General features: G+C 49.2%; 2 protein-coding genes across 2 annotated transcripts; one reads left to right on the forward strand and one right to left on the reverse strand.

Annotated features, from left to right (window-relative positions):
* Positions 1-10,690: 10,690 nt before the first annotated feature.
* Positions 10,691-12,874, forward strand: LOC122370888. Its single transcript, XM_043346834.1, has one exon. It carries the CDS (start codon positions 10,691-10,693, stop codon positions 12,872-12,874), a length of 2,184 nt encoding a protein of 727 aa, XP_043202769.1.
* Positions 12,875-15,593: 2,719 nt separating this feature from the next.
* On the reverse strand, positions 15,594-60,199 carry LOC122370889. The gene is made up of 5 exons (XM_043346835.1): positions 58,975-60,199; positions 58,044-58,794; positions 57,221-57,710; positions 17,154-17,357; positions 15,594-15,599 (listed from the first exon to the last, which is right to left on the reverse strand). The coding sequence occupies exons 1-5, from the start codon at positions 60,197-60,199 to the stop codon at positions 15,594-15,596; spliced, it is 2,676 nt and encodes an 891-aa protein (XP_043202770.1).
* Between the last annotated feature and the right edge of the window lie 11,890 nt (positions 60,200-72,089).

Genomic DNA, 72,089 nt, shown 5'->3' on the forward strand with positions numbered 1-72,089 from the left:
CCGCCTCTAAAAGTAAGGAGAACTAGCTTACGACGGGTGATGTGCTTACCAGGCCAGGGCTGTGAAGTCGATGGAGTTACTCCGACTCCGACTATGGCTTTCAAAAGTCAATTTCAACTCTGACTCCGGGCAAAACTGTCGACTTATACGATCGACTCGGACTCTGACTCCGCAGCCATGGCAAGTCCACGCAGTCGATGGTTTTCGGTGACTCAGACTACGAGTCTTGGTCCGGATTCAAAATCGATTCCGATTCCGACTCTGACTGCAGGGTCAGAACTGTTGACTCCGAACGTTTCCGACTCTGATTACGAAATCCTGGAATTTAACCGCAAATAAGAGGCATAAAATTGTGGGTCCCAGCAATGATGGGCAATGGGCATGTTAGGAGGAGGAATCGTTTACGAAATTCCCATCATTTCTCTGGTAAATTCTTATGATTGTCCAAAGTTTGCTTGAAAAAAATCAACATCTAATTATGTTTCTGTGTGAATGTTCCTGGTGAAGCACATGAATCGGTAGATGGTTGCTGAAATACACGCGCCGATAGGACTGAACCTCAGCAATTGGAGTAAAAACAAAGACTTACACCATAAGCACCTTCATGTCATTAGCCCTCGCCCGTATTGGTGTTTTGCTAGCCGCTAACGTAGGTCGGGTCCCAAAATTATATTTTTGCTTGGGTGTCAGAGGGGAAAATTGCTGACTAAAAAGGGGATGAGAGTGAACAATTGTTGGTCAGATAAGGCCCAAAAAGAGTGGCTAAGGTCCAAAAACATTAATTTATCTACTAATTTTGGCAGATAGAGGATTCAAAACAACCATCTATGCAACCTGCTCTTTCTTGGTGGAATTAGGAGTGGAAAATTGGTCTTGAAAATTGGAGGTGATAGTGGAAAATCATTTTTATTTGGATGTCGTTTCCCACCCAAATCAACAAATTTTGGGGCACTGGTCAGGTCAGGTCAGGCCAACCAGTCCTGCCGGGTATTCATAATTAATAGGTGTCAACCGCCATTGACAGCTTCGTTGCATGTTACGAAGGCACCAAAACTTCTTCCTAAATGTTCAAATGGTTACTAAATTCGAAATCAGCTAAAAAAAAATAGCCTGGAAGCATGTAAAACTAAAAAAAGGTGAACCGAGGTCGGCAAAGGTCATTGAACTGACCTGACCTTCAAGTGATCTTGACACCGACCATAATGCATGGGACCAACATCATAATATCACATGTTTAGACGCTTGAAACCACGAAAAGACTGCAAACGCGCGGCTAATGCAAGCAAACATACGCCCAATCGCGCTTCCGGCCAAACATGGTCTCGAGAAATAGGTCACAGGTCAAAGGTCATTGGGGTCAGGGTCGTGAAATTTAATGGGTAGGTGTAAAATTGATAAACTCGAGGGTACTGAAAGTTTCGTCGCGATCGGCCGCTTTTTACATGAGCTTTTTGCGAAAAACCGAGAGGGGTCCTTTCGACCCCCACCCTCACCCCCTATATGGGCGAGGGTTGAAAAATTGTCAAGATGTATTCATTGGCGACCGTATTCTGCAATATAACAAGTCAGAAATACAGTGGTTGAGCCATCCACGTAACGTTACGGAGCCGCCGCCGCGCCCACCCTGTAGCCGGACCTCCCCAGGCGGGCCAACCCGATACGTTCAAAGCTGAGCCAAATGCCGGGGGGGCAGGTTGGGGCAGGGTTTCTTGAATGGATCATGTCCAGAAAAGTGTGGCGAATCTTCTCATGGTAGATTTGGCGTGGAGTTTTTTGGCCATTTTCTTATATCTCTACGTTTTTAAGATGGACAGTGTTTTCAGGGGATGTTTGAAAAGGTCATTTTCAAATGAGCATAACTCATCGGTTAGTCCAAGGATACCTATAGAATTCGGGTATACTATCAAATATAGGCTCAGTAGTCATATGCCACTCCAATTATTTCCAAACCTTTCCGACAATTACGCCAAAATGTGTTGTAAACATGACGCGGGTTTTCGACGATTTCAGCACAGCCGGGACCGGCATTGCGTATGTCCACTTTAGCTAGCTTTTTGGACACCGAAAGGAAGACATTGAACCAAAGTATTGTGATATTGACATACTTTGGACAATTTCCTATCGACTGATCGTTATAAAAAGTCAAAATTCCAAAATTCGTTTTTTGATTAAATTCGCGCTAATCTGGCGTTTGGCCACACTGTGCGTCGGTGCGCGGGTTAAATGCGTCTTGCGGTGCAGTATCACCCCTGGCACGGACGGGTAGTGTCATCTGGGGAGCGAGGTTAGTACTAGCATTCGCCACCTCAGCGACGAGGTGTCACTGCGGGCGGTGGCTCGTGCCTATACGGGCGCTGGGAAAGGCTGGCATGGGGCACGGACACGTCTTAACGTAACATAAGTAAGTCACAGTAATTGAAATAGGCCGATGGCAATATTATCACACGAATGCAGCACGAACACGTATACGGCCGATTAGACGGCCGGCAGCCGCCGCCAGTATTCTTCAAGATAAGGTTGGGGCTGCTGTCGCGTGGCTGTCAGCTGGTGTGCCAGGCAGTCGTGCTGACATGCCGGTGGGCGGTAGCGGTATTCCAGGATTCCATTATTTACCGAAATGCTTTGCTGTTAAAGGGGTTTAAATAATAGACGATTCCCGGCTTGTCTCGTGAAGTTGTTATCATAATCAGGAGACTTTTTTTACTAATCTTGTCGAGACCGTAGCATTTGAATGAAACAAATTCGGACGATCGTTCCCTAGTAGCACACAACATTGACGTCTAAGGTGTATTTAGTAGAATGCCCTTCATGGTCACATCTCGGTCGCCCTTATAATCCTCGCGAAAACATACCTTTACCGAAGAATAATCGGAAATCGGTACAGAAAGAGCGAGGAGCCTGTTTCCGAATATTCTCACGGAAATATTCCTTAACCGAAGAATAGTCGGAAAACGGTACAGAAAGGGCGAGGAACCTGGTTCGGAATATTCTCACGGAAACATACCTTTACCGAAGAGTAGTCGGAAAACGGTACAGAAAGGGCGAGGAACCTGTTTCCGAATATTCTTGAGTGAAAAAATATCATTAGGTTTAGTTCTATTTTGGTGACACTCACTGACTTGCACAGCGGGGCAGAGTTTTTTTTTCTTATGCGGCGCCATTGAATACGCGGCAGACCAAGACGCGGCTCCCGCTGCATCCATCTCCCTCGCTACCCACGCCGCGCGTGCCCTCGGGCACTTACCGAAGGGAAGGCAATCAGCTGTTAGTTTCCATTCCGGATGGCCGTTCACGGGCACCGCACACTGCTGCGTGCGGTGTGTGCGGTGAGTCCAGCAGGCGTGGGGGTAGGGGATGGGTAGGCAGTTCTGACGTCACGGCTGCGTGCGGTGGACGGCTTCCTGTGGCCGGTCCCGACCGGCCACAGCGGTCGCTGTGTGCGGTGACGGAAGGCTGACGTAGGGACGCAGTGGGCGGAGCTTGGAGACTGTGTGCGGTCCGACCGCACACAGGGCCCGTGAACAGCCCTCAGAGGTTCTCCTTCATCCATGTAAACATGGTATCGTCAGTGAAGCGGGACCGCCGCCGACCTGCCTCCAGGCGCCGCCGGAGGGGTGGGTGTGACGTCACAGCAGGGACAGCAGTTGTATGTACACAGCACAACGGACTTTGGCCAGTTAGCGTCCCCTTTACAGCAGGACGGACATTGAAGGGAACGCTAACTGGTCGGGGACGGCGCTGAAGACCGGTCAGCCATCTGTACAGCGCTGCCAAGGCCTTGGTTTCTTGATATTTTTTTGTATCATATTTCAAAAGTTGAACTACATATATGAAATGCCGGGTGTGCTTCTGGATGGGAGCATATCGACACCTATTTTTTAAACCCCACATCTGCTCTCCCGTGAATTTCCGGGAGGCACGAAAGATCTTTTAAAAGTGTCCAATCGTCCGACCCTGAACAAATATGTGTGTTCATAGGCCTGTTCTGGTATTGCTTTATCTGCCAAGACAGACAAATATACAGATAAATATACACGTTTGGTGCATATTTGGTGCAGATTAGATGCAGATTTGGTCAAATTAGGTTCCGTGTGTCTCTTAGTAGCTATCATCTAGGGCTGCACTGATTGCTTATGCCCCTGCTTTGTCATATTATCAGAGAGTATCGTCGATTAAAGCACTGAAATAAATTCATAAAATAAAGATATTTGCTGTAAAAGAGATTAGGTGCAGATTTGGTCACATTAGGTGCACTCGCCGGATAGCCCGTCGAGAAAACGGCTAACGTCACACAAATGCGGCACAAGTGCCAATACGGATACGGTCGATTAAACGCCTTTACACGCTTTACACGTCAATTACACGCTTTTTGTTCTTAAAATAAAAAGTCGCAGTGCATGCATCCAGCATTCAAAGGTAAAATATTTTTACCCCGACCGCCTCAGGCGATTACGTGCTGTCACCCACCTGGCCGCAGCTGCCTCTCCGTTCTTAAATGTGTCTTGCGGTGCAGTATCACCCCTGGTACGGACGGGTAGTGTCATCTGGGGAGCGAGGTTAGTACTAGCATTCACCACCTCAGCGACGAGGTGTCACTGCGGGCGGTGGCTCGTGCCTATACGGGCGCTGGGAAAGGCTGGCATGGGGCACGGACACGTCTTAAAGGAAAAGGGCCACCTTCGTGAAATATGAAGATATCGTTGTTTTTCATTTTGACATTATTATTTTTCATTTTCTTTTTAAAACTGGTGCCAGAAGTGCACAATTCGCTAAAAAGTATTTAAAACTATTTAACATATTGGTACTATGTTGATACTCTCTACGGCACCTACTGTATGATGGCATAGCGATGACGTCACACTCAAGCCAATCAGCGTTCAGAAGACAGACTCGTCGGATTGTGTCAGATAAGCTGATTGGTTAAAGCTGAGCTGGTTGGAGCTGATTGGTAAAAAACCAAAGCCTCGCCGCGGGTGGCTGTATTGTCGGATAAGAACGCATTCCTGGGATAAGGACGCATTCCTGGCGTATTTTCTTTTAAAATTGCCGATAACTACGAATGGAGGCCGAAATCGGCCGTAAGGAGGTAGACAGGAAGGTTTTCGGACACGGGCTACAAGATGGCTATCTCAGTTTCAATCCCCATGTTAAAGGTGGCCCTTTTCCTTTAACCCGCGCCCTGCTGGGGGGGGGGGGGGTGTTTGAACACCCCCCCTTGTGGTTTTTCGCGAATATCTCAAAAACGGCGGCGCTGGTACACCTTATCATACATCAATTCTACACATGTTGTGAAAATTTCAGACCAAGGTCATTCAAGGTCAGGTCACCAGGTCACTTGAAGTGACCTCACCTCATAAAAAGTTTCTATGTCTGTCATAGCTACACCGAGTGACCGATCGCTTTGAAACTTTCAGCGATTGCTAAGAGCAATAGCATGTACAAAATGTATATCTCAGAATTTTGATATCGATGACCTAAGGTCAGGTCAATTTTGCGACCTCCCCATTATAAGTCAATGGGAGAAAATTGAAATGCGCCTCTTTTGGACAAAAGACATTATTAACACTCCCAAACACCGAATTACAAGTGTTTTAGACACACTGAACATGAAAATGGTGTCCGTGACCCTTGTTTATGCCCTGAGGTCATCTTAGGTCACGAATGGTATCTAACAGTTTTTCGCAAATAACTTTTGATAGAGGCATGCTAGAGCGATGAAAACGCCTTAGATGTGTTCAGCTCGACGATACGGATCGACTGATATGCAACATGACCCTTTCCGGTCAGGTCATGACCTTGACCTGAGGTCAAATTTTCAAGTTGACCTTTCAAGGTCAACTTACAGTTCATTCGATGCGTCTTGACGAGAGGAACACAATGCCGGTAAAAGTAAGCTCGTACAATGCTTGGGTCAAAAGTTATTGCAGAAAAACTGTTTCCGAAAAAATCGGCTATTTTTGCAGTTTTTGCCCCCTGCAGGCAAAACCGTTGACGTTAGGTCAAAGCTGAGAGAATTACTCAGAAAGGGCTTTAATAGGGCTATCGAATGCGCTTTTCCGCGGCGCTGTAGCTCTATTGGTTCTCTAGTTATGCGTCGGCTTCTTGGAAATTTTCGACATTCAACCTGGAAATCGGCGAAATTTTGCCTTCAATGACCTCTGGTGACCTGACCTTTGACCTGACCAAAAAATTGACCGAAGTGATTTCGTCATTATTTTTTACGTTCTTTCGAACGCCGCCTTCCGTGTATCGCTACGTGGCCCAGGAGCCGAGTTACAAGGGGGGTGTTCAAACACCCCCCCCCCCCCAGCAGGGCGTGGAAATCCAGGACCCCCAGCCGGGCGCGGGTTAACGTAACATAAGTAAGTCACAGTAATTGAAATAGGCCGGTGGCAATATTATCACACGAATGCAGCACGAACACGGATACGGCCGATTAGACGGCCGGCAGCCGCCGCCAATATTATTCAAGATAAGGCTGGGGCTGCTGTCGCGTGGCTGTCAGCTGTTGTGCCAGGCGGTCGTGCTGACATGCCGGTGGGCGGTAACGGTATTCCAGGATTCCATTATTTACCTAAATGCTTTGCTTTTAAAGGGGTTTAAATAATAGACGATTCCCGGCTTGTCTCGTGAGGTTGTTATCATAATCAGGAGACGTTTTAACTAATCTTGTCGAGACCGTAGCATTTGAATGAAACAAATTCGGACGATCGTTCCCTAGTAGCACACAACATTGACGTCTAAGGTGTATTTAGTGGAGTGCCCTTCATGGTCACATCTCGGTTGCCCTTATAATCCTCGCGAAAACATACCTTTACTGAAGAATAATCGGAAAACGGTACAGAAAGAACGAGGAGCCTGTTTCCGAATATTCTCACGGAAACATTCCTTAGCCGAAGAATAGTCGGAAAACGGTACAGAAAGGGCGAGGAACCTGTTTCCGAATATTCTCACGGAAACATACCTTTACCCAAGAGTAGTCGGAAAACGGTACAGAAAGGGCGAGGAACCTGTTTCCGAATATTCTTGGGTGTAAAATATTATTAGGTTTAGTTCTATTTTGGTGACACTCACTGACTTGCACAGCGGGGCAGAGTGTTTTTTTTCTTATGCGGCGCCAGTGAATGCGCGGCAGACCAAGACGCGGCTCCCGCCGCCTCCATCCCCTTCGCTACCCACGCCGCGCGTGCCCTCGGGCACTTACCGAAGGGAAGGCAATCAGCTGTTAGTTTCCATTCCGGATGGCCGTTCACGGGCACCGCACACTGCTGCGTGCGGTGTGTGCGGTGAGTCCAGCAGGCGTGGGGGTAGGGGATGGGTAGGCGGTTCTGACGTCACGGCTGCGTGCGGTGGACGGCTTCCTGTGGCCGGTCCCGACCGGCCACAGCGGTCGCTGTGTGCGGTGACGGAAGGGACGCAGTGGGCGGAGCTTGGAGGCTGTGTGCGGTCCGACCGCACACAGGGCCCGTGAACAGCCCTCAGAAGTTCTCCTTCATCCATGTAAACATGTTATCGTCAGTGAAGCGGGACCGCCGCCGACCTGCCTCCAGGCGCCCCCGGAGGGGTGGGTGTGACGTCACAGCAGGGACAGCAGTTGTATGTACACAGCACAACGGACTTTGGCCAGTTAGCGTCCCCTTTACAGCAGTCAGCAGGACGGACATTGAAGAGAACGCTAACTGGTCGGGGACGGCGCTGAAGACCGGTCAGCCATCTCTACAGCGCTGCCAAGGCCTTGGTTTCTTGATAATTTTTTGTATCATATTTCAAAAGTTGAACTACATATAGGAAATGCCGGGTGTGCTTCTGGATGGGAGCATATCGACACCTATTTTTTAAACCCCACATCTGCTCTCCCGTGAATTTCCGGGAGGCACGAAAGATCTCCTTTTAAAAGTGTCCAATCGTCCGATCCTGATCAAATGTGTGTGTTCGTAGGCCTGAGGCCAGTTTTACCAACAGAAAAATAGCAGCCCGGCGCAATTTTTCTGTCAAAAACCAGCCGACGAGTTTCACCAACCAGGCGAAAAAATATCCGCCGGCGTGAAAAAAATATCAGCCAGAAAAATAGCCAACGAGTTTCACCAACGGCAAATGCGGCATTAATGGAGTGTTTATCTGCGCCATTATATGTAGAAAAACAGCCCCAAAAAATAGACAGGCGACCCCGTCTATTTTCTTTTTTATGTCGCGTTGGAATAATTGGCCTCATTTGTTACTAACTATCGTGATTTGCGCTTCTCAGTCATATAATAATTTAGTATCATTCATGGCCAATTTGTAAAGCATCTGGGCCTCAAGATTAGAAGAGGAATACTGATGATATTGCATAAAGAAAGAGCTTTTGTCACCAGGCACATGGGTGGAGAATGTTTGAAAAAGTTACCCCGGCCGGCGACCGATAGTCGCGGGAAGACGATATACTCACGTTGTTCTCAACGGTCATCATCAAACCCCTATTCTGACGCATGGAATAGGATGCTGTGTTTGCTCAAGGATGAGCGTTGTATCCGACACCGTATTATTCAGAACATTTTTGGAATGATCGAAAAGGCAATTTCCTTTTAAATTATTATTTCTTTTTGCTTAAACTTGCAATTTCACACCGAACCCAAACCAAACCATATGCCATTTTGAGTACCTACCTAAATGTTGCGTTTTCAGCTTTTTATTGTGTCTCAAAATAGCTACAAAAAGACAACTCACCATAGTAGAAGCTTTACAGAGAAATTGACAGATCGAACCAAGCAAAGCACTAAAATAGGTCACTGACATCCACGGGCGTAGCCTTTTTCAATGTTGGGCGGCTCTTATAATACAAACAGGGAGTCGATCCAGGAATATCGACCGGTCCCGGTCTCGTAGCTCAGTTGCTAGAGCGTTGGATTCCGCGTGGCGAGAGCACGCGGCCCGGTTACAACAGTCCGAGTTCGAAGCATGATGGCCGCTCGGTGTTTATGAGCACCCTGACGGGTACGCTCATAAACGGGTGTGGTTGCGGTTGGTGGCAGGTCAGTTGTTAAGGCAATGAGGTCAAGCAGTAGTTTTGAAAAAGTGCGCCGAAGGCGCGCCAAAATTTCGAAACTGAACAGGATTTGAGAGCAATCTTGGCATTGGCGACCACACGCGGGTCTTAGGGTTGGAGATTATGGCAAGTTAAGTAACTGGTAAATACCTACCTGATTTGCAATATTACGCCCATGGAAGTCAACATTCGAAGAGCGTGAGTTTTCTTTTCTCGTATGGAGACAGCTTTTAGGATTTACAAGAGTAGAAAAGTTACCCCGGCCGCGCCGGGGTAGGCTGAAAGTTACCCCGGCCACGGCCGGGGTGGCCGGGGCAGGTTCTCCACCCATGACCAGGCATGACCAAAAGAAACCAACAAGACGGGTGTTTGGTGTTGTGGTGTTAGTTTTTTTCTTTTAATATTATCTTTTTGCTACAAGCACCCAACAGCAAGATGATAGCGCATTAACTAGTGGTCAGCTTACAAGTTCATTGCTCGCACGGAAGTGGAAAATAATGATGGAAGGTCATTTTCGAAAATTGAAGGTGCTTGAAGAAATTGAAATGCTGGAAGGAGAGGCAGAGAGGTTAGGCTCATTGGACTCAAGATTTTAAATAAATATGTCACTGTTTTCACATATTCAGCTACATTTGACATGGCAAGGCGCCAGCTACTGATACCACTACTACTTTTGGGTGGAACTTACTTGAGATGTGCGGAATAGGGAAGGTGCATTGACATTGCTAAGACCGAAATGGCAAGATTTTCAAGATAAATGACAATAAATTTTTGAAAAAAAAAATTGAATAGCATGAAAGAAATGTATAAAGGCTTGTTTTTGAAGCAAAACGTGCAAAGCTTGCATGGTTGCGAACCCGAACAAACTTGCTGTCATAAGATTGTGCCACTGAACTCAGCAAGTCATGCTGCCAATATTGAAGGAAAAGAAAATTATAGTAATGTTGTAGAATGTAAATGAATCCATAACTGTTGTGTGTGCACTGTGCTGATATTGAATGCATGTGTATCTTGCATGCTTGAGTCATGCAGGGATCATGTTAAAACTGGCTGTAAGTATTGTGAGTTAGTTTTGGAACATTGTGGAGGCACCAGGCAAATTGCGGCCAAAATGTTACTTGTTCACCTCAGCGCTGAAATTTCTGCACACAGAGTTTTCAGATCATGCGCCGAAATGTTCATGCAGCCCGTCCGTTACACTGGTCATGTTGACAGTGACAAGGATTTTTTCCCAGTCTCATGTTGAAATACAATAATAATTCACTTAGCTTGATTTAGCTTATGTTTTTCATGCCAGTTCCTAGAATAAAGCAACAAATATTTTCTGTCATGTGAGAAATATAATGACAATATGCACAATTGCAGGCTGTGGCATGTTGTGAGGTTTTTCCTTGTTTATTGCTGAGGTTTTTCCAGTCTCTGCTGCAAAAACGGTGGTGAATCCACCGTCGTCCGACGGTTTCGATGACGCTAATCATCGGCGAGTGTTGCTGTGATGGCCGACTGAGCGCACAGCGGCAGCCGCCGTCGCCAATAACGACAGTGAGGACACCTCCGAGTCGGACGGAGACCAGGAGACCACCCGACCAGGTCAAGTCCTACCGCCCCATCAGTCTGCTGAGCTCGACGTCGAAGCTGCTGGAACGCCTCATCAACCGCCGCCTGATGTATCTGCTGGAACAACGCCAACTCCTGAACCCCAACCAGGCCGGTTTCCGGAAACACAGGTCGACGGAGGACCAGATTCTGAGGCTGGTACAGGCGACGGCGGATGGCCTTGAAGAAAGGAAGCGGACCCTGCTGGTGACGGTGGACTTTTCCACAGCCTATGACAAGGCATGGCGCACGGGCCTCCTCTGGAAGATGTCCCGCCTCGGGCTCCCCCGTTGCTACGTAGCATGGTTCCGGGCTTTCCTCCGGGACCGTCAAGCATGCGTGAGAATAAACAACACAAGGAGCAAGTTCCGGGTCCTCCGCGACGGCACCCCCCAGGGCGCGGTGACATCCCCGGCGCTATTCAACCTATTCATCAACGACATCACCGACGACTTCCCACCGGGCGTGTCGGCGTCGCTGTACGCCGACGACCTAGCCATCTGGTGCAGCGACCGTGACGTCTCTGCCGCCGAGACCAAGGTGCAGCGTGCCCTGGACAGCCTGGAGGAGTGGGCCCGACGCTGGAAAATGGTGGTCAGCCTGGAGAAGACTACCTCCACTATCTTCACGCTCGACCCAGCTGAGGCACGGCGAGAAGCGGCGCTCCATTTCCAGGGCCAACCAGTGAAGTTCTCCCCCACCACGACGTTCCTGGGCATCACCCTCGATAGGAGCCTCACCTTCACGGGACATGTGAAGACGATCAAGGCCAAGATGCTCCAAAGGAACAACGTCCTTCGGGCCATCAGCGGCACGACGTGGGGCTGCTCACCGTCTGATCTGCGCAGCACATACCTCGCCTTCTCTCGCGCCTGCGCCGACTACGCCGCCGGTGCTTGGATGCCCGGCCTCAGCGAGTCTGGCCTGAGGGAGCTGGAAACGGTGCAAAGACAGGCGTGCAGGACAATCACCGGCTGTGTCAGATCCACACCAGTGGACGCCCCGGCCAGAGAGGCGGATCTCCTGCCTTTCTCGGCGCGGCGGAGGCAGTTGGCGGCAGTGGCGATGGAGCGCCACTCCCGGGACCTACCAGGCGACCCTGTGCAGCGGATCCTCCTCCCTGAGAACCGCCCCCGGCAACGTCTGCGCTATGACAGAGGATGGGCACGGACGGGCCAAGAGATATCCAAAGACGCCGGCCTAGACGACTTCCCACGCGAACCGTTCCTGGTGGTTGCCAGCACCCCTCCCTGGGAGTCACCGCCACCTCCAACGGTCTTCTTCCACACTGGACTTGTGAGGCCGCTACCGCAAAACGCCCCCGCCGAACAGCGACGGACTGCCGCCGAGGAGACGCTAGCCGGACTGCCGAACCCGGACGTCCAGGCTTTCACGGACGGCTCGGCCACAGCCGGCACAGAACGAGGCGGAGCAGGGGCAGTCGTCTATAGGAGCGGCAGGGAAGTGAAGAGGATCCGAGCGCCAGCGGGGCGCTTCACGTCGAGCTACACAGCGGAGCTTATCGCTCTACGAGAGACACTCAAATACATCGAGTCCATCCTCACCGATCAAGACCCTGCACTCAATATCCAGCTGTGCACCGACTCCCTATCATCCCTTATGCGTCTGAGGGAAGGCCCGGCCAACCAGACTGAACGGGTCGCTGACCAAGTCTGGCTATCCCTCCGGCGACTAGGACGACGCCACCGCGTGGACCTTCAGTGGGTTCCCGGTCACGCGGGAGTCGCCGGCAACGAGATCGCCGATGCCGTGGCCAGGGAGGCCGCTGAGCTGCTGCAGGACGGGACACCCATCACCTTCGCGGCGGCCAAGAGCCTGCTGAAGCGCCACGTAAGCAGAGAGTGGGTGGAGAGCACGCGCCACTCCCGACCGGCGCCCGCGACCCGCCCGCACCTAAGCCACGACTACCACGATGTCGTCGGCCCGGGCAGGGTCAGGCTGGCAGACAGGCTCGGCCTGTCTAGGAGAGAGGGCACCGCTCTGGCGCGCCTCCGGACCGGCCACTCTCCTGCCCTGCAAGCTTACCGTCACTTCATCGGGGCGGAGGAGGACGATGGGTGCCCGACCTGCGACGGCGGAGTCAGGGAGGACGCGGAACACTTACTGACGTCGTGCCCCGCGACGGCCCGCGTCCGTCACGACGTTTTCGGGAGAGAGGACCCGACGCTGCGGGAGGTCTTCGCTGACCCATGCCGGGTCATCGAGTTCCTGCGGCGCCTGGGCCGACTATAGAGCGCCCACGGCGCTGGACACACTCTGGCGGGGTGCTGGGTTCCCCGGCCCTACCCGGCGTCTGAGTCCGCCGGAACCCGCCCGGGGGCCTGCTGCCCTCCCTGCGCGGACGTCGCAAGTGTCGCCCCCGAGGGGGGCTGGGGCCCTCCCGGGCCCCCATGTGGGCCCACCGGGCCCGACGGCCGGAACGACAACAACAACAAGTCGGACGGAGACGCCGCCGCTGACGATTTCACCGTGCTGGACGAGGTGGAGCGCTCGAGCCGACAGGCCGTGCACCGCGTGCGCTGCCCGACTGGCTGGCGCACCCGCAGCCGATTGGCGACCGGCGGCCGGCGCCGGCCAATCTGCCGGCGCTCTGCCCCGAGATGCGCGCCCGGATGGCCGCCGAGGGCATCGAACAGGTGTTCCTGGTGCATGTGACCGTGCTGCCCGAGCTGCTGGCGGCCGCAGAGTCGCCGCTGCCACCGGCCGACCTCTGCATCTCGGCGCCGGCCAGCCGCGGTACGACGCTGGCGTTTGTGCTGCCGCTAGTGCAGGCGCGGTGCCGGCCGCCGGGTGCGCGCGCTAGCTGTGCTACCCACACAGGCGCTGCCCGCTCAGGTGCCCGCCGTGTTCCGCCAGTACGACGCCGACACGCCGCTCTGCGTCCGGCTGCTTGGTGGAGACACAGTGGCACGAGGGGGCGCCAACTGGTGGCGGTGGGGCCGCGCGGCCCGGTCTCCCTGGCTGATCGTGGTGAGCACTCCCGGCTGGCTGATGGATCACATAACCAGCGCCGAGGGCTTCTCGCTAGCGCACCTGCGCTACCTGGTGATCGACGAAGCCGACCGGGTGATCGAGATGGCCGAGACGGGCTGGCTGAAAGCGGTGGAGCGGGTGGCGGCGGCCACGGCCCGCCGCCCTGCATCGCCGGCCGGCTGACGGCCGCCGCCGTCTGCGCGCCTCACCTGCCGCTGCAGAAGCTGCCGTTCTTGGCCACCCTGTCACAGAACCCGGAGGCCGGAGAAGCTGGAGCGAATGTCGCTGTTCCAGCCGCGACTGCTGGCGGCCGCCGCCGTCGCACTGCCCCGTCAGTTCGTCGGCAGGTTCACCACGCCGGCCGAGCTGAGCGAGTCGTTCAACGTGGTGGTGCCGCAGCCGCTGAAGCCGCTGCTGATGCACCATTTGCTCCGACAGCCCGACTGGCGACGCTCGCTCGTGTTGGTCAACTGGAACGAGGCGGCGCACCAGCTGGAGCTACCGCTGTCGGTGCTGGGCGCGCGCGTGACTGAGTTCTGTGGGGTAGTGCCGGCGGGCCTGCGGCGGCGCGCGTTAGCTGAGATGGCCGCGCTGGTGTGCTCGAGGCTATGGCGCGCGGTATTGACGTGGACGCCGTGGACGCGGTCGTGTCGTACGACATCCCGGCGCTGTTGAAGACGTACACTGCGTGTGTCGGACGGCGTGCATCAGCTGGGCCGGCCAGGCGGTCAAGCTAATGTTGGAGCGGCAGCGCAGCCATTTCCAGCGGCTGATGGTGCAGGCGGGCGGCCGGGTGCGGGAGACGCCGGCGCTGCTGGACGAGCTACGAGCTGCGCCAGTACGAGGCGACCTACGTCAGTGGATTTCCACACTAGCTTCTAGGTGGATCGCTGTTGTTTTTTATGCTCATTGCTCATGATTTATTTACATTTTAGAAATATTGCAATGAATAGGTTTATGGCTTGTCATCAGCCTAGAAAAGCTAAAGTAAGTAAAGCGTTTTAATGCATAATGTATATTTGTTCATGAGCACGGATTTAACATGTCCTAACTCCCAAACATTTCGATATTAGACCCGAGTTACAAACCAATCGAAAAGCTTAGACGATCATTTGGGGCGTAGCCAGACGGCTCGGCTGGGTGTGAAAGCCGGCGACCAAGGTGGTCACCACTCGATCATAATGCAGAGCGGTCTCCGTCGGACGATTGTGTCCGCGCGCAACGAATGATCTCGGCACACGCGGAGGAGTTCGGCAGGACTCTCCACTGAGCGGTACTGGGCGCAGTCGAACGACGGTCGACGACGCTAGCGCAGGTACTGTTAATTTGTTACGACTTACGAGCCGGACCAGTGTAGCGGGCCCGGAGCGAATATTCTCTGCTGTGTGACGTTCCTTCTTCTCGACCGGGCCCGGCAAACGGGGCCTGCATATCGGCTAAAACCACCTAACCGGGCAGTCTGACCCCCACCTTGCCGAAGCAGAGCGAGCGACCACCCTCAGCCCTGCGATGACCGCGGTGCAGTTAATCTGGGTAGGTATTTTCCTAAGGTAAGACACTCGCCTTGGCACAATGCTTTATATAGGCCTTGGCGAGTTCGTTAGCCCTCTTACTCCCGCTAGAAGGTGCTAATGCAGTGCACGCGGAGCCGCCTCGTAGCACCGCAGTTCAATCGCTCGGCAGCGAAACTGCCCGTCGTCCGTCCAGCTTCAGGTGGCGCCTCTGGGAGCAATGTTGGCCGCTTGTTTGCCGCTCTTTTGAAAGCTAAGAAAGAGGTGCGGCTCCCGGATCTTTCGGGAGCGGGACTCATAGGCGGCGGAACGGGTAGGGCACCGTGGCACCGTGCCCCCTTTGGTTTTGACATTTTAACATTAGCCCTATGGGCGTTGCATGGAAAGAATGGGACCAAAAGTCGGCAGTGCCCCCTTAATTGAAGGTGTTTCGCTGCCACTGGAGTGGGTCCCATCTTGTCCCCACCTCATAGCTGGAGGTCCACACACAGAGGCGGATCCAGCTCAGAGTTTTTTTTTTGGGGGGGGGGGGGCAAACCATAACAATTTATCGATTCTTTCCATGCATCGTCCATAGGCGTAATGTTAAAATTACGCCGTTTGGGGGGGGGGGGCAAATGCCCATTTTGCCCCCCCCCCCTGGATCCGCCACTGTCCACACATTGCGTTCTCGGTCTACACGATGATTTTCTACAAGGTGCGACTAAAAACAGACAAAAAGGTACATAGCAAGTTGAAGGTATTGTAAAAATTAATATAACTAATAGGCTGGCAGGAAAAAAGATCCATCTTAAATTTGCCTTAAATGCAAGCTTCCTTACGTCACCTTTATGAATGACGTACCTTCGTTTACAATTTGGTAGTTTTGTATTGTATTGGCTTTTGCTGGGTACCAGAATTCTAATATAGATATGAAAGTTGATAATGCTCTACTTTGTTGTTATTACTCTTGAAAATAATGTAATAATTTACGATAATAATATTTCGAAATGTATATAGCATTTGCATTAGAAATCACGCTTCAATTTGATTGAAAACATGTTTTAAATGATTTATTAACCTCCTTGATATATCGTAATTTGATATCGTAACAGAATATCAGCTGACTACCGGCGACAAATAATGGCTCTCTCTATCGTCTGGACGTTTTGAAAGATGCTCTCCAGAGATGGCGCTAGTAAGTTTGGCTGCCATGACGTCATGCTTAAAAGTGATGGGTTTTGTGAGAGCAAATGTAATAATAGTTGAAAATTTAGAGACATGTTAGTGTGGAGAGCAAATAGATATTATAGGATTAAATTGGACTTACTCCACAAGAGAATCGTTTTCGGTCGGAGCTTTCGACATGTATTACATGTCCTCTTCAGCGAAGGTCGGTAATCGGGGCGAAAATAAAACGTTCGGGTCGAATCGAATCGCACAAGATGTCGGTGAGCTGCGCAGAGTTATTTCAGGCCGCTTGAATTATAAAATAAGCAAGCCTGAAACACGTGACGACAATAAGAGTACACTCAATGAGAAAGTCTACCAAAAAACACGAACGCATACTACACTAATAAAATCCTAAAAAATATAGAAATCAATACATACTATCTCGGTACAGAAATATAAAACATTATACATACCTATAAATACCACAAAACTTAAAAACTACAAAGATGCTAAAGCAGGTGGGGTACAAAAGTGTAAAGAGATCAATATAAAAAACACTATCACACGATATAAATGTTTAACACACTATAAAACTACTGGCAAACACGACGAATTATTGGCAGCCAGCGGTCTTGCAGCAGCGCACCTGAGTTTCTGTTCACATTCGCATCATTAGGCGACACCAAGACGGCCTCCCGCCGTCCCACAGTCCGGATGTACGCCGACTCGAGCAGCAGCCGCATCTGGTAGTGGCTGGCTCGATTTAGTACCTTGACCTCATCGAAGGCAGGTGAACAATCCCTGTGAGCACTGAAGGCCGATGCGTTGGCTCTCGAGCGAACAGCTCCAGTCCAGCTCTCCCGGTGTTCTCTGACTCTGGTTCCCAGCTCACGGTCTGTCTCGCCGATGTAGACCACAGGATCACCGTCAACTTGGCAGGAGCACTCGATCTTGTAGACCACGTTGCTCTCCTGCAGCTTCGGCAAGTGGTGCTTGGCTTTACTGCAGAGCAATGATCCGATGGTCAGCGACGGTTTGGAGACCAGCTGGATGCCGATCTTGCTGGCTTCCCGCTTGAGCTGGTAAAAACACAGTCGGCGTACATCCGGACTGTGGGACGGCGGGAGGCCGTCTTGGTGTCGCCTAATGATGCGAATGTGAACAGAAACTCAGGTGCGCTGCTGCAAGACCGCTGGCTGCCAATAATTCGTCGTGTTTGCCAGTAGTTTTATAGTGTGTTAAACATTTATATCGTGTGATAGTGTTTTTTATATTGATCTCTTTACACTTTTGTACCCCACCTGCTTTAGCATCTTTGTAGTTTTTAACTTTTGTGGTATTTATAGGTATGTATAACGTTTTATATTTCTGTACCGAGATAGTATGTATTGATTTCTATATTTTTTAGGATTTTATTAGTGTAGTATGCGTTCGTGTTTTTTTGGTAGACTTTCTCATTGAGTGTACTCTTATTGTCGTCACGTGTTTCAGGCTTGCTTATTTTATAATTCAAGCGGCCTGAAATAACTCTGCGCAGCTCACCGACATCTTGTGCGATTCGATTCGACCCGAACGTTTTATTTTCGCCCCGATTACCGACCTTCGCTGAAGAGGACATGTAATACATGTCGAAAGCTCCGACCGAAAACGATTCTCTTGTGGAGTAAGTCCAATTTAATCCTATAATATCTAGTTGAAAATTTGGTACCTTTGCTTAATTCAGAAAAAGCAATATACAATTATTCAATGAAACGTTTTCCTCATTCATCCTTCATTGTTTTAAGAAGAATATAGACAGTTTTAATATTTTTTCTTGAGCTCAATTCGCACACGCACTAAATTAAAAGCTGGAGTTTTGTGCGTTAGTAAATTGTGATTTTAGCAGGGGCGGATCCAGGAAAACTCCAAGGGGAGGGTCATGAATCGAAGTGGTGCCCCTACCTATACCCAAAATTAAAAACTCAACGGATTTCGTCCACTTCATTTTGGTGGTGCCCCCATTTTCAGTTTTTTTCTTTCTTTTTATTTTTTTATTTTTAGTCAGTATCTTAACTCTTAGCCACAACCACATTTACCAATTGTAAGCAAGTATATATGAATGTGCTATGTGTGTATATGTTGTGGACGCTGAGTAGTGAGTACTTACCAAGAACGTTATCAGGTAAGCGAATCGTTGTCAGTCCGACGAACTTGACCCTGGCGTCTAAAGGGTCTGTCCTTGACACTTCAGGCTTGTCAGGGGCACCAAAGTCCTTCCAGGGACACCACAAACCTGTCAGGGGCACCTACGGCCTTGTAGGGGCGCCACAGGTCCGCCAGGGGTACCACAGGCCTGCCAGGAAGCAGGGGCACCACAGGTCTAGCAAGTATACACGACAGGCCTGTCAGGGGCACAACGGGCCTGTTGGGCCCATGAGCACCCCTAGGGGCAGGGGCACCACAGTCCTTCCAGGGGCACCGCAGGCCTGTGAGGGGCACCAGCGGCCTAGCAGGGGCACCAGTCAACACAGGCCTGCCAGGGGCACCACAGACCTGCCAGGAGCACCACCGACCTCGCAGGGGTAACTTGGGCCTGTCAGGGGCACCACAGGCCTGTCGAGAGGCACTTCAGGCTTTTCAGGGGCACCATAGTCCTCTCCGGGCGCAGGGGTAGCAGGGGCACCAGAGGCCTGCCAAGGGCACCACAGGCCTAGCAAGGGCACCACGGGCCTGTCATGGGCACCTCAGGCCTGTCATGGCCCAGGGACACCACAGTCCTTCCAGGGGCACAACAAGCCTGTCAGGGGCACTACGGGCCTAGCAAGGGCACCACTGGTCTATCAGGGGCACCACGAGCCTGTCATAGCCAGGCATCTCAGGCTTGTCAAGGCCCAGGGGCACCACAGGTCTGTGAGGGGCACCAGCGACCTAGCAGGGGCACCAGTTAACACAGGTCTGCCAGGGGCGCCACAGACCTGCCAGGGGCACCACAGACCTGCCAGGGGCACCAGAGGTCTGCCAGGGGCACCACCGGCCTCGCAGGGGCACCTTGGGCCTGTCAGGGGCACCACAGGCCTGCCAGGGGCACCACAGGCCTAGCAAGGCACCACTGGCCTGTCATGACCGGGCATCTCAGGCTTGTCAGGGCCCAGGGGCACCACAGTCCTTCCAGGGGCATTACAAGCCTGTCAGGGGCACCAGAGGCCTAGCAAGGGCACCACAGGCCTGCCATGGACACCACAGGCCTGTCAGGGGCACCACCGGTCTTGCAGGGGCGCCTCAGGCCTGTCAGGGGCACCACGTGCCTGCCGGGGACACTTCAGGCTTGTCAGGGGCGTTACAGTCCTGTCAGGGCCCAGGGGCACCAGGCCCGTGGTGTCCCTGCTAGGCCTGTGGTGCCCCTGGCGGTCCTGTGGTGCCCCTGTCAGGACTGTGATAACCCTGATAGGCCGGTGGTGCCCCTGGCAGGTCTTTGGGCCCCCGGGCCTCAAGGGGGGGCCATGACCCATGTGACCCCCCCCCCTTGGATCCGCCACTGGATTTTAGAAAATAATTTGACAATAATCTTTTACACTTTTGCTTTACAATCATTTTTTAATGCACATAAATGCATGAATGATCCGAGAATAGGCATATCTTTGAAGTATTATGATTTTCCACAAGCAACTTTTTCCAGAAACTTGAACTACTCACAGCTGACGAACGCATCCAATAATCTGGATGTCTTAGGATTAGTTCGTCATTTTTTTTCCCATGGAAATACGATACAGTTTTAGCTAGGGGAGAACGGGGTTAATTGTAACATTTTTTGCATTTTATCATCTGGTGCAAACACGTTTGCAGTTATAAAACTCTTTCTTTTATTTTCAGAAACTATGATGTTTTGTCTTTAAAATGTTGTTAAAACATTTCGGAAATAACTTATTTTTTGGGTCAAAATTGTTGTCCGAAAAAGTCAATTCATCTGTTACAATTCACCCCAGATACGGGGTCAAAAGTAACACCACCCGGGGACAATTGTAACATACTAATTTACAGGCTACAGCAACACAATTTTTCCCAAAACTTTGATTTAACAAAATAATTGAACACTTGTTCATCTTGCCAGACTTGGTAGAGATGGTTCTTCTCATGAAAAAAGGCTTAAAACCTCGCACTTATACAGGGGTTAGATGTACCTCCTCTCCCTCGGTTTTTCGCAAATAAATCGCGTAAAAAGCTGCCAATTACGACAAAACTTACAGTTCTCTTAATTCTAGCAATGTTTCATCTCCCTTGAAAATTTGACGACTTTGACATAATGGCCACTGACCTATAACCTGTTACATTTGACCCCTGCAAAAATGTTACAATTGTCCCCGTCGCGCCTTGACATATTTTAGACGAAACTGGCGCATAAAGATGTTGCATGTACAGTGTACACTGCATTTAATGCTTTCAATTTATGGACAACAAGCCTGTCCACGCTTACACAAAGTCTGAAGTCGATATCTTTTCAATGGCGGGAATGAGCTAATCAAATATAACGGTATAAAAATTTACAAAATGCACTCAAAAACACATTACTGTGCACAGCCATCGACATACCCGGCACTTTCGCTTCAAACTCCGTTGGGAAAGGCAGTATAGAATCACGCATTTTCGGTCTTAGCATCAGCTCATTCTATTGGTAAGTTTATGAATTGTTAACACTGTTACAATTGCCCCGTGTTACATTTGACCCCGCTCTCCCCTACTTTACCTATTTATTAGGGTACTTTTGCCAATGAATTTTCAAATCAATAACAACAGTTAATCTCATTATCAACCATACTCGGGAAGAATTTTCTTCGTATAAGCGCGAACACATCCGCACTTTCATGAAAAGTAACGCCTGTAGATGTCAGGACTGCTGCTTTATGTTTCGCAAGGTGGCGCAGCGCGCAGGGTAGCGAGGCTGAGGTCTCCAGACTCTCCACCACGATTTAGCTTGGAAATGGCATGGGGAAGGTCTCATCCAAAAAAAACGGACGCCCTTTTACACAGCTGCAGGGGTGAAAAAATGTCTCAGGCTGTCACCGACGGAAGTTCCAGCTGACTCACGCCTAATTTTGACATTTGAGCAGTAGTAATTGTGACTAGCGCTACGCATTGGTATAACATCGTAAGTACCTATATCCCAGCCAGCAATTCGTCCGGGATGCGGTTGGGGACGGTCGGGATAGGCTCCGGATGTCCCGACTTGTCCCTACCGGGTTGGGTAGGCTTGGGTTGTCCCAATCGATACCGGACCTCGATGGCCGGCGGTAGGGGCGACTCGGGATTTCCGGACCGCATGCTTAATCGGTTGGGACGCGGTACGGATGGCCCAATCGAATCCCATGTTTAGACAGGCTTGTGATTTACGTTGTTATCCCAACCGATCTGAGAAGGCGCTTCGGGCACCATATCCGGTGGCCCAGAAAGCCTGGAAAAGCAATCAGATGGGCCGCGTGCAGGCAGACGCGTCCTCTGAGCGCAACGGCCAGTCTAGCTGCCGCGTTGGTCAAGTGTCGATCCCTCCTTTGAGCTGCTGCCTCAGGATATTGCTTTTGAACTGGCTCTAGCAAGCGGTCGGTTCAACTGTTGTCGTTGCATGGAAATCAGTCCGTCTTTGAGAACAGTGTGAGTATAGTGCACACTTAATCCGTGATGTAGGGAGCGGGAAAGCTATGGTAATAGAAATTGTTATGTTCATTGTGGTTGTACGGCATGTGAATTACACTCGTGCTGTCGCATGTTTGATCAGTTATCATGGACAGAAGATGTTTGGTCTCATTGTCAAGTGTCGTTAATGGTTGCATTGTAGGTTTGAAACCTGAATTACCAGGCATACCATGTGAAATGTCAGATGTGGGTTATTTCTTAGTGATTTTTAGTGTGTCCCAGACTTTGATTAATAACCTCTTGGTCATTTTCAGATGCTCTCTTCGCACAGTGGTGAACCGCCCGACCAGATGCCAGCCGTCTAGTTTCGCGGTGGCTCTCTGAAGCTCGTGACGGCAGACGGACACACTGTCCGCAGAGGAGCCGACACGAACAAGGCGCAGGCCTGCTATAATGACTGTGAACACCGGAAGTGAGTCCGCTGTGCCAGCGCCTTGCAGCGGCGCTAAGATGATGGCCGACGCCACGAATGTGCTGGCCAGGCTGTGAATTTGTGAAAATTTGACCTGTGTGCAACCAGTAAATTTGTGAATATATTTCAGTGTCCAATGTAATTCATTTTATCGTGCAGGCATTATAAAGGTTGAGTTGGAGAATAATGAAGAGGCGAGGGGGTTGCGGTGGCGCAAGCAAAGTGGTCGCATCTGCATAACAGCAATCTGCGGTTATAAGACTGCGGTTAATATGTCAGATGCCTGCGGTATTCCCAAACCGGCCGTGCGGGCCGAGTTGGGACATCCCGATCGGGATCGGAGTTCATCGCTTGTTAAAATGCCATAAGGCGGTCCGGATGCGTGCGGGATTTCCGAACCGGTTGTACGGGGAGATTTGGGGAATCCCGATCGGGATCGGAGTTCAGCGCTTGTTAAAACGTCATAAGGCGGTCCGGATACGTGCGGGATCTCCCAACCGGCCGTGCGGGGTAGGTTGGGATATCCGGACCGTTCCAGCCCGTACAAAGTGTCTCATTTCCCAATCCCGTCCCACTCCGGTCCCGATCGGGGTGGTGCGGGCTGAGTCCGAAAATCCCGATCGGGAACAGAGTGGGATTGCTGGCTGGGATCGGGCATTTGTAGTGTTTTTTTTTTCGGGAATAGAATCACCGTTAACAAATACCCCGCTAATTTAATTTACAATTAGCTGAAAAAACGTAACCTGATTGTTTGATATTACTGAACAAGATAGCACTTTTACTTGTTATCGACCTCAGGAGCAAGCTGGTATTACAAATAACATATGTTCACCGTTAAACACTTTTCCTCTTTATAATGCAAACCTGATTCGAACTTCATCGCATAAACAATAAACATGCGTCGCCTCCGAGATGCGAACTCACGACCCACGGATCCGTAATCCGAGACGCTACCAACCACGCTACATGGGCCCGAGCGGCGCGGCCCGGAGAGATGCGATGTGTCTGGTGGGGTGCAGAGAAATATTTACCCTGTACGCCTTAGAAGATCGGCTTGATTTCGTGCAAAATGGTAGCCATAAGCCAACCAAATGCTTTGACTTACCTGACATGGCATGTTTGCAGCAGACTGAGATTGAGAAAAGACAGATGCAGAGGCACCACTCGCATCATTCGTGGTGTTTGTGTTGGTGTCCGATGTCTGGCTTTTCCCATCTTCAGTGGAGCACAACCACGTGGAACAAAAATTACCAAAAACGCCAACGGCCACAATCCCGCCACACAAACAGGACAAAGAGTCTGCGATCTGCTGCGATCATTCACGTGAGCACGGGTCATTCACCATTTGAATTCGTTGATTTCTTCAGGATGATAAACTTCAAAATGTGACCTACTGGCTACTGCCCACTTGCTAGAAACAGCGTGCATTCTTTAGTTGACTTGGTCTGCTTGCTAGAAAAACGCGAGTCGTTGACAAATAAAACTTATGAGTAGGTATTTTAGCAAATAGCTCAAAAGGCACATGAAAACATTACTTTGGGATTAGCAATCTAAATATGTAACAAATAACTGCTTTTACATGGACTCTTACAGATGGAAAAATAATTCACAAATTTAATGACGTCATTTACGTTGTGATAAAATGTGGTGCAACAAATCACTAGCCACTATTTATAAGAATCGCGCCATAATTGTAGCTGACCCATCGAACCCACCGGTATACTCACGACACGGCCGGCCTTTTTCATTGGCCAGCAGGGATGTCGGAAGCTGGTGGACGCGTCTGCTATATTTTTGCGTGGTATGATTTTAACGTGACTTCACATTAGGATGTGTATTATGCTTTGGAATGAATGTGAATTGTGAGGGATTGCGGACGTGATGACTGTTTATAGCTTTTCGTTGTCAATTATCAATTTGACAAGCCGCCAGCTGTCTCATCAAATGTCATAAGCTGTCACCTGCGTGCGTCGGCGAGTCGGAGCTTTTTTTCACCCCTGCACAGCTGCATAACAAGAATGAATTATTGGCATAGCTGACCATACGAGTCCCTCCCCCTTGCCGCCCCAACTCAGAATATCGCCTATTTTCCTTAGTGGCAGTTATATTCTGACTAATTTCTCACTCTTCCCAGTAAACCTTAACATGCATGATGCAGATGTCCACTGCGTAAGTCGTGTGCTTGCGTAAGTGTGCCAACTAGTGCTGCCTACAGTGCCTATAGTGCCTACTGCTTCCACCATTGTCGTTATAATTGGTGGTTCTCAGGTCAAAAGCTACACAGTGGTCTCAGAGAACAATCGTTTCAACAAATTCACGATTCAAACCGTTGCATTCTACTTATATTCCGGTCAGTTCTGCTACTAAACGATTCCGGCAAAACACTATTCAGGTTATGTATTAGCGAACCACCACACAAAATTCGCCCAATCAATGGTCAGTTATTACTGCTGGGCTGAACCGTCATACGCTATATAGCCTATTGCAGTCAATATTTTTAAAACGATACCGACTGACGAAACACAACATATCCGCAGATTCGCACATACGTTGGCAGTTGGCACCCAGGTGGCCTGTCAGCAGCCACACAAATTGAGATGGTACACCGTAAAGCATGCCTTTCCACACAGGCACAAGCACAGGGACACAAAATTCTCAAAATCCAAACTTATTCCAATACTGGTCAAATACTAATAGGCATAAAGTTTTGAGGTTTTCTCATGTTCATTCTTCTTTCAACACACGCGGCAGACTGCGAATAACAATGTAATATTTTGCAACCGCTGCACCATTACTGTCACGTACGCTATCCCTAGATTGGTTGCTGGTAAGTAAGTGGTTGTCGTCATCAACTCGTCATGCAGCAGCTGATCATGCAGTCATCTGCCTGTGACCTTGAGAGAGACTATCGCTCAATGCAGTCAGCTGAGTGCGAGTGTTTGTGCCCTGATGGATCGGTCACCGGGGTCACGATCGACCAGCGCGACACTGGCGTCATCTATCCGCGAGTCCAACTACTGCAACTGCGAGACTCGCCACTCGTCTCGCCACCGCCAGCAGCCGTGCGAGAGAGGCTTCGCCATTATGGGATACAGAAGCGGAGCCGTCGACGAGGCGTGCGAGCGGGTCGCAAATCAACCCGTCGGATACCTGTCATCGTCTCCGACGAACGACAACCCAGGTGCGAAACGGAGATTCGTCCCGAGTCGACCCTGGTCTCACCTCTCAGACTGTCCATGCGGCAGACGGAGCGGGCTCTTCGCGCAGCGCCACCGCCACCTGGTGAGCGGCCCGCCCGCCCTGCTCAACATGGCATATCTGTGGAGCTACTCAACGTTCAGTCGATCCTGCCAAAGCTCCCAGACATCAGAGCCGAACACCAACAGGATGGAGGCGCAGACATCCTCTGCTTCACTGAGACCCACCTACGAACCGGCACACCAAACCACCTGGTCAGTCTTCCCGGCTACAAGGTCTACCGGCGGGACAGACTAGTCGGACGGAAGAAATCGGGCGGAGGTGTCGCCATCTATGTTCGAGAGGACATGCAGGTGAACCGATTGTCTCTCACCACACGTGCTGGCTCATCATCACACGTTGAGTCATTGTGGGTGAAAGTAAAAGTAAGCAAGAGACGATCGGTGACCGTTTGTCTGATCTACCGACCTCCGTCTACGTCGACATCACAAATCAACAACGACTACGATGACATTGAAGACCAGCTGCAAATCGCCATCGCAGCCGAGTCCGCGCAGAATCTCATTCTGCTGGGAGACCTCAACTCCGACTCCAACACGAATCCAGCCGCACACAAACGCCTTCAAGAGCTTGAGAAATACGGCATAAACAACCAGGTAACAGTGCCGACTTTCCACCGAAGCGACACTCACTCTGTGCTCGATGTTGTGCTGATGTCGAATGAACTGTGTGGAGAGGATGTGACATCATCATGCATTGTTCAGCCCAGTGATATCTCATCTCACCACTCGCGAGTGACTGTACGGACCTCTATCCAGCGCACTAAATCTCGGCCCGTATATCGCACTGGCCGTAACTGGCGCGCTATGAACATGTCCGATCTCATCACTGATGTGCGTAACACGGACTGGCATGTGACCGTGCGGCGTGACGACACGTGTGAACGTCAATGGGAGTGTTTCAGTGACCAGGTGAACCGCATCTTAGATATGCATGCCCCCATCCGACGTTTCCGTGTACATAACCCCTCGCCACCGCCCGTCAGTGACGACACGTTAGAGTTGATGGCCCAGCGTAGAGAAGCGAGGCGAGACGGGAACATGGAAGCGTACTGGCGACTCAACATTGCTGTCAAAAGGGCCATTAGAAGGGACAGACGCGATGACATCTCACAGCGCGTAAGAGGCTCCCCTCCATCGCAGCTGTACCGCCAATTACAGCCGGTGATTACCCCAAGGCGCGGACCACCGACGCAGCCTGTCAACCTCACACCCGACCAATTGAATGCCTACTTTACATCCATTGGCACAGAAACCAGGGACAAGGTCATGAGTGACTACACACAATCAGGGAGACAACCACTAAACACACGTCTCCCTCGAGTCAACACCGGCAAATTAAACCTTATGCCTGTGACACTCGACCAGCTGCGACGAGTGCTTTTCTCTCTTCCAAACAAATCAACAGCCACTGACGATGACATACCGATAGCTATATTGAAGCAAACTTTTAGTACTATAGGTAGAACACTTCTCAGAATTATAAATAAAAGCATAGTCTCAGAAACCGTGCCCGATTCCTGGAAAAGGGCAGTAGTATTACCCCTCCATAAACGAGACGATCCCGCTGTCGTGTCGAACTTCAGACCCATCACACTCACGCCGACCATATGTAAGCTTGTCGAGAAGCTTGTTCACGAGCAACTTGTCTCATACTTAAACGCTGAAGGCCTCATAAACTCTGACCAGCATGGATTTTTTAGCTAAACACTCAACCTGTACGGCGCTTTTAACAGTAACAGATGCGATTTTACGAGGCATGGATCAATCAGAGGTGACGATTTTAACATTGCTAGACCTGAGCCGCTGTTTCGATGTGATTGACCATGCCAACCTTTTGACAAAGCTACAGCAACATCAGGTATCACCCGGCTGGTTCAAAAGCTACCTGGGAGGTCACACGCAGCGCGTAAGGGTTGGTGATACACTGTCGGCGCCTCTGAACATTACCATCGGCACTTTCCAGGGGACGTGCCTTGGAGCGCTACTGTTCAACATCGCGTCCAACGACATTGCATGTCATGTCCCAACCGAGCTCAATGGTTTCCGTATAACATTTGTTAGATATGCTGACGACACTCAGATCGCAATCACAGGACCCCGTGCTAGGATTTTAGATATGAAAACCTCTCTAGAAAGTGTTTTAAATGTTTTACAAACATGGTTTATGCAAAATGGAATGCTTGTAAACGCGAGCAAAACTGAGATTCTTTTATGCGGGGATAGGCGCCAGCTCAGAGCAATTAGCGTGATTCCCACAATTCGTTTCATGAACCAGGAGCTTCAATGTTCATCCAGCGTTAAGAACCTCGGCGTAATCATGGATCAAACTCTGTCCTAGGAGCTGCATGTGACTCGTGTTACCAGCCGATGTATAGGTATACTCATTGCTCTTTCACATGTTAAACATATCTTACCGCCTGATGTCTTACCTCGCCTGATCGACGCGCTCGTGTTTTCACATATCCGCTATTGTGTACAAGTTTATGGCAGTGCTAACCTGACTGTGATTGCGAAAGTACAAAAAGTGTTTAATCTCGCCGCTAGAGTGCTGTCAGGCCGCCGCAAATACGATCACATATCAGATGTACTTCGCGATTTGGAATGGCTAGATGCTCAACAGTTTGTGAAATTCTCTGACATATGTTTGCTTCATAAGATTTTGACGAGCGGTGAACCATGTGCAATTCGATCTAGTCTTTCATACAATCATGAGACCATCCATCGTACAACTCGACAGTCAGATCACTTGAACCCAGGACGTGCTCATAACAACCATGGAAAGAGACTTTTTACATATCGTGCCGCTAGCCTATACAACCAATTCGTTATCAGTGAAAACATCGATGTCAATTCAATACGCATGCTTAAACGCCAGGTTCGTGCCGCGATTTACCGTGTGTGATTATCCTGTATGACGACGGTCTATGAATAGCCCTGTACTGTGGAATGACCGGATTATGTGAAATAAATAAATAAATAAATGATTGGGATGGGCGGGGCCTATTTTTATCCAGACGATAGACAGAGCCCAATTAATTTCCGTCCGAAGTCGGCTGGAATTTTTTGTTGGTGAAACTCGTGGCTGTGTGGCGTCTATTTTTTCGGCTGGATATTTTATTTCGGCGGCCGGCTGGTATTTTTTGGTAAAACTGGCCTCTGTTCTGGTATTGCTTTATCTGCCAAGACAGACAAATATACAGATAAATATACACGTTTGGTGCATATTTGGTGCAGATTAGGTGCAGATTTGGTCAAATAAGGTTCCGTGTGTCTCTTAGTAGCTATTTGCTAGGGCTGCACTAATTGCTTATGCCCCTGCTTTGTCATTACGGAGCGAGCGAAGCGAGCGTAGTCTTTCCTTAGATTAACGGAAATTTCTGAGTATGAGCGGCCGGCCGGCCGACCGGCCGGCCGGCCGACCGGCCGGCCGGCCGGCCGGCCGTGCGGACGCTTTTGCGAGGCTTATATCTCAGCAACCACTTGACCGATTTACATGCGGTAATTTTTGTAGGGTAGCTTCATTCCTTCTACCAAGTATTGGACTATTCCTGATGCATGTGGGTGACCCCTTATGCACGTGCCACGTGCAAAACGAAGAGGTGTCACTTTTGTAATTGTTGCAATATCTCGGTAACTACTTGGCCGATTGCGCTGAAAGTTGGCATGTAGGTAGGCACCCACTAGGCACTGCATATCCATGTGCCAGAGTTGGGGTGCTGCTGCACGTGCGCACGTGCAGGGGTCGTTTCCAGATCTCGAGAACGGCTGGACCGATGGCGGTCAAATTTGGTACACGGTTAGGGACCAGTTAGTAGGGTGCCGTGCACAAGTCAGTTGGGACCCATTTTGCACGTGCGCACGTGCAGGGTGCCGCTCCCAGATCTCGAGAACGGCTAGGCCGATTGTGCTCAAATTTGGCACATCGCTAGAAACCGGTCAGTAGGGTGCCGTGCACAAGTCAGTTGGAGGTACCCCCTCGAAATTTCGCACGTGCAAGACCCACCCCCTCGCTCGCTCCGTTAGTCGCCCCAAAAGGCGCTATACTGGTATTATCAGAGAGTATCGTCGATTAAAGCACTGAAATAAATTCATAAAATAAAGATATTTGCTGTAAAAGAGATTAGGTGCAGATTTGGTCACATTAGGTGCACTCGCCGGATAGCCCGTCGTGAAAACGGCTAGCGTCACACAAATGCGGCACGAGTGCCAATACTGATACGGTCGATTACACGCCTTTACACGCTTTACACGTCAATTACACGCTTTTCGTTCTTAAAATAAAAAGTCGCAGTGCATGCATCCAGCATTCAAGGGTAAAATATTTTTACCCCGACCGCCTCAGGCGATTACGTGCTGTCACCCACCTGGCCGCAGCTGCCTCTCCGTTCTTAAATGTGTCTTGCGGTGCAGTATCACCCCTGGTACGGACGGGTAGTGTCATCTGGGGAGCGAGGTTAGTACTAGCATTCGCCACCTCAGCGACGAGGTGTCACTGCGGGCGGTGGCTCGTGCCTATACGGGCGCTGGGAAAGGCTGGCATGGGGCACGGACACGTCTTAACGTAACATAAGTAAGTCACAGTAAGTGAAATAGGCCGGTGGCAATATTATCACACGAATGCAGCACGAACACGGATACGGCCGATTAGACGGCCGGCAGCCGCCGCCAATATTCTTCAAGATAAGGTTGGGGCTGCTGTCGCGTGGCTGTCAGCTGTTGTGCCAGGCGGTCGTGCTGACATGCCGGTGGGCGGTAGCGGTACTCCAGGATTCCATTATTTACCTAAACTAGAGGTACAGGTTTACGCGATAACTGTATGTTTTGATATGTATGATTAACGGATGCATTAGTTTGGGTGTAGAAACTTGCATTTTAATTGGTATTATTTGTGTAGAACTGGGTAACTGCTTTTAATTGAACTGTTAAGTATGATGGTGATGCATGCGAGTTGTTCGAGCCCTATGTAAGTTAGGATGTTACTCAATTCAACCCTACCCTACCCTACCCTACCCTACCCTACCCTACCCTACTCTACCCTACCCTACTCCTACTCCTACCCCTACCCTACCCTACCCACCCTACATACCCTACTCCTACACTAACCTACCCTACCCTACCCTACCCTACTCTACCCTACTCCTACACTAACCTACCCTACCCTACCCCTACACTACCCTACCTTACTCTACCCTACCCCTACCCCTACCCCCTACCCTACCCTACCCTACCGTACCCTACCCTACCCTACCTTACCCTACCCCTACACTACCCTAACCTACCCTACCCTACCCCTACCCTACCCTACCCTACCCTACCCCTAACCTACCCTACCCTACCTTACCCTACCCCTACCCTACCCTACCCCTACACTACCCTACCCTACCCTACTCTACCCTACCCTACAATCCCCTACCCTACCCTACACTACCCTACCCTACCCTACCCTACCCTACCCTACCCTATAATCCCCTACCATACCCTACCCTACCCTACCCTACCCTACCCCTACACTACCCTACCCTACCCTACTCTACCCTACCCTACCCTACAATCCCCTACCCTACCCTACCCTACCCTACCCTACCCTACCCTACCCTACCCCTAAACTACCCTAACCTACAATACCCTACCCTACCCTATCACCGACAGTCCAAGTTTCAGCTAAATCGGCCCAGAAACGGCTGAGATATTGCAAAAACAAATTTATCGTATTTACTGGCGAATCCCCTTGGCGAGGGTTGCCTGGTGTCGGCCTTCGTTGTCAAAGGTCAATGACCTGCCGGCTCTGATTATTTCCAGTCAGTTTTTAAGCGAACAACTGCATAGAGATCTTATAGTTGGTATATATAGAGATGACATGCACTTAAAATCGTGGCGATTCAGTGGGTCTTTTTAAGCAACTTATTTTCAGCCAGTAGCGTGCCAATATGGCTGAGGCATTGTTAGTCTGAAGAAATTATTACGTAGCGAGCGAAGCAAGCGTAGTCTTTCGTAGATTAACGGAAATTTCTGAGTATGAGCGGCCGGCCGGCCGTGGTTACGCTTTTGCGAGGCTTATATCTCAGCAACCACTTGACCGATTTACATTCGATGATTTTTCTAGGGTAGCTTCATTCCTTCTACCAAGTATTGGACTATTCTCGATGCATGTGGGTGACCCCTTATGCACGTGCCACGTGCAAAACGAAGAGGTGTCAGTTTTGCAATTGTTGCAATATCTTGGTAACTACTTGGCCGATTGCGCTGAAAGTTGGTATGTAGGTAGGCACCCACTAGGCAATGCATATCCATGTGCCACAGTTGGGGTGCTGCTGCACGTGCGCACGTGCAGGGGTCGATTCCAGATCTCGAGAACGGCTGAACCGATTGTGCTGAAATTTGGTACATGGTTAGGGACCAGTTAGTAGGGTGCCGTGCAAAAGTCAGTTGTGACCCATTTTGCACGTGTGCACGTGCAGGGTGCCGCTTCCAGATCTCGAGAACGGCTAGGCCAATTGCGCTCAAATTTGGCACATCGCTAGGGACCGGTTAGTAGGGTGCAGTGCACAAGTTAGTTGGAGGTGTCCCTTGCAAATTCGCTTGTCCAAGGCCCACCCTCTCGCTCGCTCCGTTGGTCGCCCCAAAAGGCGTTTTACTGGTTAAAAATATTGCTGTTCTTTCCTGGCTGATTTCATTCCTGAGGTAAGCAATGAAATTTGTAGCATGATTTCATTTTGTGTTTTTATTGAATTCCTTAAAAGCTCGCCTAAAAACATTCTCTCTCATTCAGGCTCTCATCAACCCGGCAGGCGGTGGACCTCCCGGCCACCTTCCGCGCGGTGGGAGGGGGGCATTTTTTGCCCCCTCCCGTATTTCCGAAACTACTGGACGGATCCGTAACATTCAATCGATGTTCGATAGCCCTGTCAAATGTTGCATGTTCCCATTCAATGATACATTAACCCTCGCCGGACCTATTGGTTTTCTACATACGCGCCGGCCGGGGGGTTGGTACGATTTCCCTCGCCGTTTCGCCCCTGATGAAGCTAGAGCGTCGCGGAAAAACAAGCGTGTGCGCCGTTACAAGACGCAGGGACTGCTACTCGATTTTAAGGTCTCATGAGGTCAGTTAAGTGACCAAGGGCCAGGGTTCAGTTTTTCATAACTTCGCAAAAGAAAAAAACGGTCGGAGAGCCGCGATTTTGGCATCATCGTGTTCGCCTCGCTCAGGCGCGTCGAATGGTATACTTTTTGTTCGGGTGAGGTCAACTTGAGGTGTTGACCTCGGGTCAAGGGCAGGTCAGCTCCCCCAGATCACGAAGCTGGTTGAAAGAGGTCATGTTACATATTACTCGAATCGGCAGGTCTTCCTGAGTTTATTGGTGGCTTTCCCGACTCGCTAACTCAATTTGATGGGGAGTTATTGATGAAAAACTCTAATGACCCAAGTATATAACTGCAATGAAAACCGTAAGCCTCATGCTAATAATTATATTCAAAATAGGGCCAAGAAAATAAGACATGTTGGCCAAACTGACAAACTGACTTTTGCCAAACCGTCTTACGGTTTTCATTGCAGTTATATATGTAATCATGTGCCTCAAAACCGCGCTTTCTTTAACCCTCGCCGGCCGAGGGGGGCGGGTGCCGCCCCCCCCCCATAGGGTTTTTTCGCGATAGCTTCGAACACGCTGGCGATAGAGAGCTGAAACTTGGCATACCTGACCTTTGATCCAAGCCGCATCCTTTGACACCAACCGCATTTTTGGGTCAGGTCAGGTCACTGACCTATGACGTCATAAGTGAACCTCTGCACGGTCTTCAGATGTCGCAACTTCGCAACGCCCTCACTGCCAGAGGAGATGTCACAGGGAAATGAAACTTGCAGGATCTAGTATCCATTATGAGTCCCACAACTTGTATATCGCGGATTTTTCCTAAAGGTCATATGAGGTCAGGTCATTTTCGTGACCTCACCATTATAAGTCAATGGGGAAAAATGAAAACTGCTATTCTGGCGCCGGGAACGATCTCGAACTATCTCAAGCACACAGAATCGTGATTTTATGCACTCCTTGCAAGGTTAGATGCGTCACTTTTGCAATGTTGACCTTGCGTGACGTCATTTATGACGTCATCAAGGTCATATTAGTTTTTCGTCAATAACTCTTGATCAGATTGAGCTAGCGAGTCGGGAAAGCCACCAATGGACTCAGGAAGACCTGCCGAATCGAATGATATGCGACATGACCCCTTTCGACCAACTTCGTGACCTGGGGGTGCTGACCTGACCTTGACCTGAGGTCAACACCCCAAGTTGACCTGACCCGGACAATAAGTATATCATTCGACGCGCCTGAGCGAGACGAACACGATGCTGCCAAAATCGGCGCTCTGCGGCCGTTTTTTGCGAAGTTATTCACCAAAAACTGAACCGTACCTTGGGGCACTTGACCTGACCTCAGAGGTCACCGGTTGACCTAGGACCTTAAAATCGGGTACCAATCTCTGCGTCTCGTAACGGCGCACACGCTCGTTTTTTCCGCGACGCGCTAGCTCCACCAGGGGCGAAACGGCGAGGGGGGGGTCGTACCCGCCCCCCCCCCCCCCCTCGGCCGGCGCGTATGTAGAAAACCAATAGGTCCGGCGAGGGTTAATCCATGACCCAAGTGACCATAAATGACGCTACGCAATGTCAACAATGCAAAAGTGAAGCATCGGACCTTGCAAGGCGTGCAAGAAATCACGATTCCATGTGCTGGAAACAGTTTGAGATAGTTCTCGGCGCTAACATAGCAGTTTTCATTTTTCCCCATTGACTTATACCTAATGGTGAGGTCACGTGGCCGACCTGACCTCATGTGATTTTTAGGGAAAATCCGAGATATATGTACAAGTTGTGAGACCTCTGGATGATACTACATCCTGTAAGTTTCATCTCCCTGTGAAAGTTCCTCTGGCACTGACGGCGTTGCGAAGTTGCGACATCTGAGGACTGTGCAGAGGTTCACTTATGACGTCACAGGTCAGTGACCTGACCTGACCTGAAAATGCGGTTGGTGTCACAAGATGCGGCTTGGATCAAAGGTCAGGTATGCCAAGTTTCAGCTCTCTATCGCCTGCGTGTTCGGAGCTATCGTGAAAAACCCTATAGGGAGGCGGCACCCGCCCCCCCCCCCGTCGGACGGCGAGGGTTAATGATACATGCAGTACCTGATACGAGCATAAGGTTAAAACATGCCTAATTTAATTTCAATAATAACGCTCGAAAGCGCCACAGCTAGACAAAAAAAGAAAAACTGTACTTAAAAAATAAGCGGATGTGAACACTAATCTCCTTGACCGAATCCTTACAAAATGCAAGTCACGGGCCATGGCACCCCAGAAAACCTTGCTTAAAAAGACCCACTGAATCGCCACGAAATCAAGTGCTTTAACATAGGCGTGTCATCTCTATGTATATAAGATCTCTATGAACAACTGAGCCTAAAGCACGAGCGTTTTGCTCGGCGCCGGCCGCGGCCCCACCACGTGCACACCGCTGATCCCACACCGTCGAAAATTTAACACGACAAATGAGTGCACGCGATCGACTTGGCGTGAAAATTTCACCCCCGTAGCCCTTACCGTTCCCGAGCAGTAGCCTGTTTTTGCCGATTCTAATGCTAACCCTATGGCGCACATGAGCACGCGCCACGGGCGCACCCCCGGCCGCATCGTGCCCAAAATTTAATACGACCTGTTGAATGACGTGACCCACGAGTCGTGAAAATTTCACCCTCGTGCGTCAATCGACGGCGCCGCAATAAGCCTTTTTGGGAGTAACCGGCGGCGGACTTTTTAGGATTTATAAATAGTAGATGCTTTGCTTTTAAAGGGATTTAAATAATAGACGATTCCCGGCTTGTCTCGTGAGGTTGTTATCATGATCAGGAGACTTTTTTACTAATCTTGTCGAGACCGTAGCATTTCAATGAAACAAATTCGGACGATCGTTCCCTAGCAGCACACAACATTGACGTCTAAGGTGTATTTAGTGGCATGCCCTTCATGGTCACATCTCGGTCGCCCTTATAATCCTCGCGAAAACATACCTTTACCGAAGAATAGTCGGAAAACGGTACAGAAAGGGCGAGGAACAGAGGTGCACAAATAGCCCAGCCTGTCTCCTACACGGTCTCCGATGGCTCCGGTTTGTCTCACCGATTATCCTTAGGTATATCCCAACATATCTATACTTTCAAGTAAAGCTGGTTATTTACAATACAGTTATTAGTATTTACAGGAAGTAAACGCTATTCCTGAAGTGTTTTTATTTCTGAAGCTATCCGCAGATATATCGTCATTTTTTTAAGAAGCCGACAGACATACGGTATGCGCTGATTTGAGCAAAGTGCGAGGCAGGACTTGGTACACCTCCACCTGAAATGCATACTGGTGGTGTATAAAAAGACTAGAGTGAGGCGGTCTGGTTGTTGACTGTGTCTGGAAACACTGGAAAGTCAAGAACTACCCTCATAAAACCACCGGGACGCTCAATTAATTCCTCTCATCCAATGAGGGTTCAGTTCCACATGGACCAGACGGGCGTCCATCTGCCGTCCCATAGCGTCCCTCTCCCGTTTAGTGGGGCAGTTACTACTTGGCGGGCTGAAGGTGAAGTGACGTAACGCTGCAGTGTACGGTGCACATCAGTGTTTCTGTTTAGGAATATGAAACTTTAAGGAGTGTGTAACAAGTTTTTTCCTGGATCAACATTACTTCATTTAGGTAAGAAAACATTATTTGAGGACGATTTTGCAATATTTGCTAATGGGACGAAGCCCATTAAATTGCTATGGAATACCTATCATATTGAGGACCACAAACGTTCAGAAAACGTTTTGACTGTAGACTTTAAGAAGCGGCTTTAAATCCTTTTATAATCCATCGCTGACTACATCTATACTGCAATCTATACACATTTCACGTGCATCGCTGATCTCTTCGCTAATACAGATCCGTATTCACGAGAGAGGCCGTATTCACGTCGATCATTTCTATTTTTCTGGTCTATTTTTTCTTGCTTAGCAAACCTCAGCTGTCTTGTAAAATTTTCACGACGCATTCATACATTACAGTTTAGAGGCAGATAAATCTGATATTCCTGTTTTCTGCGTGGCTCTGTGAGGTCGGTCCCTGCCATGGATGGTGTGAGACCAATGACCATCCATGCTGCCGATCGTTCGACGCGCTATAGTTTTATTGGGGGTTATATGACCGAAAGACATCGACGGCCGACGGAACTGCCTCGCCTGGCGGGGTCACCAATGTGGAACACGCTGCCGGTTTTTCCGAAGTAAAACTGGAGATTTGCTAGACAAAGTTAGACTAAGTGAAATTAATGTACTTAGCCATATGAAAGCAAATGTTTGACAGAAAGTAAGCGGCCATTTTGTCGCTGCTGGAGACAACTGCCGGAAAACTAACTGCATTCCCGCAACATCCAATTACTCATCGATACGTATCAAATGAAGCAGGGCAGATAACCATATTATTTTTCTTAGGATGTCGGAATATAACAACATGTTAAAATACCAAAAAGGTGCAATATCCTTGTTTATAACACAGCCTTTGTTCCGAGTCTGTGCCTTTGGATGGATCTCATGTGCTTAAAATCTTTAGAAAAATGCACTTAGTATCCATTTGAATTATTACTTATGCCAACATGAATGGTAGAAGAATTGTAATTTGTTGTCAAGTCTAGATGTGTTTTCTCCACTGTCAATGACTGATTTCTTCTTGCTGAGTAATGTTTTGCAACCTATTAATTTCTATGCCAGTGGTGGCTCAAATATTGCTGTTATAGCTATGCAATGTGTAATCTTCAATATTGTTTAAATAAAGTTAGGCAAATTCAACTGAAATCATGACTGTAATATTTGAAACATGTCATCTGGTTGACCTTCATCATACCAACATATAGCCTGGGCAAGGATTATGTCAAAAATGGCAAGGCAAGAGGAAAATAGAACAAGTCAGATTGTATTGCCACTCCTTTAGTCAGAGAATGAGGACAAGTTATAATCAAAAAGCACAGATCACCTTGAAATCTTGAAATCAATGTCAAAGCCTACCTACCTGACAACTTGTATGGTCTCCCTCTTTTTAAAGTAATGCAATGCATTAGATAGGTACATTGCTAGGTGTGAAATTTATGGAGAACTTCACAAACCCCATTACAAATCAGTTTTATAAGCATATGCTTCAAATTGCTATGCTTCCCACACTAACTGAAAGGTTTTTGAGCAAACTCATGAGCAAACTCCATGCCAGCATATCTTGTTATTGAGTAAACATGTTGACTACTTAACTGACCATTCCTTTTTCTATAATCATATTAATTACAATTCTACACAGACCTGTAGACAATTCATGACACATTTTCCACCCACAAAATTATTATATACACAACTGAACACAAAGCCTATGTTTAAAATAATCACATATCTGTTGCATTTTTGCTGTATAGGTACCTGTCTATAAAACATGAATAATTTGATGTTGTGAGCCTTGTGCCCAGATGAATGTTTGTGGTATTGGTGTTACAACAAGGAAATTGAAAATTTGTCATGCAGTTTAGGGAAGTTATAGGTACCTAGGTAATGTTCAAAATGAAGTGAGATGCCTTCAATTACTAAATCTCCAGTACATTGAAGAGCCATATATTCTTTTGAAGGAAATTATTAGGTACCTATTTACATTAGAGCTAGGTAGGTAGTTACCTGCATGTTAGCATCTTTCAATGTTGTTCTTTATCAATCAAAATGAATGGAAAATTAGAAAAAAGTAGAAGTGATCAGATAGAATAGGTAAAGCAATTTCACAATTCATTTGACTTTCAGTTTCAGTTCTCATCAAGCCAATTAGGTTGGGTACCTACCTACTTACCAGCACCTTCATAATCGCTCCCCAAAATGCCCCCTGCCACGAACTTCTTATGAAGAGTTTATAGAAGTGCAGGCTGCACAGGGGCCCGGGAACGATTTTCAAGTTGGGGGGGCGAGCCTAAAATGCCTGACATGATGCATATGAAGCAGTGGCGTAGTTAGGGGTATAAGGGGACACGTACCCCCCCCCCCCCCACCCCACCACCCATCGGGTTGAAAGGGACCCTCGGGTCCGAGAGGACCTGCGGTGCCATTTGACCGCTGAGGATTAACGATGACCATATTTCGACTCAGAATGGCCTCATAGGTCTCGTTAGTGCACCTTATGGGCCCTAAATAACCACACTAAAATCTCAACAAGGGCCCCACGCCGGCTTCTGAGGGAATCTTGCAGATTTTAAGGGCCCCTCGGTGGTCTCCAAAGGCCCGTTACTGGCCTCTGAGAGTTCTTACCGGCCTATGAGGGGCCAGTTCTAGGGGCATTTCCCGCCTGTGATGGTCACACACATTTTTCCGAGGGTCCCATAACGGCAACTGAGGGGGCCCTCATCGGCGCCTATGAGGGCCCACACCGGTGTCTCTGAGCATTTCACACCCCCAACTCTGAGTGCCTATACCAGTGCTAAAGCCCTATATCGGCGGCTCTGAGGACCCAACAATCAACACCTGCGCATCTAAAGGCCACCCACTGGAAACTTTGGAGGGCCCCACACCGGTGACTCTGAGCCCTGAGGGCCCCACCGGCGTCTGACAGTACCATGCCGGTCTCTAAGGACCCCACAAGACTTCTTCTGCCGGCCTAAGGGCCCCGTGCCGGTCACTGGTTGGTTTGTAGTTCCTGTTGGGTTTCCCCCTGTTGGTTTGTATAGGGTTCGCGTCAGCAGCTCTAAAGACCCCACACCCGTCTGTAACGGCTCCACACCAGCGTCTATGAGGTCCCAGAGCAACGCCTGTAAGGACCCTCACCGGCGCCTCTGAGAGAATCACACTAGCACCTCTGTGCGCCCGAACCGGCACCTGCATCGCGGCCCATACCAATGCCTCTAAAGGCCCCTTACCGGCGGCTCTGAGGGCCCTATACGCCGGTGATTCTGAGGGTGCTACCGATAACCAAATGCATCAGACAAGCCCTTAGTGTCGCTGAGCTTTAATCCCATAGATACCGGCCTTCCGAGGGCGCCACGTCAGTGCACTCATTGCCCCACACCCCTCCCTCACACCCGGAGCGGGTAAACTGTGTTATACCTATATTATAGCAACGATTTTACCACCGTTGTACGTTATATATTTCTCAAAGTTTTCTCAAAATGGTCTAGTATAAAATCTGGCCTGCCAAACTCATGGCCAAGGCCAGGCCTTGGCCATGAGTATATGGCCAAGGCCTATTGTCACCCCAAAGCGGGGTGACAATAGCAGATGTTGTGAAATCGATACTGTATCGGCAGAAACCATTCAGATGGCTAGGAAAATGCCGTGTGATGATGTTTAGATGGAAAACAAGAAGGAAAGAAGTCCGGAAAAGGGAAGAAAGATCCTTTCACGCTGCCTCAATGTTGAGGGGGCGCCGCCCCCTCGGCTCTCAAGTTGGGGGGGCAAGCGCCCCCGCTGCCCCCCCTGTTCCCGGGTCTATGAGGCTGCAGATTTCCGGCCCATGCAGAGTTTTCATTTCTTTGGCAATTCCTTAACTCCACTTGGAGCTCACAACCTTCTATTACCACACCATCACAAAATATTTTGTGAAAGTCCTTATACACTTTGCTTACACTGCACAAGACACACATCCACAGCACAGTAGGTACAGCAACTGAAGCAAGCTGTTCACTGTTACAATTATCTTTCAAATTCAACTGACACCTATAGCTGGTTACCACGCAACGCGCTAGCAAATGGCGTCAGCTTGTCCCACGAATGGCGGTTGCTATGGAAACCAGCTGACGAAACTTTACCAGAACCCATTTTCGAACAGGAGTTTTGTTTAAACTGATAGGCGCCCCAAGATTTTGTGCGCCGTTTTTCGAAACATGCCCACCACTTTCGCAGTTTTTCATCCTACATTTTACCTACACGGTGTCTCATGAGACACAATGTTAATCCAATGGGAACTGTCTCGTGGGTGTCTCATGGAGGAGATTTGTAGGAACTGTTTTTGAAGACACGTAAAGAAATGTAATGACCAAATGCCGTTGACAGCTGATTGTACCGAACAATTGCTACCAGTCAGCTGTTTTTATAGTCATTTTTGTACAGAAAACACAAACTGAAATCTGTCTCGCGGCTACCCTCTTCGGCTCTTTCCTGTCTCCTACATTGTAGGCAAGTAGGAAGGTTTGTGCACCTCTGGCGAGGAACCTGTTTCCGAATATTCTCACGGAAACATACCTTTACCGAAGAGTAGTCGGAGAACGGTACAGAAAGGGCGAGGAACCTGTTTCCGAATATTCTTGGGTGAAAAATATCATTAGGTTTAGTTCTATTTAGGTTAGGTTAGGTTAGGTTAGGATAGGATAGGATAGGATAGGATAGGTTAGGTTGGGTTGGGTTGGGTTGGGTTGGGTTGGGTTGGGTTGGGTTGGATTGGGTTGGGTTGGGTTGGGTTGGGTTGGGTTGGGTTGGGTTGGGTTAGGTTAGGTTAGGTTAGGTTAGGTTAGGTTAGCTTAGGTTGGGTTGGGTTGGGTTGGGTTGGGTTGGGTTGGGTTGGGTTGGGTTAGGCTGGGTTGGGTTGGGTTGGGTTTGGTTGGGTTGCGTTAGGTTAGGTTAGGCTGGGTTGGGTTGGGTTGGGTTGGGTTAGGTTAGGTTAGGTTAGGTTAGGTTAGGTTAGGTAAGTTTAGGTTAGGTTAGGTTAGGTTAGGTTGGGTTGGGTTAGGTTAGGTTAGGTTAGGTTAGGTTAGGTTAGGTTAGGTTAGGTTAGGTTAGGTTAGGTTAGGTAAGGTTAGGTTAGGTTAGGTTGGGTTAGGTTAGGTTGGGTTGGGTTGGGTTGGGTTGGGTTGGGTTGGGTTGGGTTGGGTTGGGTTGGGTTGGGTTGGGTTGGGTTGGGTTGGGTTGGGTTGGGTTGGGTTGGGTTAGGTTGGGTTGGGTTGGGTTGGGTTGGGTTGGGTTAGGTTAGGTGAGGTTAGGTTAGGTTAGGCTAGGTTAGGTTAGGTTAGGTTAGGTTAACCTAACCATAACAAGCCAAACCTAACCTAACCTAACCTAACCTAACCTAACCTAACCTAACCGAACCGAACCGAACCGAACCGAACCGAACCGAACCGAACCGAACCTAACCTAACCTAACCTAACCTAACCTAACCTAACCCAACCTAACCTACCCTAACCTAACCTAACCTAACCTAACCTAACCTAACCTAACCTTACCAAACCTAACCTAACCTAACCTAACCTAACCCAACCTAGCCTAACCTAACCTAACCTAACCTAACCTAACCTTACCTAACCTAACCTAACCTAACTTAACCTAACCCAGCCTAACCTAACCTAACCAAACCTAGCCTAACCTAACCTAACCTAACCCATCCTAACCTAACCGTCTCCCCAACAGCGATGAGGAAAAAGTTACTCGCAGGAATATATAGATTGCAGGCAAAAGTAAATCAAATATGTTCAGTTTCAGTGATTATGATACATAACCACTAACCACTTAACCTTAACCTTAACCTCTCGCCGGTACAGCCCATTTTACGTCCTTCGTCTGCACAGGGAGGGTTGGTACGACCCCCGCCCCTTTCGCGTTTGGCCCCTGATCGAGCTATAGAGCTTCGCGGAAAAACGAGCGTGCGACCCGTAACGAGACGAAGCCGATGATACCCCATTTTAAGGTCCTAGGTCATCGGTTGACCTTCCAGGTCAGGTCAATGACCCAAAAGTCGGGAAAATCCGGAACTGTTAAAAAGTCGTGAAGTGTGCCTGCTGTAGGGTTTTGTCGGTTTTTTTTTTTGGATCACGAATATCGTGTTAGTTTTTATCACAGATGATGTCTTGAAGCATTTAGACCAGGTCGGCTTAGGTCAAGTCAGGTCAACCAGTAGGGGTTGTGACGAGTATTCGTAGTACGTGTCTTACAGCTCTTACAGCCTCTTACAGCTTCGTAACGTGTTATAAAATTACCAAAACTGCTTCGTAAATGTTCAAATAGTTGCTAAATTCGAATCCAGCTCCAAAAACTAGCCTCGAAACATGTAGAACTCGAAAAAGTGAACCGAGTTCACCAAAGGTTATTGTGTCGGCTGCCTTATTCGTAATTTTCCTCTCACCACTCACAGTGGTGAGAGGAAACTCACACTGTGAGTTTCCTCTTGTTGTGTTCCACTCACAGTCTCACAGTCAATATGATTCGCCGAATTTGCCGATGGTACCTTGTTGATTTGGTGAGTTGGGTGAGAGGAAAATTGAGAATAAGGCAGCTGACATTCCAATTAGCAGATGGGCCGAATGATTTTTCAATCAAACCAATCGAAAGCATGGTTTGTTTCGGAACTGAGCTTCGTCGATCACCGTGAATGGCATTTGCCGAATTTGCCGATGATGAAAACGTGTTCGGTTTTTGGTCTCAGGCTTTGCCATAATTTGTTCGACGCCTAATATGAAATAATGAGCGTGTAGGACACTCTATCATGTACGGAAAACGCGTCAGTCAGAATTGCTAGATTACTTCCTTATTCTACAAAAATCAGTCAAAGTTGACAGGGTAACTAAGCCTTTTAATGTACGCATGTGGCTGGTCACCAATAATCGCAATAATAGCCCTCGCCCCGTTGGGGGGGGGCCATTTTGGCCCCCCCCTGTGGTTTTTCCTGAATAGCAAGAAAACGGCGGCGCGCAGCGCCGCCAAATTTTCAGTACCTTCCCGGGCATCAATTTGACACCTTCACACCAAATTTCAAGTCTTAGGTCACCTTAGGTCAGGAGTTATAGAGGTCAAACTGAGGTCATGTTCGAGCAAAAATGAGCAAAAAACATGCAATCTTGAAACGCTCACCAAATCTACAGTTATCAAGCAATTTCAAAGTTCTTTATATGGTCTAGTAGACAAAAAGCGGCGCTACAAAACTGCTATCTCGGATTTTCAAAATTTTTGGTTTTTGACCAAAAAAAAATCAAAAAATTGATTTTTTTAGAAAAACTTTGAAAAAATCCAAAATTTTTCCGAATTTCGAAAAAAACGGAATATATGTGATAGTCCCAGCGCTCTTCTATATACATACCAAATTTCAGATCGATATCTCGTTTTTTGGCCAAGTTATAGCGAAAAAACTGTTCAAAAATGATGACGTCAAATTTTTGAACTCAATTTTTAGCAATACTAGACCACGTACGGCAAAACAAAGACCACCATTGAACTCCCCGTGACGAGCTGCATCGATTCGATAACCATTTTATGCAAAAATATTAACTTTGAAATTTGACCTAATTTGACCTGACCTTGACCTGACCTTGACCTGACCTTGACCAAAACGTGATCTAAGCTGGCCCCAAAGGCTGCCTGACCCATATAATCGCATTTGTCATGTAAAATGGACCATAAAACATGTATCACACGACACTTTCATATTGTGACCCCCCCGTGACCTGACCTCTGTGACCTGACCTGGTATCAGTGACCTCAAATAGCAAAATATTTGTTTGAAGAACATTTCCCCATCGATGATTTTCAATGAAATGCATTTTACTCGATTTTACAACGCATTTCTTGAAGTGCCTGTAAACGGTGAAAATTGGACCTTTGACCTGACCTGTGACGTCATCGGTTTGACCTAGGTCAATAAAATTGGGTCACAAGGTAGTTCCCCGTTGGGGCTATCCAACGCCGTTTACCGCTTGTCGCTATGTTGCGTGGTTCTCGAGATCTTAGGGGGGGGCCAAAATGCCCCCCCCCCCCCCAACCGGGCGCGTTGCTCGGCAGAGCCCAACGGGGCGCGGGATAGCTTGAGCTGTGACACCCAGTTAGTTTGGTGAGTTGGTGAGAGGAAAATTGAGAATAAGGCAGCCGACACTCCCATCAGCAGATGGGCTGAGAGATTTTTCAGTCAAATTATTCAAACACAGTTTGTTTCGGAACTGAAATTTGCCGATCACCGCCAATGGGCTTTGCCGACTTCGCCGATGGTAAATGAACGTGTTTGGTTTTTGGTCACCTAATATGACACCTAATATGAAATAAAGGGTGTGTAGGGCAATCGAATCTATACCGATCTAATGTCAGGCAGTGCCGATAAAACGTAAGCTGCTACTGAGTTTTACCCTGCACTTTATACCTATGCGCACGACACCAGACACAAAAAATAGTGTGAAAACAAAGGGTTCGCTCTAGCCTTATCGTTCAGTGAATGCAATGTAGGTTACAGCACGTCTTGATACATAAATTTGCTATAATATTTTGAAAACTACACGTTATTATGTTGCACTGTCTAGCATAGAGAGAAGTTTCAGTACAACACTGTTTCGGCGTAATAACTTAGCGCTCAGTGGCATGCGGGCTTGCTGAGACACGATCACCAGTCTAATGTTCTGCTGTTAACCCGCGCCCTGATGGGGGGGGGCCATTTTGGCCCCCCCCCCTGTGGTTTTTCTTAAATAGCGAGAAAACGGCGGCGCGCAGCGCCGCCAAATTTTGGGTACCTTACCGGGCATCAATTTGACACCTTCACACAAAATTTCAAGTCACAGGTCACCTCAGGTCAGGAGTTATTGAGGTCAAACTGAGGTCATGTTCGAGTAAAAATGAGCAAAAAACATGACATCTTTAAACGCTCACAAATTCTACAGTTAACAAGCAATTTTAAAGTTCTTTATGTGGTTGTGTAGAGAAAAGACGGCGCTACAAAACTGCTATCTCGGATTTTCGAAATTTTGGGATTTTGACCCCCAAAAATAAAAAAAATTGATTTTTTTGGAAAAACTCAAAAAAATTCCAAAAAATTTTCGAATTTCGAAAAAACCGGAATATATGTGATAGTCCCTGCGCTCTTCGATATACATACCAAATTTTAGATCGATACCTCTTTTTTTGGCCAAGTTATAGCGAAAAAACTGTTAAAAATTGATGACGTCAAATTTTTGAACTCAATTTTTAGCAATTCTAGACCTCGTAGCGCAAAACGGAGACCACCATTGAACTCCCCATGACGAGCTGCATCGAATCGATACCCATTTTATGCAAAAATATCACCTTTGAAATTTGACCTAATTTGACCTGACCTTGACCTGACCTTGACCTGAACTTGACCAAAACGTGACCTAAGCTGGCCCTAAAGTCTGTCTGACCCACATAATCGCATTTGTCATGTAAAATGGACCATAAAACATGTATCACACGACACTTTCATATTGTGACCCCCCAGTGACCTGACCTCTGTGACCTGACCTGGTATCAGTGACCTCAAATAGCAAAATATGTGTTTGAAGAACATTTCCCCATCGATGATTTTCAATGAAATGCATTTTACTCGATTTTACAACGCATTTCTTGAAATGCCTGTAAACGGTGAAAATTCGACCTTTGACCTGACCTGTGACGTCATCGGTTTGACCGAGGTCAATGAAATTGGGTCACAAGGTAGTTCCCCGTTGGGGCTATCCAACACCGTTTACCGCTTGTCGCTATGTTGCGTGGTTCTCGAGATCTGAGGGGGGGCCAAAATGGCCCCCCCCCCCCCATCAGACCGCGTTGCTCGGCAGACCCCATCTGGGCGCGGGTTAAGTATCTTTATCCTAATCAGAAATGTTTTATGTCCACAGGACCTTCAGCCAAGACAAATGGCTATGAGATTTTCGATACTGCACCCTTCCGTCGTAGGCTGCTAGGGATTCATGCCTACACTTCACTCTACACTCGAGCGCACGTCGCCAGGCATCAACAATAGGGTCCAATCATAGAGCTAGTTGTGGTCTTATCCATGGGTGGAGAACCTGCCCCGGCCACCCCGGCCGTGGCCGGGGTAACTTTCAGCCTACCCCGGCGCGGCCGGGGTAACTTTTCCACTCTTGTAAATCCTAGAAGCTGTCTCCAAACCAGAAAAGAAAACTCGTTCTTCAAATGTTCACTGCCATGGCCGTAATATAGCAAATCAGGTAACTATTTACTAACATACCATAAGCTCCAACCCCAGGAGGCGGGACCCGCATGTGGTCGCCAATGCCAAGACTGCTCTCAAATCGTGTTCAGTTTCGAAAATTTGGCGCGCCTTCGGTGCACTTTTTTCCGAACCAATGCTTGACCTCACTGCCTTCGACTGGCCTGCCAGTGCCACCAACCGCAACCATACCCGTTAACGTTTATAAGTGTAGCCGTCAGGATGCTCATTAACACCGAGCGTCCATCATGCTTCGAACTCGGATTGTCGTAACCGGGACGCGTGCTCTCGCCACGCGGAGTTCAACGCTCTTATAGCGACTGACGAGACTGGGACCGGTCGATATCCCTGGATCGACCCCCCTGTTTGTCTTATAGGAGTTTGAGCTGCCCAACATTGAAGAAAGCCGCGTAACTGGATGTCAGTGACCCATTTTAGTGCTTTGGTTCGAACGTTCCATTTTCTCTGTAAAACTCAACATTATACCTACGATGTCGGATCCAATGTCGGATACGATACGCTCATCCTTTAAGAAACACAACATCCAATATTCCATTTCCATGGGTCAGAATAGGGGTTTGCTTATGATGACCGTTAACAACAATGTGAGCATATCGTCTTTCCGACTATTGGTCGCCGGCCGGGGTAACTTTCTAAAACATTATCCACCCATGGTCTTATCTGTCATCGACTGAACTATAGTTAACTGCACCTCTAGCCATTTCAATTATCTATGATATTTTGATGCCGCACCGCGCACGTAATTATCTGGAACCGTTTAGCTGATTATCCTCCTCCTCCCCCCCCCCCCTCCGGGAGACGATTGCAAGGATCAGCGCGTCGCTGACGGCGCTGTAATCACGTGATGAAGTGGCCCCATTGGAGCGCTGAGAATATAGCCAGCTCCAGGCATGAGCGTCGCCACCACTACGGACACTACGGACAGTGTCCGTACAAGTTTTAGAAGGCCCGAAAACTTGTACGGAATGTCCGTACAAGTTTCGACGACTGCAAAGCAGTCTTTGCACATGTTTTTTAACTTGAATTCAAGACCGATAAAAGGGCCCACATCATGACTCACCGCTATCCGCCCTTACCTTTGTTCTTCTGCCAAGTAGCGGCGGAACACCTTCAATTAAGGGGGAGGGGCACTGCCGACTTTTGGTCTCATTCTTTTCATGCAACGCCCATAGGGCTAATGTTGAAATGCCAAAATCAAAGGGGGCACGGTGCCCCAGTGCCCTCCCCGTTCCGCCGCCTATGTTTCTGCCCATCAAACTGAAAAAAGACAACGAAATTGACGGGAAAATAGCCAGTGCACCACCTTTGGCCTCACGCCAAGACGCATCCACTGATCGAAGAAAGATATGAGCAAGGTGGTCTGGTGAAATGGGTAGCTATTCCCGCTGTATTGTCCTTTGGACCGTCAAAGTGGCCTTGGGCTGCTGACAGTAACTCAAACGTCTCGGCGGTCCCGGCCGTCACCAGCGTCAAACATCCGGCCAAGATCCAGATCTGGAGCATATTCAGCTGCTATGCGATGTTCCAGGTGTGCATTGTCTCACAGAAGACCGCCATCAGTGACGAGTAATGAGTATTACCGGAGCAACATCCTGTCAGACAAATAGTTGGAGCAGCTCAACTGGACGGCACTGGAGGACTCAGTTCCTGAAAGCGCACTGATGTTTGATTCAAACCACGTTGCCTTCGTGCAGCCTGGAGCGCTACTTAAAAGTCCTTAGGAGAATGAGAAGTGACGCCGTGAGAAGCTCTTATCCTTCTGGACTAACGACTAACGGACTACGGCTTAGAAATAGTTTTCATCATAATTCCATCGAGATCTTATGGACTTTTGTCCAGCAAGAGGTGAATAAGGGGACACCCGGCACCAGGACAGAGCAACTGCATGTAGGCACATGCTAATTCGGCGTCGGTCCACATCAAACCCACTGTGCTTAACCCGCGCCCCACTGGGCCACCCTCCCGTTTTTCTGCAATAACTTCCAAACCGCTTGACGTATCGACGCCAAACTTTCAGTACCTTCGGCTGCATCAATTTGACACCTTGTGTCAAAATGTGAGCTTCGCACCTACCATAGGTCGGCCGGAAATGACGTCAGAGTGACGTCATGTTCGGCCGATTTCGACGCAAAACATTGAACCACGGCAATCGCTCCCAAGAGCTCAGTTTTTAAGCTAGATCGAATTTCTTTGCATGAGAGGACTCAGAACAGAATAGACTGTGCTATCAAACTGTTATCTCGAATTTTCGAAAGTTTGAAAATTTCGAAAATTTAATATAATAAAATTCAAAATTTATCTTTTTACATTTTTTCAATAAGTTTTTGCATTTTCGAGAAAAACGGAATATATGTGATAGAACGCATTATTATGACTAACTCTAGCAAGTTTAGGCTAAATATCTTCAAAAATGGCCAAGTTATACGCATTATTGCAAAAAATTCACAATTATTAATTTTTCAAATCAATTTTTCAGCAAGTATTTGACATCGTACGCCAATATAAATAGTACCATCGTGTTCCTGAGCCCAAACTGCATCCAATAGAATCCTTTTTTGTTGAAAAATTTTAACTTCAAAATTTGACCAAATTTGACCTTTTTTGACCTGAAAGTGACCTGACCTAAGCTAAATTTGACTCAAAATGACCTCGAATGACACAGACGACATCAAATTCGAAATTTTTGGCCTAAGTGGACCATAAAACACGTGTTACGTGACCGACGCATGATATAATATTTTCGTGACCTGTGATGACCTGACCTTGACCTGAAAATCAAAGTACAAGTTTGGTACCCTCAGGGTATCTACAGCATCTGTTCACGAGTGTGTGAACCACAAATGAGCCTGATATGACGTGTAAGACGGCCGCCAGAGCCCAAAACGTGAACAAGCCAAAATACTAATAATTTTTACTTTGACCTGACCTGTGACGTCATCGGTGACCTCGAGGTCAATGAAATTAGGTTTCGCTCGATAGTTTTTCCGGGGCTATCAGACGCCGTTTGAATTTTGACGATCGGCTCAGTAGTTTCGGAGTTAGGAGGGGTGCTATGAATCATAGAGATCTTATAATATAGAGATGCCCAGGTACTAAAAAACCTAACGTTTCTTGGGCGTTTTCTAAGCAAGAAATTACGCTCTTTGAATATCGTGATTTGTGTCTGTACCCTCTTCTAAAAAGAAAATGAATGATTATTATACGTATTTCTTCATTATATGAAGTGTAGAAATAAAGGATCACATTAGTCCACTTTAAACGTTTTTTTGTTGCAATAATTTCTTATGTTCTCGGACACGTTGGAAACATCCCATGGGATATATATTGGAATGGAAGTTGACGTTGGGATAGCATTGAAGTATCGCTGTATTTTCCGAAGTTAGTTATTTGATTTATAAATTCGGCTCCCGGTACTGGGGTGTATTAAGAGATATCATTGGTTGTGCGGTGAGGTCATCATGAATATTTTAATGTCGATTTTTTGTCAACTTTTTTACACCGTATTATTAGTTCTTCAGTGATGGGTTAATAAGTGTTGTGTTGAAGGATGCGTTGAACAGTCGCCGAACAGCTTCCAAAAATTTCTAAGTCTTGAGCAGGCAATGGACGGAAGTGCTCGGAAAACCTGCAGTGGCTTCCAACGGATTGTGACAGGGTATGCTCCTCTCATTTCGACCCTGCCGTGATAAGAACGTATGGTCCCAGCGTTCGATTATTGAAATGTGCAGTGCCAGGAAAAACGGCGTACTTCATTGACCATGCAAGGATGCAAGATGACCAAACATTCTTGGAAGATGACCACACTTATGCCCTACCAGACTATACAGTACTGAAAAGAAGAAATGACGTTTTAGTCGATGCATTTTTTTTAGTCGATTTTTAGTCGATTTTTTTAGTCGATGCGTTTTAGTCGACAATACAGAGCCAAATTTGCAGAGATGTTTGCCATTGTCGCTCTGTAGCTGAATGCATTGATTGTATCGAGACAAACATATGTTTTATTTTCTTCAAAACTCCGTCACAAAGATTGCTAATATTTTTACTTTATTGAAGCTGCACTTTCAAGACGGGAATCTGGCACATATTTGGTGTAGATTTGGCAAATTAGGTTCATTGTAGCCGTTTTCACGACGGAATAGCGGGTACCTAATAGACACCTGTTTGGTCCTTTGATACCTCAGGAACAGGAATTTTAGTAGTTCTTTATAGTAGGTTTTCCACCTTTCGAATGAGTGGCCCGATACTTTGCTGTTTTTCTACTAAATATTACAATAATTAATTTTATTTAAGGACTTACCACTCACGTACACCTATGAAGCGTAAGCGCGTTCATGAAATTCTCAAATCTATATAGTGCTAGTACAATGATTACCTACAGTGAGTCGCAGTGGTCGGCAGGTCCTCCGGGGTCGTGCCCCCTTTTCGGGCGCCAGGCAGGGCCATTACCCCCACCTACCAGACCGCATTGCATACACAACCAAGTTTACTGAAATGTCATACCTTTCCGTGACACTATAGTGGCAGCGGAACACCTTTAATGAAGGGAGGGTGCACTGCCGACTTTTGGTCGCATCTTTCCATGCAGCGCCAATAGGGAATTGCAAGTTGCAACGCCAATGTCAAATACCAAAATCAAAAGGGGCACGGTGCCCCGGTGCCCCTCCCCCCCGTTCCGCCACCTATGCGTGACACTTTGGGTATTTAGGGTATTATTATGTAAAAAGCGTCGGACCACGACAAAATTGTACCCTCGTGCCGATCATGTTTTTATCTGCCATAACACATTTCATATATTGCACACAATTAACCGTTGGCTTGTTAGTTGTTTCTTGAGATCGTGGTAGGTCATACAATCTCAATTCTAGAAACTACAGCGGGTCCCTATCTTCTCCACAACTGTCATTGACCTATTGAAAGTCTTAACACGCGCACCGACGGGCCCCCCCCCCTGAGGTTTTTCGCGGATAGCGGGAAAACCGCAGCGCTACGCGCCGCGAAATTTGGTACGACTATTCTCTCATCAATTTTACACATGGTGTGCAAGTTTGAACCTCCTAACTTTCAGGTCAGGTCACCAGGTCACTTTGAATGACCCAACATCAAGCCACTTTTTTGCAACTTTGTCACCGTGCCAGAGCTACAGTAGATGTCGGAGGCCTTTGAAAATCGCAAGATGTTATTAGGTCATTAGTAGCTACAATTTGCTTATCTCGGAATTTGGATATCGATGACCTAAGGTCAGGTCAATTTCTCGACCTCCCCATTATAAGTCAATGGGGGAAAAATCAACTCCCTGTTTTTACCACTAAAACGCGTCGGAATGGCCCCATATACCATACATGACTTCATATACGATCAACCTTCACTACCTTGAGGTCAGTTTTGCTGTTGGGCAGCTGTAAGGTCATGTGACGTCATCAAAGTTCACCAAAGTTTTTTTTGCCAATAACTCCGTACAGGAACAAGATACAGCCGCGCGGATGGTCTCATTGTGTTCAGCTCGTCAAGACGCATCGAATGATATACATGATGACCTCGAGGTCACGTGACCTGAGGTCAACCTTTGACCTTGACCTTTCGAGGTCAAGGTCAAGGTCTGTGTGTAGGTCAAGGTCTGTGCAAGGTTTCGAGGTCAAGGTCTGTGTGTAGGTATACTGATGTGTGCACCGAGTGTTTATGTGTCCATATGACATGAAATCATGATTTGAGAAGCTGTTACCAAAAATGCAGTCAAAAAACTTCACGAAAAGTAAATTTAGCTTGCCTAAAACGCAATTATTTTAGATGACCTAGGTTGACCTTGACCCTGACCTTGACATCTGTACATCGTCGAACAACATGTTGCATGATAGATTGGAGGTAAGAATGGCAAAAAAGGCCGAAATCAAGGTGTGAAAAGCTCACAAGGCCCATAGCCAACGCAAGATGCTGAGAATTGGCCATTTGGGCCATGACATGACCTGAAAAACAAGGTCATATCTCCGAAACCAAAAACCACAGAAACTTGAAATTTTCAGTTGACATCAAGAAAGGATGGAGGAGCAGCTATACGAAAAATCAGCCTTCAAGCTCTAAAAATGTTGAGTGCAGAGCAGAAAAACTACTTGGGGGGGGGGGTTGGCAACCACCCCCCCCCCATGTGCGGGCGAGGGTTAACCCTCGCCCGTATTGGTGTTTTTCCAGCCGCGAACGTATAAGGGGGGTCCGTTGGACCCCCCCCCCCTTGCCGTTTCGCCCCTGATCGAGCTAGAGCTTCGCGGAAAAAACGAGCGTGTTGCCCGTGACGAGAGGAAGCCGATGATACCTAATTTTAAGGTCCTAGGTCATTGGTTGACCTTGCAGGTCAGGTCAATCACGAAAACGGCTATTTACACCATATTACTTTTGAAAACATTTTCTTGCGACACTTCGGTCATCTATGCCTAGTGCCTTAATAACCAAGATGTCATCCGTAAGAGAGCAAATAGTAAATGAATATATTAAAAAAGACAATTATATAACAGCTGTCCGTTATTGTCTATAACGACTTCTTCAGCGGTTAAAAAACGCTGTAGATGTTTTTTAGACGAAACCGGTCCGGTTTTGTATATAATTGTCTCTTTTAATATATTCATTTACATACTATACTTGCTCTCTACTATAGGCAGTACAGGTACACTCGTCCAATATATCTGCATGATGTCATCAATCTATGTTTTTACTTTCTTCCCGAAGCAGTCTGTGTTTAAGAGCCTCACGAGCTACCTGCGCTCAAAAAAGTTACTTAAAAAACGCCCAAGAAACGACACGAAATTGAGTGTTTTAACATTGTATGGGCATCTCTATATTATAAGATCTCTATGCTATGAATAGCCCCCCCCCCCCCCAGTAGGGCGTGTTATACGCAGACCCCAGTGGGGCGCGGGTTAAAAACCCAGTAGCTGGGATGTTCTAGGCATTTCTAAATATGATCTTATGAAAGGTGGCTATATCATCATCAAAAGGAAAAAAAGTCATAATGCCTTGTTTCTTAATTACAACGGTAAGGGAAGTGTCCGGCTAATTTCGTATTCTTCTACAGGCTATTTCACTGATAGAGCAGCCATAATAATTCTGTCACTTTTGACATACTGAGACTCTAAATGAATGCTTAGATAAAATGAATGATAAAATCGTGACCAGTGACTTCAAGCAAATGAGACTGATCATGTGTGAAAGTCAACCAAAGGCCATTCGAGGTCACATGACAACACAAAACTTGACCTTTTCAAACAATCTATATGTCATTCGACGCGTCTAGACATGTCTAATGCGTTGGTACACTGCTTTAGGTCAAGGACCTTTTTTGTTGAAGGAATCTGCAAAAATGAAAATAAAAATAAATCCGCAGCTCAGCTCGGGATCGCTGACCTGTTGCCGTTTTTGGCAAAGTTATTCACCAAAAACAGAACCGTACCTTGGAGCACCTGACATGACCTCAGAGGTGATCGGTTGAGCTAGGAACCTAAAAATGGGCATCAGCTTCGCTTCTCATAAAGGTGCACACGCTCGCTTTTTTCCGCGACGCGCTAGCTCCACCAGGGCCGAGACGGCGAGGGGTGGGCCGTACCCGCCCCCGCCCTCCCCCGCCCCTCGGCCAGCGCGTATTTTGAAAAAAAAATAGGTCCAGCGAGGGATATATTCCAGTATGCACGTGGAGAACTTCGTACACACTCGCCACGCTCAAGCGCTCTCGCTTGACTGTGCTCTGTCCCAACCATATCCTTCCCCCGCCTCCCCCTTCCTTGGCGTCGGTTCGTCAAAACAACACCTGCACGACTCTGTCTTTTTCTCCCTCTCTCTCGCTCACTCTCTCTCTCTTTCTCTCTCTCTCCCTCTCTCTCTCTCTCTCTCTCTCTCTCTCTCTCTCTCTCTCTCTCTCTCTCTCTCTCTCTCTCTCTACCTACCTACTCCCTTCTCTCTCTCCCTTTCATCTCAAGCCGCCACGTGTTCGCCGCGCGCCGCGTCGCCTACTAGCTGATAAGATGTCTTATCAGTATCCCTTCCCCTTTTATCTCTAACGCCTGTCCCGAGCCGCCGCGCTAGCTCGGGGCGTCTGCATCGTTCCCTTACCGCTGACAAGACACCTTATCAATGAGTAGGACATAAGTATTACGCCATCAATACCTATAAAAAACAATATTTTGGTGGGTTTCAGCTTAGCAAGGAAGACTATAAGATATTGCATATCTAGTAGGTAAGCGAGGTTTGAACTAGCATGCACCACCTGAACGACGAGGTCTCACTGCGGGAGCTGGCCCGTGCCTGTACGGGCACTGGGGAAGGCCGGCATTGGTCAGAGACACGTCACACCGTTATACAAGTAATTCACCGTTTTTTTTTTTTTTTAATAGGCCCGTAACAATATTAGCTGTTTTCACGAGGGCCATCTGGTACACGTTTGGTGCATATTTGGTGCAGATTAGGTGCAGATTTGGTCAAATTAGGTTCCGTGTGTCTCTTAGTAGCTATTTGCTAGGGCTGCACTAATTGCTTATGCCCCTGCTTTGTCATATTATCAGAGAGTATCGTCGATTAAAGCGCTGAATTAAATTCATAAAATAAAGATATTTGCTGTAAAAGAGATTAGGTGCAGATTTGGTCACATTAGGTGCACTCGCCGGATAGCCCGTCGTGAAAACGGCTAACGTCACACAAATGCGGCACGAGTGCCAATACGGATACGGTCGATTACACGCCTTTACACGCTTTACACGTCAATTACACGCTTTTCGTTCTTAAAATAAAAAGTCGCAGTGCATGCATCCAGCATTCAAGGGTAAAATATTTTTACCCCGACCGCCTCAGGCGCTTACGTGCTGTCACCCACCTGGCCGCAGCTGCCTCTCCGTTCTTAAATGTGTCTTGCGGTGCAGTATCACCCCTGGTACGGACGGGTAGTGTCATCTGGGGAGCGAGGTTAGTACTAGCATTCGCCACCTCAGCGACGAGGTGTCACTGCGGGCGGTGGCTCGTGCCTATACGGGCGCTGGGAAAGGCTGGCATGGGGCACGGACACGTCCTAACGTAACATAAGTAAGTCACTGTCGCCGACAAACTGTCGCTCGGAGTTCTTTTCTGGTTGAATGTGGACTGTATTTTATTCGGTGAGTTTGTGCGACATTCGTAGCCCGCCCGCCTGCTATGTGAGCTCCTGGGTTTTTGATATTCGGCGATTTACAGTTGTAGATAGACGTGAAGATTTCCCGTAGAGGATTTATTGAAGCATACGCGAAGCAAGAAGCGGAAGCAGTTGTGAAGAAAACCGGTAGATGAAACACGCAGACACGGAGCACCATTCACATTCACTGTACAAATCTGAAGCACTGACACTGCCCCGCCGGGCGCGGCTGCGCGCAGGAGAGTCGGTCTGCGCGCGTGCTTCTGTACTCTGTCCCCGCTCAGCCGGGCGAGGCGTCGAGCGGGGCGGATCAGTCCGTGCGCACAGCGCGACGGTCGAAGTGAGACTCTGCCGGGGTCGTACGTGACCCACATTTTATACGCAATGCTTAAGACGTGTGCAAAACGAGTGCAAACTTGCACTGCAGCGGGGAGGTGGCTGAAGGCGCCAGCTTGGCGGCCTACGTGCCTTAAAACGACGTGTCTTTAATTTATATCTCGGTCTCGGTGGCGGCCGCGGCGCTGCTGCGTCTCGGCAGCGTCGGCGGCACGCGTACCGACCGCCGGCCGCGTGTGCTCGCGGCCCCGCCCTGCACAATGCCTCACAACTCATCCTGAGTCTGGACGGGGTGACGGCGGTGCGGCGGCGGGACGGCTGCAGCGAGCGGCGGCGGCGCCGCGGTGTCACGGCGGCCGGCCGGCTATCACGGCGGCACAGCGGTAGCGCGGGTTGATCCGAACACTTTCGTCGGTGACATCACTCCACCCCCGTGTTTGACCACAGGGAGAACACAAAATGACACGATCACCGACAAAGACGTTCAAACAAGCACGATTTACACGCCTAAATCGAATAAACTACAAAGCACAAACGGCCACATGCGCGAGTTATGAAGTTCAGGTTCAGGCAATGCAAAATACAGATGAAGAGTGAGTGCGTCGTAGGCACGTACGCGCACAACAGTCTTTCTTACTTCAGCTCGTTCGGGGGCGTGGGCTCGACAGTCCACAGCCAGCCAGCATCATTTCTTGTTTGCGTTCGGTCGGCTAATGAGATGGCTGAGGAGGCGACGGGGCAAGTTCCAGAAGCGCCACCTTCGTGGCAGGCCGGGTATACGTACCACCTGCTGCCGTCTTGAGCTGAACGGCGCGGACTCGGCCGTCAGGCCCCGGGAACACTTGCAGCACGCGCGCCAGCGGCCAGTGACCTCGGGGCGTGTCAGATTCTGCTAGCAGCACCACGTCGCCGACTGCTAGGTTCCGTTGATCAGCTTGCCATTTTCTCCTGTGGATCAGGGTATGGAGGTACTCCCTTTTCCATCTTCGCCAGAGATGGTCCGTCAAAGCTTGAACGTACCTCCATCTTTTTTTGGAGTGCAGATCCTGGCTGCTGAAGACTCCAGGGGGAAGACAACGGCTTCCCCTCCCCAAGAGATAATGGTTCGGTGTGAGAGCTGTCAGGTCTCTCACATCGTCTGTGACGTGTGTCAGCGGTCTGCTGTTGATCATGCTCTCTATTTCGCAGAAGACAGTTGACAGCACCTCGTCTGTTGTCACCTCGCCGCCGAGCACGACCGATAGCGCTCTCTTGACTGCGCCGATCATTCTTTCCCATATGCCGCCCATGTGGCTCGCGGCTGGTGGGTTGAAACACCATTCGATCTGCTGCTGGCTCAGCTCGTCAGAGATCTTCTGCTGGTTCCACTGTGTCAGTGCCTCTCGGAGTTCACGTTCACCGCCTTTCAGGTTTGTTCCGTTGTCGGAGAAAACCTTCTTTGGACGACCTCGGCGTGTCACGAACCGTCGGAAGGCCATCAGGAAGCTGTCAGTATCCAGGCTGTTGGACACTTCCAGATGAATGGCTCGCGTGGCCAGACACGTCACCAGCAGGCCGTACCTTTTTTCCGTCTTGCGGAACCGCCTGACTGTGAGCGGCCCGAAATAGTCGATCCCCACGAAGCTGAACGGATGGGAGGTGTTAAACCGGTCAGCGGGAAGATCGGCCATTCTTGGAGGCTGAGGTCTCGCCCTTCTCTTGCGACAGATGGCGCAGTCGATAAGGACTCGTTTTACCTGCGAACGACCCCTCGGAATCCAGAATTTCTGGCGAACTTCGTTCAGGGTGTGTTCTGCGCCGGCGTGCATGAGCTGACGGTGCGTTTCGTAGATGACCATCCTCGCCACATCAGAACCTGCTGGGAGTAGAATTGGATGGCGAGCGTCTTCGTCCAGTGGGGCATTCTCTAGTCGCCCCCCGACTCGTAAGATGCCATCAGCGTCCAGGATTGGTGACAGGTCGGCGATGCCGCTCTTCTTGTTGAGCTGCTGACCCGCCTGTAACTGGTGCAGCTCGGTCCTGTAGGCCTCCGCCTGCACCATCTGGAGGATGGTCTTCTCCGCGTCATGGAGCTCTGACACGGTCAGTGGGCCTAGGTTTCGCTGTCGCTTCTGCTCGCCTTTCAGCTTCGAGTTGCGGAGGAAGCGCAGGATCCAGGCCACCGTGCGCTTGTATTTTGTCCAAGACGAGAATTTGCTCCGTGTCGGCAGTGCTGCCTTTGGATCCCTCACCGTGACTGTGGCGAAGGCTCCAACTTTCACTTCTACGTCTTCTTCAGCCAGCTTCTGAACGTGAAGCTGCTCTGGCCACCCTTCTTCGTCGCCTCGGAGGAAGTCTGGGCCGGATAGCCAGAGAGGGTTGTCGGCGAGCTCCTTCACTGTCTCACCCCTGGAGCACAGATCGGCTGGGTTGAGTCGTCCTGGGCAGTGACGCCACTGACCTTTGTCTGACAGGTCGTGGATTTCTGCCACTCTGTTTGAGACGAATGTATGGAATCGTCTGCTCTCGTTGCTGATGTACTGCAGGACGACCCGGCTGTCGCTCCAGTAGGTGACCTTCTTGACTTGATCTGGTATCTCCTTTTGGAGCGCGTCCACCAAGCGCACTGCGAGCACTGCTGCCTGCAGCTCCAGTCTGACGATCGACAGTCTCTTCAGCGGTGCAACTCGTGTCTTGCTCATGATGAACGAGCAGTGATGCGTGCTGTCTGGTGAGGTCGTACGGAGATAAGCGACTGCTCCGAACGCTCCCTCTGATGCGTCGCAGAAGACATGAAGCTCACGCGCTATTGTGTCACTTGATGTTGGACGGAGGCAGCGTGGGACACTGATGTTTCTCAGTGCTGGCAGTTCTTGGAGCCATTCTTCCCATTCTTTCTGCTCCTCACGATCCAGCTCGTCGTCCCAGTCCAGTTGCTTGGTCCAGAGCTGCTGCATGAACATTTTGGCTCTGATGACGAAGGGCGCGGCGATCCCCAGAGGATCGAAGATCGACGCAGTCCTTTGGAGGACTCCCCGCTTTGTCATCGGGACGCTTGAGTCTCGGAATCTGAAGCTCAGACTGTCCTTTTCAGCATCCCAGACCACTCCCAAGGCACCTTGTGTGGGCAGTTCCGCTTCTGTGAGGTCTAGTTCCGGCTGGGCGCGCTTCTCTCGGGGAATGCTCTCCAGGACGTGCCGCGAGTTGCTTACCCACTTGGATAGATGGAAGCCGCCTCGGGAGAGTGTCTCTGTCACCTGCTTCGTCGTCTTCAATGCATCATCTTCATGTTCTTCTGATCGTAAGAAGTCGTCCATGTAGAAGCTGTTCTTCACAGTTTCCACGGCCTTCTTTGGCAGCCCGCAGTCTTCTCCATGGTCCGCGACTGTTCTTTGGAGGACGTAGTTGGCAGACGCTGGAGACGATTTGGCGCCGAAGATGGTCACCTGCATCTCATAGATGTCTGGTTCTCTAGTTTGATCCAGGTCGCGCCACAGGAAGCTGAGCGCAGGTCGGTCCTTCTCGATGACACGGACCTGGTGGTACATTTCTTGGATGTCTGCCACCATGCCGACTTTTTCTTCTCGGAAACGGAGCAGGACGCCGGTGAGGTTCTTCAGCAGGTCTGGTCCGGTCAGGAGCTTGTCATTCAGCGATGTTCCGTATGATCTGGCTGCCGCATCGAAGACTATCCTGAAGCGGCCTGGCTTATTGGGATTAGTCACGGCATGGTGTGGTAGGAACCAGCGTCTGGGTAGCCGGAGCTGTGCCTCCTCCCTGGACAGCTTTCTGGCGTGGCCCTTTTTTACATATGCATCGATCGTGGCCTGGTAAGCTGCTGCTTTCTCTTGATCGTTTACCAGACGCCTCTCGGTGCCGTGTAGTCTCTTTGTAGCCATCACCTTGCTGTCTGGAAACGGCGCGTCGTCGTCGGTCTTCCAGAGGAGGCCAGTCTCGTAGCGGTTGCCGGTTAACTTGGTGGTTGTTGACTCTAGAAGCTCTTGCGCTCGACGGTCTTCTTTCGACTGTGACACTGACCTTTCATACTTGGCTCCGAAGGATTCAGTTGTCCACCAGTCCTTCAGCATGTTGTCCAGTTCCTCGTCAGCAGCGGAGCCTTTCTGGATGAACATCGCTCTTCTAGTTCGTCCAGGTTTTCCAGGGTGCAGGTCGGACACAGCGCCAGTCAGGGTCCAACCAAAAGCAGTACGTACAGCTATCGGTTGGCCTGGTTGACCCACCCGGACCTCTTGCTGGATGACTGCTTCGCTGACGTTAGCTCCGAGCAACAGTTCCACCTGTCCATGGGAGCACTGAGGAATGTCTAAGTCCTTGATGTGACGCCACTTCTCCCGCTGCTTCTTGCAGACGTTCGGCATGGAGATGTCGAGAGATGGAACAGACCACGCCTCAGGCACGATGATTCTTCGAGTTTCCCCAGGGGCCACAGAGCTCAGCTCTAGCTTCACTCTAGTTGATGCTTGAGGTTTTCCAGTTCCTTCCACTGTCTGAAGACACAGCTGTTCGTCTTGTCCTGTGATTCCCAGTTGGTTCAGCACAGCTTCACTGCAGAAGGAAGATTCTGACCCTGAATCGAGAAGAGCATAGGTGTCACGGTGAGTTCCTGCCTTCTTTCCATGAATTCGAACTGGAACGATTTGTAGAAGAGTTTCGCCTGTCTTTCCGATGGAGGTAGATGCAGCCACTACATGTACCTCTTCTCCTTCTGCCGTTGGACTTCTTTCATTGGCAGGCCGACTGGCTGCGGCTCTCGTGTGGTCGGTGGGAGGAGCGGTTCGTTTGGTGCTGCCATGTATCAGCTGATTATGGCGTCTCTGGCACCCATTTACACCACAGGGCCTGGTGTTGTGACATTCTCTGGCGAGATGTCCCCTTTGCAGACACCAGAGGCAGAGTCTCTTGTCGAATATCAGTTCGACTCTTTTTTCGACGTCCAGATTCTTGAACTCACGGCACTGGTGCAGTCTGTGTTCGCCACCGCACTTCGGACATGACGCATTCCCACCTGGTTTCTGTGCCGTTGATGGAGAGGCTGGTGACGAAGTTGCGGTAGCATGCGCTGCTCGCTTGGTCGTCTGGTCTCTGGTTCTCCCCCGCCTGTCACTCGGCGTTTCAGCGGTTTGGCAGAGCGATGCAATTTGGACCTGCTTCAGCAGCCAAACGTCCAGGTCGATGAGTGATGGATGTCTTGGGTGGAGTTCGAGCACATGTTTACCCCATTCACGCCGTAGATATTCTGGAAGTTTGACCACCGTTCTTCGGAGATTCTCTGTGCTGTACAGGTCCGCCTCATATCCTTGGGCCTGCATGAGCGTGACCGCGCAGTGCAGGGCGGAATGGAAGTACTCTAACGATCGAACACTGTTCTTCTGAGGAGGTTCAGCCGAGAACACTTTCTCGAGATGTACCTTAATCACATCCGTGCTTCGGCCGAAACGATCTTGTAGAGTTTTGAGGGCTTGTTGGTAGAGGTTGCCGTCAAATAACATGCCAGCGATGGCTTCTTGCGCTTGTCCCATCACTGACGCTTGCAGATGAGCCATTCTTTTGGCGTCGCTGAGCGATGGCTGGTCGTGCACGAGCGCTCGGAACAGTCCGACCCAGCGCGGCCACTCAGACGGCTTGCCTGAGAAGGTCGGCAGCTGGAGACGGGGGATGCTCTTAGTGAACGCGGATGTCGTAGGAGCCGGACGTGGTGCAGCTGTCGGTCGCAGCTGATCTATCCATGACGTCTGGCTTGTGGACATACCGGGACTGGGCGCCATTCGTGGAGGTTCTAGTTGCGGAGGTTCTTCTCTTATTTCGGTTAGAGGTTCTAGAGGTTCTCTGGGCGTAATGGAGACTGGCTCGGAGAAACGAAGTTGTGATCTGGAGCAGTTCGGCCTTTGAGAAACGCTTTTCTCGGTGATTGGTTCTCCCAGATTTTCATCCACAAAATCGTCTCGCCTGTCTGCATTGAGCTCGTCTTCCATTTCTTCCCTCAGGTCCGCCTCCAGTCGGGCAGCTTCAGCTTCATCTCTGGCTTTCTGAAGGTCTCTCTCGTATTGCAGTTCTTGTTCTTGTTGCCTTATCCTTTGTTCTTGTTCGCGCAGCTCTTGTTCTCGTGTCCTTTCTCTCTCCAGCTGGCGCACGCGTAACTCCTTCAGTTTGGATGATATCCTGGCTTCAGCTGATGCATGAGAGGCCGCCGAGCTGCCACTAACCTGTGATCTTGCTCGGCGAGCGACGCTACGGGTCATGCGTGACACTGAGCGTCCCAAGCCGTCTTCAGGTTGCCCTCCTCCATCCTCGCTGAAGTCAGTCTGTCTCGTAGAGGTCAGCTGTAGTTCGTCTGTGGTGCTTGTCATGAAAGTCTCGATTTTCTCCTCGATTCTCTCTTTCTCCGTACGAACTTCGTTTAAGTACTGAGCCTCATTTTCTTTTTCTTCCTCACTCTGCGTGTATCCAGAGATACATTCGTGAACGACCATCAACGCTTGGAAAGCGCTGTCCATTTCTCTGCGGATATTTCCAAACTGGACGCGTGAAGCTCTATCTGTCACGAGAGCTTCAGCGCGCCGGAAAATCCTTGTGAGAGCCGCCCGATGACGACCTCTCACCTGTCTGAGGTGCCGCCACTCCCCGTTGGAGCATTGGCCTTCTCGTGGTTCCTCTTGGACTGTTGTCACTGCAGCTTGTCCTTGACCTGCAGCGGCTGGTTCAGCTGGTACTTCTTCCATGTCAGCGGTTTCTTCTTTGTCACTTTCACCCATTCGCTCTAGAGACGGGCTTGCTTCTCCACTTGCCATAGTTCAGGATCCGGCCCGGAGGACCAGCAAATGTCGCCGACAAACTGTCGCTCGGAGTTCTTTTCTGGTTGAATGTGGACTGTATTTTATTCGGTGAGTTTGTGCGACATTCGTAGCCCGCCCGCCTGCTATGTGAGCTCCTGGGTTTTTGATATTCGGCGATTTACAGTTGTAGATAGACGTGAAGATTTCCCGTAGAGGATTTATTGAAGTATACGCGAAGCAAGAAGCGGAAGCAGTTGTGAAGAAAACCGGTAGATGAAACACGCAGACACGGAGCACCATTCACATTCACTGTACAAATCTGAAGCACTGACACTGCCCCGCCGGGCGCGGCTGCGCGCAGGAGAGTCGGTCTGCGCGCGTGCTTCTGTACTCTGTCCCCGCTCAGCCGGGCGAGGCGTCGAGCGGGGCGGATCAGTCCGTGCGCACAGCGCGACGGTCGAAGTGAGACTCTGCCGGGGTCGTACGTGACCCACATTTTATACGCAATGCTTAAGACGTGTGCAAAACGAGTGCAAACTTGCACTGCAGCGGGGAGGTGGCTGAAGGCGCCAGCTTGGCGGCCTACGTGCCTTAAAACGACGTGTCTTTAATTTATATCTCGGTCTCGGTGGCGGCCGCGGCGCTGCTGCGTCTCGGCAGCGTCGGCGGCACGCGTACCGACCGCCGGCCGCGTGTGCTCGCGGCCCCGCCCTGCACAATGCCTCACAACTCATCCTGAGTCTGGACGGGGTGACGGCGGTGCGGCGGCGGGACGGCTGCAGCGAGCGGCGGCGGCGCCGCGGTGTCACGGCGGCCGGCCGGCTATCACGGCGGCACAGCGGTAGCGCGGGTTGATCCGAACACTTTCGTCGGTGACAGTCACAGTAATTGAAATAGGCCGGTGGCACTATTATCACACGAATGCAGCACGAACACGGATACGGCCGATTAGACGGCCGGCAGCCGCCGCCAATATTCTTCAAGATAAGGTTGGGGCTGCTGTCGCGTGGCTGTCAGTTGTTGTGCCAGGCGGTCGTGCTGACATGCCGGTGGGCGGTAGCGGTATTCCAGGATTCCATTATTTACCTAAATGCTTTGCTTTTAAAGGGGTTTAAATAATAGACGATTCCCGGCTTGTCTCGTGAGGTTGTTATCATAATCAGGAGACATTTTTACTAATCTTGTCGAGACCGTAGCATTTGAATGAAACAAATTCGGACGATCGTTCCCTAGTAGCACACAACATGGGACGTCTAAGGTGTATTTAGTGGAGTGCCCTTCATGGTCACATCTCGGTCGCCCTTATAATCCTCGCGAAAACATACCTTTACCGAAGAATAATCGGAAAACGGTACAGAAAGAGCGAGGAGCCTGTTTCCGAATATTCTCACGGAAACATTCCTTAGACGAAGAATAGTCGGAAAACGGTACAGAAAGGGCGAGGAACCTGTTTCCGAATATTCTCACGGAAACATACCTTTACCCAAGAGTAGTCGGAAAACGGTACAGAAAGGGCGAGGAACCTGTTTCAGAATATTCTTGGGTGAAAAATATCATTAGGTTTAGTTCTATTTTGGTGACACTCACTGACTTGCACAGCGGGGCAGTTTTTTTTTCTTATGCGGCGCCAGTGAATGCGCGGCAGACCAAGACGCGGCTCCCGCTGCCTCCATCCCCCTCGCTACCCACGCCGCGCGTGCCCTCGGACACTTACCGAAGGGAAGGCAATCAGCTGTTAGTTTCCATTCCAGATGGCCGTTCACGGGCACCGCACACTGCTGCGTGCGGTGTGTGCGGTGAGTCCAGCAGGCGTGGGGGTAGGGGATGGGTAGGCGGTTCTGACGTCACGGCTGCGTGCGGTGAACGGCTTCGACCGGCCACAGCGCACCGTGGGGACTTATGCTATCCTAGCACGACATAAGTGGCAAATACGAGTAATTTGATATCCACTTTTTTGTCATCCATTTCACGTAGAATTGCCCAGTGCATCCATACCCGACCTTAAATCCTTTCAAAAACGATTGCTTACACCTCAAAACACCTCTCAAAGTGTAGCATTGCGCCGACCAGCATCCTGCTTCCCGGATATAGCGAAAAAACACATGACAATGAAACGCCCGCTCACTCGTTTTCCTGAACAGCAGCTTAAAGTCGCGATATGTTTTCATTATCTGTGTTTAATGAGGAAGATGATGGTATACACGAAAATTTCCAAAAATCAACCAAAGGTATCATTTTCGAAGGAAATGCTAAAAATGTTAAAATGCTTTTGATTCCGGGAGTTGAATCAGCAAACTGTTACCCTACAAAGTTTGATACGCGGTGGTACGCGTGGAAACACATATCAAAATGTTCTCCAATAATTTCTGCATCGGGGGCAACTCTCATTTTTTGCCGAAATTTGCCTAAACCAGTCACTATGAGACGTCAAAGCAGACGGTGACACGCGGTTTCTTACGCCCCGCCGGGCCGCGCCGCGGCGGGTTACCCGACCGCGGCACACCGCCTGAGGGGTTTCCGGTCAGTAGGGGTTGGGAGGAGGGAGGGAGGGGGTGATACCATGTTGACCTTGTTATTTTCCATCGCCAAATATTGTTTTTGGATAAAACAACAACGCTGTTGCAACGCTGCGTCTACATTATACTGGCTCCTACAGTCAATGTTCACCTCATGAAGCTTCAGTTATAGAGCTTTGATATAGGCAAATCGAAAACTGATATAACTTCGTTAAGTGGGGGTGTAGGTTTTGGGGGTGGTGATCACGAATTTCATGGTAGTTTTGATCAATGATGATCTTTTCATGCAAGGTCGGGTCAGGCTAGGCCCGACGATTAGGTGCCCTGCCACCTATCCATAATAGGCAGGTGTCAATCACTACTAACTACTAACCCGCAGTTAATGGCTCCGTAACAGGTTACGTAAGCACCAAAACTTCTTATTAAAGGTTTTAACGGGTGTTAAATTCGAAATTATCTTCAAGCACTCATCTAGAAAAATGCTTACTCGGAAAGGTTAACTAAGGCCATCTAAGCTAAATGACCTCGACCTAACCTTCACATGACCTTAAAATACCAGGAACAAACAGCATTTCATATGTTGGAGCGTTAGCAACCACAACAAGCGCCGATGATGTGCGCTCACATGCGCCAAATCGATAGCAGCCTAACCTGGTCGGGAGAAACAGGTCATATGTCAAAACTTATGAAAGTCAAGGTCATGAACTTTTCAGTTCATGTATAAAATTGACCGACTCCAAGGTAGGTATAAAAAGTTTCGTTGCGTTCCACCACGTTTTGCTTGAGTAAGTTGCGAAAAACCGAGGGGGAGGATCTGTTCGACCCCCTCCCCTTCAAGTGCAAGGCTTCACAAGGTTAAGTCCGAAATGCCTTTTGATTATTGGGCTAAGCACGAGCAAATACCTATTTCTAAAAACAATTGTAGCTTCATTCCACTTCTTGAACGCTTCCACGCCCACGATGCATTGCTAGCCGAAGACGACTTAGCGCTAAGTCTATGGGAAGGGGTGGGGGGAGGGATGGATGCAACAAGGGAGCCAACCATGTTGTCTGGGATCAGTAACCATTAGCCCATCCATTTGACGGCGAAATAAAGCTAGTAAAAGTAGCGTAAGGTGCGATATGAATTAAGTCGTGCTAGGATGGACAAAGTCCCCACAGTGCAGCGGTCGCTGTGTGCGGTGACGGAAGGCTGACGTAGGGACGCAGTGGGCGGAGCTTGGATTGGAGGCTGTGTGCGGTCCGACCGCACACAGGGCCCGTGAACAGCCCTCAGAGGTTCTCCTTCATCCATGTAAACATGTTATCGTCAGTGAAGCAGGACCGCCGCCGACCTGCCTCCAGGCGCCGCCGGAGGGGTGGGTGTGACGTCACAGCAGGGACAGCAGTTGTATGTACACAGCACAACGGACTTTGGCCAGTTAGCGTCCCCTTTACAGCAGGACGGACATTGAAGGGAACGCTAACTGGTCGGAGACGGCGCTGAAGACCGGTCAGCCATCTGTACAGTGCTACCAAGGCCTTTGTTTCTTAATCATTTTTTTTGTATCATATTTCAAAAGTTGAACTACATATATGAAATGCCGGGTGTGCTTCTGGATGGGAGCATATCGACACCTATTTTTTAAACCCCACATCTGCTCTCCCGTGAATGTCCGAAAGGCACGAAAGATCTCCTTTTAAAAGTGTCCAATCGTCCGATCCTGATCAAATATGTGTTCGTAGGCCTGTTCTGGTATTGCTTTATCTGCCAAGACAGACAAACTTGAGGGAAGAATATAAATCGATAATTATAATCGATAATTAATTATAAAAATCGATAATTATAATAAATCGAATAAATCGAGTGATTGTACCTTTTTTGAAGGTCTCTAACCAACTTGTCTGAAATTCACCGGAGAACAAATGTGGGGTTTAAGAAAAGGTGTCGATATTGTGCAGCCATAGCTGCCTTGAAATGGTGTTATACTAAGGCATGAGGACATCCCAATTCAAAGGATATTGGTGAAACGACGTCCAAATACCGCTTCTGAATCTTCTTACGAAAATATCCAGGCATTTCACGACCTTCTGTTGCGCATGTTACATCAGTCTCCGCTGCTCTTCTGCGTATTACCGTCTCGGTATGTTTTCCATTGTTTACTTGTAACTTAGTTAGGTATCAAAACAACACCCATGTCGAGTTACAATTGTCTTGAAGATAACGTAAAACATTCGGAAACGGTGTCACCATCGCTGAGGAGGGTGTTGTGGCTCGGTTCGATGTCGGATGGGCGATTCACGTTCGACACGCTCGTTGTCGGCTGAGGTTTTATTCGCCCGTGCCAGGAAGAGGATTGCTGGGTCCTCTCCCTGGCGGCCCTCGTCGAACAACTGAAAGGGTTTGGACGCGGCCGTCGGCCAAGGACGGCGACATGTGGCCCACACATGGTCCCACATTGCTTGGGCCGCTGAGCTCGGCGTTCGGCCGGAAGGGACGGGTAAAAAAGTACAAAAATAAAAACAAGTACAAAAACAAAAACAAGTCCGAAAACAAAATTAGAAACAAGAACAAAAAAGACAAACAAAATAAAGCACAAGAACACAAACAAGCATAGAAACAAAACAAAGTACAGATAGAAAAATTCAAGTACAAAAACAAAAACAAGTGTAAAACAAAATTAGGTACAACAACCCAAAAATACACAAAAATAGTACAAAAACAATAGAACCAAAACAAAATCAAGTACAAAAACAAAAAATATGTAACCTAACCTACCTACTATGCATTTCAGACCCCATGAGACCCTGTTTTTCGGCGATAGTTTTTCGGCTCCAGTTTTTGTCCAATTAGCTTGAAATTTTGGCTTACGGTATTTCAGCTCAAGCGCCAATTTTTGTTAATATGGTCTCTTACCAAAATATCAAAATTTAGAGCACTTGTCGTTGGCTCGTAATGTTAATCAGTTTTTGCACCCGGATAGAGGCTCGCTCGCTGCCGCACCGGATTGGATGGGAGCGCTGGCCAATCACGTTACGCCGGGCCCAACTTAACTCCGCCCACTGGCCGTGACCGTGATGGTTCTATGCCGTTTCAGTCAGCGTCAGCACCGCGGAGAGGTCGCAGCAGAACCGCATACTGAAGACGCTGGCTCATGGGGTCTGAAATGCATAGTAGGTAGGTTAGGTTACATGTTTTTTGTTTTTGTACTTGATTTTGTTTTGGTTCTATTGTTTTTGTACTATTTTTGTGTATTTTTTTTGTGTACCTAATTTTGTTTTATACTTGTTTTTGTTTTTGTACTTGAATTTTTCTATCTGTACTTTGTTTTGTTTCTATGCTTGTTTGTGTTCTTGTGCTTTATTTTGTTTGTCTTTTTTGTTCTTGTTTCTAATTTTGTTTTCGGACTTGTTTTTGTATTTTGTGCTTGTTTTTCTTTTTGTATTTTTTTACCCGTCCCCTCCGGCCGGCCGCCGAGCTTAGCGGCCCAAGCAATGTGGGACCATGTGTGGGCCACATGTCGCCGTCCTTGGCCGACGGCCGCGTCCAAACCCTTTCAGTTGTTCGACGAGGGCCGCCAGGGAGAGGACCCAGCAATCCTCTTCCTGGCACGGGCGAATAAAACCTCAGCCGACAACGAGCGTGTCGAACGTGAATCGCCAATCCGACATCGAACCGAGCCACAACACCCTCCTCAGCGATGGTGACACCGTTTCCGAATGTTTTTCCGAATCTTCAGGACAATTGTAACTGGACATGGGTGTTGTTTTGATACCTAACTAAGTTACAAGTAAACAATGGAAAACATACCGAGACGGTAATACGCAGAAGACCAGCGGAGACTGATGTAACATGCGTAACAGAAGGTCGTGAAATGCCTGGATATTTTCGTAAGAAGATTCAGAAGCGGTATTTGGACGTCGTTTCACCAATATCCTTTGAATTGGGATGTCCTCATGCCTTAGTATAGCACCATTTCAAGGCAGCTATGGCTGCACAATATCGACACCTTTTTTTAAACCCCACATTTGTTCTCCGGTGAATTTCAGACAAGTTGGTTAGAGACCTTCAAAAAAGGTACAATCACTCGATGTTTTTCAAGTTTGTCTGTCTTGGCAGATAAAGCAATACCAGAACAGGCCTACGAACACACATATTTGATCAGGATCGGACGATTGGACACTTTTAAAAGGAGATCTTTCGTGCCTCCCGGACATTCACGGGAGAGCAGATGTGGGGTTTAAAAAATAGGTGTCGATATGCTCCCATCCAGAAGCACACCCGGCATTTCATATGTGTAGTTCAACTTTTGAAATATGATACAAAAAATGATTAAGAAACCAAGGCCTTGGCAGCGCTGTACAGATGGCTGACCGGTCTTCAGCGCCGTCCCCGACCAGTTAGCGTTCCCTTCAATGTCCGTCCTGCTGTAAAGGGGACGCTAACTGGCCAAAGTCCGTTGTGCTGTGTACATACAACTGCTGTCCCTGCTGTGACGTCACACCCACCCCTCCGGCGGCGCCTGGAGGCAGGTCGGCGGCGGTCCCGCTTCACTGACGATAACATGTTTACATGGATGAAGGAGAACCTCTGAGGGCTGTTCACGGGCCCTGTGTGCGGTCGGACCGCACACAGCCTCCAAGCTCCGCCCACTGCGTCCCTACGTCAGCCCTCCGTCACCGCACACAGCGACCGCTGTGGCCGGTCGGGACCGGCCACAGGAAGCCGTCCACCGCACGCAGCCGTGACGTCAGAACCGCCTACCCATCCCCTACCCCCACGCCTACTGGACTCACCGCACACACCGCACGCAGCAGTGTGCGGTGCCCGTGAACGGCCATCCGGAATGGAAACTAACAGCTGATTGCCTTCCCTTCGGTAAGTGCCCGAGGGCACGCGCGGCGTGGGTAGCGAGGGAGATGGATGCAGCGGGAGCCGCGTCTTGGTCTGCCGCGTATTCAATGGCGCCGCATAAGAAAAAAAACTCTGCCCCGCTGTGCAAGTCAGTGAGTGTCACCAAAATAGAACTAAACCTAATGATATTTTTCACCCAAGAATATTCGGAAACAGGTTCCTCGCCCTTTCTGTACCGTTTTCCGACTACTCTTCGGTAAAGGTATGTTTCCGTGAGAATATTCGGAAACAGGTTCCTCGCCCTTTCTGTACCGTTTTCCGACTATTCTTCGGTTAAGGAATGTTTCCGTGAGAATATTCGGAAACAGGCTCCTCGCTCTTTCTGTACCGTTTTCCGATTATTATTCGGTAAAGGTATGTTTTCGCGAGGATTATAAGGGCGACCGAGATGTGACCATGAAGGGCATTCCACTAAATACACCTTAGACGTCAATGTTGTGTGTTACTAGGGAACGATCGTCCGAATTTGTTTCATTCAAATGCTACGTTCTCGACAAGATTAGTAAAAAAAAAGTCTCCTGATTATGATAACAACCTCACGAGACAAGCCGGGAATCGTCTATTATTTAAACCCCTTTAAAAGCAAAGCATTTAGGTAAATAATGGAATCCTGGAATACCGCTACCGCCCACCGGCATGTCAGCACGACCGCCTGGCACAACAGCTGACAGCCACGAGACAGCAGCCCCAACCTTATCTTGAAGAATATTGGCGGCGGCTGCCGGCCGTCTAATCGGCCGTATCCGTGTTCGTGCTGCATTCGTGTGATAATATTGCCACCGGCCTATTTCAATTACTGTGACTTACTTATGTTACGTTAAGACGTGTCCGTGCCCCATGCCAGCCTTTCCCAGCGCCCGTATAGGCACGAGCCACCGCCCGCAGTGACACCTCGTCGCTGAGGTGGCGAATGCTAGTACTTACCTCGCTCCCCAGATGACACTACCCGTCCTACCAGGGGTGATACTGCACCGCAAGACACATTTAAGAACGGAGAGGCAGCTGCGGCCAGGTGGGTGACAGCACGTAATCGCCTGAGGCGGTCGGGGTAAAAATATTTTACCCTTGAATGCTGGATGCATGCACTGCGACTTTTTATTTTAAGAACGAAAAGCGTGTAATTGAGGTGTGAAGCGTGTAAAGGCGTGTAATCGACCGTATCCGTATTGGCACTCGTGCCGCATTTGTGTGACGTTAGCCGTTTTCACGACGGGCTATCCGGCGAGTGCACCTAATGTGACCAAAGCTGCACCTAATCTCTTTTACAGCAAATATCTTTATTTTATGAATTTATTTCAGTGCTTTAATCGACGATACTCTCTGAAAATATGACAAAGCAGGGGCATAAGCAATTAGTGCAGCCCTAGCTGATAGCTACTAAGAGACACACGGAACCTAATTTGACCAAATCTGCACCTAATCTGCACCAAATATGCACCAAACGTGTACCAGATGGCCGTCGTGAAAACAGCTAATATTGTTACGTGCCTATTAAAAAAAAAACGGTGAATTACTTGTATAACGGTGTGACGACGTGTCTCTGACCAATGCCGGCCTTCCCCAGTGCCCGTACAGGCACGGGCCAGCTCCCGCAGTGAGACCTCGTCGTTCAGGTGGTGCATGCTAGTTCAAACCTCGCTTACTAGATATGCAATATCTTATAGTCTTCCTTGCTAAGCTGAAACCGACCAAAATATTGTTTTCTATAGGTATTGATGGCGTAATACTTATGTCCTACTCATTGATAAGGTGTCTTGTCAGCGGTAAGGGAACGATGCAGACGCCCCGAGCTAGCGCGGCGGCTCGGGACAGGCGTTAG

This window comes from Amphibalanus amphitrite, unplaced genomic scaffold (genome assembly GCF_019059575.1).
Source record: "Amphibalanus amphitrite isolate SeventyFive unplaced genomic scaffold, NRLGWU_Aamphi_draft 001181F_arrow, whole genome shotgun sequence".
NCBI lineage: Eukaryota > Metazoa > Arthropoda > Thecostraca > Balanomorpha > Balanidae > Amphibalanus > Amphibalanus amphitrite.

Excerpts from the sequence above, each read along its gene's own strand:
- LOC122370888 (XM_043346834.1), top strand. The coding sequence starts at position 10,691 with ATGTATCTGCTGGAACAACGCCAACTCCTGAACCCCAACCAGGCCGGT.
- LOC122370889 (XM_043346835.1), bottom strand. The coding sequence starts at position 60,199 with ATGTTCATCCAGAAAGGCTCCGCTGCTGACGAGGAACTGGACAACATG. Across the intron at positions 58,795-58,974 it reads CTGGGACGACGAGCTGGATC|ACAGCACGCATCACTGCTCG; the intron begins GTGAGGAGCAGA and ends CGACCTCACCAG. Across the intron at positions 17,358-57,220 it reads TGACACACGTCACAGACGAT|CTCAAGCGGGAAGCCAGCAA; the intron begins GTGAGAGACCTG and ends TGTTTTTACCAG.